Source organism: Gymnoscopelus braueri (genome assembly GCF_963280865.1).
Source record: "Gymnoscopelus braueri genome assembly, chromosome: 19".
Classification (NCBI taxonomy): Eukaryota; Metazoa; Chordata; class Actinopteri; order Myctophiformes; family Myctophidae; genus Gymnoscopelus; species Gymnoscopelus braueri.
In genome coordinates this window covers 26,899,309-26,970,404 of record NC_137621.1, presented here as the reverse complement: position 1 = coordinate 26,970,404, position 71,096 = coordinate 26,899,309, and the positions used below count along the sequence as shown (strand labels likewise).

The 71,096-nt window shown below is 42.7% G+C and overlaps 5 protein-coding genes across 7 annotated transcripts; 4 read left to right on the top strand and 1 right to left on the bottom strand.

The window, feature by feature from the left end:
- Positions 1-1,118: 1,118 nt before the first annotated feature.
- Positions 1,119-5,189, top strand: sumo3a (small ubiquitin like modifier 3a). The gene is made up of 4 exons (XM_080414947.1): positions 1,119-1,255; positions 2,965-3,093; positions 3,255-3,326; positions 3,730-5,189. The coding sequence occupies exons 1-4, from the start codon at positions 1,235-1,237 to the stop codon at positions 3,790-3,792; spliced, it is 285 nt and encodes a 94-aa protein (XP_080271073.1). The 5' UTR covers positions 1,119-1,234; the 3' UTR covers positions 3,793-5,189.
- A 17,585-nt stretch (positions 5,190-22,774) lies between these two features.
- On the bottom strand, positions 22,775-29,787 carry LOC308075368 (uncharacterized protein). Of its 2 annotated transcripts, XM_080415222.1 has the most exons (11): positions 29,128-29,787; positions 28,877-28,957; positions 28,702-28,755; positions 28,442-28,489; positions 28,014-28,082; positions 27,821-27,919; positions 27,666-27,722; positions 26,659-27,524; positions 26,117-26,334; positions 24,539-25,869; positions 22,775-24,407 (listed from the first exon to the last, which is right to left on the bottom strand). In XM_080415222.1, the coding sequence occupies exons 5-11, from the start codon at positions 28,066-28,068 to the stop codon at positions 23,365-23,367; spliced, it is 3,669 nt and encodes a 1,222-aa protein (XP_080271348.1). In that variant the 5' UTR covers positions 28,069-28,082; positions 28,442-28,489; positions 28,702-28,755; positions 28,877-28,957; positions 29,128-29,787; the 3' UTR covers positions 22,775-23,364. The 2 variants fall into 2 exon arrangements, with proteins under 2 accessions (XP_080271348.1, XP_080271347.1); XM_080415221.1 differs by having other exon boundaries at positions 28,442-28,755.
- An 8,211-nt stretch (positions 29,788-37,998) lies between these two features.
- LOC308074203 (thrombospondin-type laminin G domain and EAR repeat-containing protein-like) lies at positions 37,999-47,855 on the top strand (the record flags this gene model as incomplete). Its single annotated transcript, XM_080413546.1, has 13 exons — positions 37,999-38,412; positions 39,804-40,027; positions 40,116-40,480; positions 41,010-41,100; positions 41,413-41,569; positions 42,073-42,204; positions 42,488-42,558; positions 43,621-43,782; positions 44,873-45,068; positions 45,225-45,457; positions 46,692-46,870; positions 47,283-47,384; positions 47,702-47,855. Exons 1-13 carry the CDS (start codon positions 38,328-38,330, stop codon positions 47,853-47,855), a joined length of 2,151 nt encoding a protein of 716 aa, XP_080269672.1. The 5' UTR covers positions 37,999-38,327.
- Positions 47,856-48,839: 984 nt separating this feature from the next.
- Positions 48,840-68,738, top strand: usp40 (ubiquitin specific peptidase 40). Of its 2 annotated transcripts, none has more exons than XM_080414647.1 (32): positions 48,840-49,569; positions 50,077-50,144; positions 50,230-50,343; positions 50,667-50,831; positions 51,226-51,372; positions 51,494-51,637; positions 52,114-52,242; positions 52,391-52,501; positions 52,657-52,764; positions 52,903-53,103; positions 53,391-53,526; positions 54,239-54,320; positions 54,476-54,647; positions 54,812-54,896; positions 55,381-55,451; positions 55,815-56,215; positions 58,076-58,220; positions 58,814-58,874; positions 60,778-60,831; positions 61,116-61,204; positions 61,466-61,552; positions 61,664-61,700; positions 61,957-62,021; positions 62,127-62,201; positions 63,084-63,210; positions 63,326-63,405; positions 63,607-63,725; positions 64,574-64,639; positions 64,767-64,977; positions 66,228-66,323; positions 66,440-66,534; positions 66,857-68,738. In XM_080414647.1, the coding sequence occupies exons 1-32, from the start codon at positions 49,371-49,373 to the stop codon at positions 66,972-66,974; spliced, it is 3,858 nt and encodes a 1,285-aa protein (XP_080270773.1). In that variant the 5' UTR covers positions 48,840-49,370; the 3' UTR covers positions 66,975-68,738. The 2 variants fall into 2 exon arrangements, with proteins under 2 accessions (XP_080270773.1, XP_080270772.1); XM_080414646.1 differs by having other exon boundaries at positions 52,903-53,121.
- A 471-nt stretch (positions 68,739-69,209) lies between these two features.
- On the top strand, positions 69,210-70,879 carry fabp7a (fatty acid binding protein 7, brain, a). Its single transcript, XM_080414063.1, has 4 exons — positions 69,210-69,353; positions 69,605-69,777; positions 70,317-70,418; positions 70,606-70,879. Exons 1-4 carry the CDS (start codon positions 69,281-69,283, stop codon positions 70,654-70,656), a joined length of 399 nt encoding a protein of 132 aa, XP_080270189.1. The 5' UTR covers positions 69,210-69,280; the 3' UTR covers positions 70,657-70,879.
- The last annotated feature ends 217 nt before the right edge of the window (positions 70,880-71,096 follow it).

The following is a 71,096-nucleotide window of genomic DNA, read 5'->3' as shown; positions in this document are numbered from 1 at the left end:
ATCCAACAGTTTTGGAGCGCCCCCACCTGGACAACAGATGCCATGCCAAAAATAGCTGGGCATTGAATGAACACACTTGGCAAATTATAAAGTGCATCATAATAATGCATTTGATGCATGCGTTACCTTTGCATATTGTAAGTGCTCTGGATAAAGAGCGTCTGCTGCCTAAATGCCACAATTGTATTATCACAGTCTCGGATACAAATGTATTATCCCTTTTCCTCTGGTTCATAACAGACTATGGGTAGTTTACAAAATAGGTCCCTATGCATTGATTCTTAAAGTGGGTTCCGGGGACCCCCAGGGTCCTTGAGGGGGTTCCAGGGGGTCCCCAGTAAAATTTCTTAATAAAGCATCACAATAATGTTTAACCCCTTCATCCATATTTTATGCTTTGGCTATTCAAAAATAGCAGATACAAGCTCACAGCGCGTCACTTCATGCCACGCTGCGAGCTTATACATCTGCTATTTTTGAACATTTAAAAAACATTAAAAAAAACAAAACATTTTTAAAATATTTTTTAATTTCTTAAAGGGGTAGTTCACCCCCCAAATAACTTTTTTTCTATTGATTACTCACCCCATGGAGCCTTGAATTCATGGATATTTTTTAGTTTTTGTCGCATTCCTTCCTTTATTATTTGATTATAATAAATTTAGACCCATTGATTCCGGTAGGAGACACAAATGCATTTGTGTCTCCTACCGGAATCAATGGGGACACATTTATTATAATCAAATTATTGGCTTAGGAATGTGACAAAAACAAAAAAATATCTATGAATTCAAGGCTCCAGATGGTGGAGTGGAATATTTTGGGGGTGAACTACCCCTTTAACACAAATCTTCTCTTGTGGGTCCCTGGCACAGAACATTTTCAGATGGGAGTCCGCGGCCAAATAAACATCAATTTGGTGGTCCATGGCACCAAAAGGTTTGAGAACTACTGCCGTATGAGGGTCGAGGGGAAGAGGAAGCTCCCCCGACCCCCTTGGCGGGTTCTCCAATCGGCGTGATCGAATGTTTTGCATTTGTGCGCGCTCCCGTTTCCGCGCTCCCGCGAATACTTGCTCACGTGGTCTCACCCGATCCAATCAGCCAAGTGCAATAGGAGTTGAACGCGCGTTCCCGACACTGGAGGAGAAGAGAGGGCAGAAGGCGGCAGAAAATAAATATTTTTGGCGAATAACATCGCATCCCGTTAAACCACACAGAGAAATTCAGCCAAAATGTCAGAGGAAAAGCCAAAGGTAAGACATCTTGATTGAAGGACGGCAGCATTTAATGTGATGATTAAAAACAAAGCTTCATGCCAACCTTTCTTCAGATACTGTGCAATCTAAAATGGCCTGGTTTGCACGTTTCTCAGAATCGGCGCAGTGTTTGTTTCGCAAATGAATGACTGCCTGTATTGTGCATCATTTCCACTTATACGGACGTGTGCGTAAAAGCATGCAGAAGAGATTCGGTCAACAATATAGACCCGACTCAAAAACCGTATAAGCTGGAATCTTAGTTATTATGCAATGATTGTCATTTGCGGATTTTCTCTTTGTGGAAAGGGGACCACGCAGTGTTGCCATGTCGGCTTATTATAAGCGACTTTGGGCTTCTTTTTATGTGAAGTTGCTTATAAATATTGGTGGTTGTGGTTTTTTGGACTTGGTTCTTCTAAAGTGTATTTGCTTATTCAGGCTTGCTTCCAAAGGTTTTAATTATTATTTAAACCAGTAGTTCTTAAATATTTCACGATGTTTTGTGCCCAGGGGAGCATTTGTGTTGTTAGAATGTTTAAAAAAAATATTGCACATTTTATTGCAATAGCTTTTGAAAATGGCAGTTCTGCAAGCTCACAACGCATCGCGATGCGTTGTGAGCTTGTATATTGGCTATTTGCAAATAGCCGATGCATTATAGGTATAAACTGCTCATGTGGCCTGTAGTTGCTTCTTTGGGGCTTGTTTTCCTAGACCTGGTTGCTTATTTCACTCACAAATTATGGCAACATTGGGACCACGCTATGTCCGCAACGCAGTAAATGCCGCAACGACACCGGGACGCCGACATGAATGATGACGAATTAAACGCAGAAAGAGAGTCGTGCTGACGGTGGTGTTTTATTAAGTGCAACAACAGTGGCAAAAATGCTCACTGTAAAACGTTAACCAACAGCCGGCAGCCATGGAACGATCAGCATAGCTCCTGAAGGCTGGTGTGTGTGTGCAGCTAACCGGTTAGCCGGATGCTAATCATCAGTGTTGCCATATTTTGTGAGAAATAAGCAACCATGTCTAGGAAAACAAATTGAAAAGAAGAAACTACATGAGCACGTTAAACTTATATGCATCGGCTGTGTGATAATAGCTTGCAGATCTGCTGTTTTCAAAAACTCTTGCAATAAAATGTGGATTTTTTAAAAAACATTCTAACACAAAATGCTCTCCTGGGAACAAAACATTTTCATGAAAATATTTGAGAACCACTGGTTTAAACAAAACAAATATAGACGCAATCCTAAATAAGCACTTTAGAAACAAGCCCAAAAAACCGCAACCACCAATTTCTACAAGCAACTTTACAGAAAAATAAGCCCAAAGTCGCTTATAATAAGCCGCCATGGCAACACTGCTAATCATGCCAGCTACCAGGTTAGCAAATGTGAGCGAATTTGTTGCATTGATCATGTTCAGTCATGCCTGGCTAATGATCACATTGTATTTTATATAAACTGAGATAATAATGCCTGTTCATACACCATACAAGAAGGCATACACAGATATTACGGTTACACTAACAAATATACCAATCATCAAGTGCAGTTACTTTTCTACCAGAAGGTGCAGTGTTTTCATATCTCATTGTAATTTACTTTTGTGTTAATTTTGTGCATTGTGGAATATCTCAAACGTGCAATCAGTGCAACCTAAGACCAGTTGTGGATGTGTTTTGATTTCCTTAGGAGGGAGTGAAAACCGAGAACGACCACATCAACCTGAAGGTTGCAGGTCAGGATGGGTCGGTGGTTCAGTTTAAAATCAAAAGGCACACACCTCTCAGCAAACTAATGAAGGCATACTGCGAACGACAGGTGAGTTGTCACTCGGCATCAGCAGTGAACGCTGAAGAACTTAATCCCAGCTCTTATATCCCAGCTCTTTTAGTGCACAGTTTAGCTCTTTACTTGGCACTTTATGTACTAAGTAGGAGATCATCACCTGCAGTGTTTTATGTTTATTCGGTTTCCTTTAGGGTCTTTCAATAAGGCAGATCAGGTTCCGGTTCGATGGTCAGCCTATTAATGAGACGGATACACCTGCACAGGTAAGAGATGATGTGCTTTACACAGTCAGGTTCACTTGGAAGGTAAAGAATCAAGGCTAATCGTTGCTAGAGCCACCTTCAATTTCAGTGTTCTCAGTTTGAATCTGTCACATAGAAATGTAATGAGTCATGTACCAAACAATTGTGCAGTGGTTAAGATACCCATGGCACTTATGTTGACCCAGGACTGAATCCCATCACTACACCTTCCTCTCCTATACCTCCCTTGTACTGTCCCCTTCTGTGGGGTTGTTGATGTCTGCATGTTTGAAATATTTATCATTTAAACACCACTATGGAATACTGATGAATCCCTGCAAGTGTATGGGGAAGTCACGTATGTGACAAGAAGGAATGATGGATTGTATTTAATTTTGTTATGAATTTTCCCCTGTCCCAACAGCTGGAGATGGAGGACGAAGACACCATAGATGTTTTCCAGCAGCAGACAGGCGGGCACTGCTAAGCCCCTCCCACCTCAGTGATGGCCACCTTCAGACCATGCCCCCAGCCACCTCAACTATCCCTCAGTCTCCTCCCATTTCTCTTCTGAGCTTCTTTATCGTTATTGTTATTATTATTTTTCTGTTTAATGATGTCTCATGTTTTTTTTCCTCAGTGTGTCAGGTGGGTGGGGGGTGGGGGGTGGGGGCTCCTCAGTTGTTTATGTACTGTCTCAGCCAGGACTGAACTTTCGGACGTGTCAAAGGTCTTTCCGCTGGCCAATCGGGACACTACTTCCTGTCAGCATCTTGGGTTGCAATTGGATGACAGCATCACAGCTGTTCGGGTTTGTCAGTGGGTCCTCTGCTTCTCTTGATAGTGAAAGCATAGTATCCTGTAGGTTATCACAGTTTTCATCCATTGCGGGTCAAGTGCAGGCCTTTGCGTGGTCCACGGTCACCGTCAGTTTTGACATGGAAATATTTTGAAACGGAAGCACTTCCCAAACTATATCTTAATAGAAATCCTTCCGTTTCAATGTGATTTCATGTGCAGTTTGTTCACTTCTGAACGGTGACCATGGCGCTTTTGTCTTGTATTTTAATTCTCTTTGCATTTTTAGGTGCTTTTGCTGAACAGGTCTGCAAATTTTATATTTTTTTCCTTTTTCCTTTTATTAAATGTAATATTACCCAGGGGACTTATTGCTTTGTGTACAGAACTTTCAGAATGGACACTAGATGTAACTGTCGTTGGGCCTGGACCAATACTCCAAAGACAAGCTCTCAACTTCATGTATTTTGATCAGTGTGAAAGCAAAGCAAGGTCACGCCATTGTAACACTGAGGCAGTGTCTTTCTCTGTATAGTAGTAATTTGCTTCCTCTTCTCCCTGACTCATTTATTAAGTGAAATCTAGTTTGTTTCACTTAAGTGGGAATGGCATAAGTGGAACAAATTAAGATTTCAGGTGTTAGTGGGTACCTACCAGGCTGATCAAGCGTTTGTCTGAGTAGAAAAGGGGTGGGTGGGATACGATAAGGGAAAGATTTTTTGACATGCTATATGGGTATAGTATGTCAATGTCAATATACTTGTTGGTGAAAGAAGTAAAAAAAACAACAACATTGTGGGCTGTTTTAAGAATAAACTTGTTTTTCAACAACGGATCTGGTTTGTAATATTAATTTGTCTGTTAGACTGTCTCTCTGGCAGTGATGAGGTTGTCCAGTTTGTGTTGACATTTTGGAAGTGATGTATGCATTCTTGTTGCATTGTGGGAGGGAGGGAGGTGTACCCACTGAGCTGGGGAGATATTTGTTCTGTACCCACAGTTCTTATGTTATGTTTCTCTACTGATTTGTACATTATTTGTTGTCTTTTACTACTGTATACAATAAATATAGTTTGCTACACAGGTCCCCTGTCACAAGCTTCTTCAGTGTGCATTTCTACAAATATTGCAAATTGTCAAACGTCCATGGGATTCCATATGGATAACTTTATCCCCTTGCCCCCTCTGACATTCTTGGGTTAAAAAGGTTTATTTCCCTTTAACCTGAAACTGTTTAAAATAAATGCGCAAATTAAGGGTTAATTTATTTATAACTTTATTAAGTAACTCTTAATCCTTGACTCGGGTTGAGTGACTTGACATGTTTTGAAATTAAGATGTTTGGCACTATGGGTTAATTTATATTGGCACTATGGGTTAATTTATATGGCACTATGGGTTAATTTATATCAACTTTTGCTCATGGACCCCGGTCGAGTGGCTTTTGATTTGTTTTGAAACTAATTGCTGCTTGGTTTGAAGTTACCTGTATAATTGCATTGTGAAACCAATACGCTCATCTTGGTATTTTATCATTTCTCAGAAGATGATAATGTGTAGCAGACTTATGGCAGGCAGGTGGTGCTGCTGAGCCATGGTCACCTGAGACCTTGAAAATGCAGATACCAGAAAAGTTGTTTCAATTAAGCTTCAGCGATGAGTCAATAGCACCAATATGTTATTTCTGAACTATTTTAGTTGGAGATGATAGTCTGAGGTCCTGGGGGAGCACTTGACCTCCGTACATATCAAGGTTGTTATTTTAAGATTTGTGAAAAGGAGGTGTCTAACTTTTTGCAATAGAAAGGGATGGCTTTAAGATTGTTCTGTAAGAAAGTTGAGGCGTTCAACATAACATTTTGTAATAGGAACAGATGGCACAGTCTCTTAACATTTAGACTCAGAATCTGATTGTAACTATTATTGTTTTTTTGTCATCAGAATAGTGGGGTAGGTTATCTACGTAGACTTTTTGAATGTTACTTAACAACGTGGTCCATCTGAAACTACCAAGTGAAACACCTGCTCTGATGTACCTAGAAGGAAGCATGATGGTGAATAGAGATAGACTGAAGAGGAAGAGCAAAGGGAAAAGGATTGGCATATGTGGCCAAGAAGAAAAGAGTCGGAGCATTTGCCTTGTAAATTTAGGCTACTATATTCTGTGAGATCCTCCACAAGCTCAGATTGCATCAATGCCTCTAGACAGAAATAATCACAAGCAACCACCCGATTTTGATCCATTTGCAAATATCAGCATGTATTACATGTTTGAGACATACTGTACATAGGTGCAACGTTTAAAAAGGTTCGCACTGACAACTTTGGGTTAGAGCATGGGCTCACCATGGACTCGTCTCAGGGGTCAGGGTTGGGGTGTACTCATTCTCAATATAGTTGCTTGCCAGGACTTTATTTATTTATATTCTTGAATAGGGGGTCTTTAAAAAATATGTTTTGATTAAAAGGGGATCTTTAACTATATTTTCTTGGGAAGGCTATTGTTATGTAAGAAATGGCATTAAATATGAATTTGAATGAATACAAATATTTATTTATGTGACTGTAATCCCTCTCCCTCTCACTGCTGTCCCCTCACTCAGAGTTGACATTTCCGATGGAAAGATTGTGAAAACGGGTGAATGCCCCCCGACCACCACCCCAGACCTTCATTCCTGGTGGCTGTGTCAAGTGCAGTGTGTCACACCACCAGTACTGCTAAACAATGCCAGCACACATGATATACAATGGCTTGGGATATCAATGATGATTACTATATCTTGTGCATAGGACCTAGATGCAAACTTATCAAATTTGATCCATTCCCCGTTAGCAACCATTTGGCTTTTATTTTGTCAGATCTTTAGCAAACACATTTTTAATTTTTAATTAATGATCACATTACTAATTGTACATTTGATTTAACTTTGTTTTGCAGTGCAGCAGCTCTTTTTGAGTTGAAACCCCATAATTGCAATTTTATGGACGTTGTCATAGTTGATAAGAAAGTAGCTTTCATATTTAATGACATATTCCAGTGCAAGCGGGTATTATTTCACATCTTTTGAATACCTTTCTTGTCACTGTCACCAAATCTTACATGTTGTTATCTTACATGGTGGGTGTGTGTGTGTGTGTGTGTGTGTGTGTGTGTGTGTGTGTGTGTGTGTGTGTGTGTGTGTGTATGCGTGTGCGTGTGCGTGTGGGTGTGTGTGTGTGTGTGTGTGTGTGTGTGTGTTCCTGTCCTGCCTACTCACCTGGATTCTGCACACCGGCCTCCAATAAGCTCCTCACCTCAGTCAGAGCTACAACAAACCTGCTGCCATCCATCAGCTGATTACCATTCCTGCATAAAAACCTTTCTTTGGGGTATCCATTCAAGAGGAAATTGTTAAATTGATTGGAATAAAAAATACCCTAGATTCACTTCACTTCAAGTAGTGTACCAAACAAAGAGAAATTAACATCTGTTAAGCGCTTTGCTTTATGCTGCTCATGCATGGATGTACTCCAAGTATCACCTTATGGTTTGAAAAAGTTGGAGTTGTCCTGGGAGAGACATTGACAGTTTGCTTTATTTGTAGACACATACTTTGCCCGTGGCTCCATAGAGAATGAGTGGCAGTGTTGGGCAAGTTACTTTATTTTAGTAATATATTACTATTACTTATTACCTTCATTTTAAAGTAATACATTTCGTTACATGTTACTGTCTGAGCAACAGTAATATATTAATATTACATATTACTTTTTAGTTACTTAAAAAAAAAGCTAAAATTGAACAATTAAATCATCTAGATTTTGTATTATTATTATTAGGCCACAAATTATTTTTGGGACACAGAGATGGCAGATGGGCAGTTATTTAAATTATAAGATAGGATTATAAATTACATTAATTAATAAATTTTACTTAAATTAATCAATTCATAAATAGACATATACCTTCTATAATGCCTATAATGACATGACAAGACACAAGCCTCTTTCTATACCTTTTTTTTTACTTAAAGTCCACAGAACAAGGACTGCATGAGCAGCATAGAATGTTGAGCATATGAAATTAAGATAAGGACGTAGAAATATGGTTAAGGTCATTTAATTGTTCAAAATTTGACCTCTCTGAACAGTGGACAGTTATATTACTGTAGTGTCATTGTGTCAACCAATAACACATCATAACAAAATGCATCTTGACCTACAGTACCACTTTGATTGTTTGACAACCAACAACTAGCCAATTTGAAGTAACACAACCGTCCCTATGGGATTTAAACTCCATCCATGTGTGGTCAAAGGGGCAAATAAAATCTCTTAACACAACATTTTGACATTCCCTGCCGACACTCATTTAGATAGACATGGCATGAGTTTAAAACATTGACAAGACAGTTAGAGTTAAGACTCATTTATATGGTCTACAAAGAACTCAGCTCTATACAATTATATTTATACCGTAGGCTATTCTTTAAATAAAAATCCTCATTTTATTTGACCTTTAAGAGAAGACTGCGCTAGCCATTTATCCCCAATCCAATGCTCTCCTATCTCCCTGTCTGCAGTGTTGCCTGGTCTGATTATTATAAGCCACATTGGGCTTGTTTTTCTGAAGTTGCTTGTAAATAATGGTAGTGTTACAGGTCCCAGATTTGAGACCCATATGCAGATAAGGTTTTTGCTGTTGGAAAGCCGTGGTAGGCCTGTTGAAAACAGTAATAGAAGAATGAAGACACAATGAGACGATCTTTCTCCATTTAGCCTTCCTCAGCAGAATCCCCAGGCATATTTATTGATTCACAGCCTGTATTAACTTCTCTTTATATTGTTCTTTCCCTTTTCTCATCAATATACTTTTACAGTCACAATATTCTTTTCATTACCTCACATTTCAATGGATTTCACTGTCTCATTTAGTTATAATAACCACATTTTTACCTAACATTTTAGTTACCTTTATATTCATCAGTTGCATTTGTTTGAACCAAAACCCCAAATTGCAAGGAATGCTCCTTTAAATGTCTGTCATAGACAGTAGTGCACACATTATGTAAATAACAACTAGCATCTTGCTACAAATATCTAAGCACCAGGTGAATATTAGTAGTGACTGAGTTTTTAAATAATTTGGCTTTGGAAAACGTTTTTTAGCTTCACTGGTTAAAGTGCATTAAAATATACAAAAACGTTTTAATTCAATAATACTGTTACCCAAAAATCGTTCTTAACACTACAGACAAAAATAGAATGATCTGGAGCCCAAAAACGAAGTCTGCCTTGATTACAAACAAAACAAAGCAGATCCACCATTTTAGGAACACATGAAAACAACATTCTGGACTAGGTCTCAAAACCACTCAAATTGACACTTAACTTCATAAAAAACGATCTCAAATGAAAATAATAACTTCACCAACAACTGTATGCAGTTTATGACACTTTAGTGTTGTACAAACCTGTTGAAAACAGTAATAGAAGAATGAAGACACAATGAGACGATCTTTCTCCATTTAGCCTTCCTCAGCAGAATGAGGAAGCAACGTCAGTCCATTCAACATGTGTCTCTGAGAAATAATCGTCACACTGCCCCCTAGTGGTGGCAACACTAGGAGAGTCCCACTGTGTGTAGTGTTACTTTGAACACTTGGATTCAACCAAGAAATAATTGTCCATTCTTGTCCATGCAGGTGCATATGAGAAACATTCTTTTCACAAAAATATAATCTTCAAAATAAAACAACATAAATGTGACCATACATTTTGTGTGCGTCACACGCTCCCCAACAAAAGAAAAATGGCTCCAGACATTCAACTCTTAAATTCAAAATATCAAAAATATAATAATATCAACTTCTCAATACCCAAAGGTAAGTGCAAGGTAAGTTGCTGTGTGTGTGCGTGTTTCCCCATAGGTTCAAGGTAAGTAGTGTATCCAGGTAGGTATGTTTGTGTAAGTTTGGGTGTTTGTGGCTGTGTCAATCAGTACACAAAGTGTGGTACACCGTATGGCATGGTTGAGGGGTAAGGTAGCATTGGGTATGGTATGGGATATGGTAGTCTGTTGAAAAGGGTGTGGTATGTCATGGGATGTGGACCCATCTCCCAGATTGGCAGGGATGGCGTTTCATAGGCTCCCACTGCGTTGGCCATGGTTTGGGGTTGGTAAGAGGGTTGGCCCAATGAGCCATAGGTGAACATCTGGGGAGGCCTTCTGTCACGAGTGGACCTCCGTGGTTGTGGGCTGCTGGTTTGATCACAGGTGGGTTGTTCACTGATTGACTGAGGGTCTACTGGTCCTTCCCTTTGCTGGTTCACATTCTCCTGCTCATCATCTGAAGGTATTGTATCGGCAGGTAACTGCTCCTGTAACTGCTCCTCTTCTCTGTTCTCTTCCACAGGCATTTCCACTCTCCCTCCCTGGATAGGATATCCTCTGGTTTCTCTTTCAGGTATGAGCAGTCTGGTTTGTTCAGATCTCTGAGTGTATGTTCCATGATTAGTGTTTCTCTGAGGCTCACAGCGGGGCTGTACTTGTGAACTGTCACGGTCTCTCATTACTGGCGCTCTCAGCCAGTATCGTGGTGCATCATCATCTGAATCTGAGGACTCACTGCTGGGCCCTTCATTCTGTCTCCTTGAATTTGACTGTCTGTTCCTTGTTCTCTGCTGGTGTTGGGGTTCAGGTAGGTCTCTAGGGGGGTCTCTCTTCCTTCCAGGTTGTGGTTGCGGGGGTAAGTCTAGAGGTAAGTCATTGACCACGTGGAGCAGGTTGCGGTGTAGTGTTCGGACCCTGTTTCCACAGGTTTCCGGCGTAACCCTGTAAACAGGTCCATCAGCAATTCTCTCCTTCACAACATGGACTGTGTTTTCCCAGTATGATCTCAATTTACCGGGGCCCCCTCTCTCACTCAGATTACGTACCAGGACACGGTCACCTGGTTCAAGGACAACACCCTTCATGTGGCGGTCATAGTATCTCTTTCCTCGAGAACTTGACTGTTGACTATTCTCAGAGGCGAGTCGGTAAGCTTCCTTCATCCTTTGAGCCCACTTCTCGGCATAGCCTCTTGGAGAAGTGGCTTCCTCTTCATTTTCCAGGCCAAATATCATGTCCACGGGCAGGCGTGGGTGACGTCCATACATTAGATAGAAAGGCGAAAACCCTGTTGCCTCATGCCTGGTACAATTATAGGCGTGGACGACCTGCGGCAAGTGGTTTCTCCATCTTTCCTTCTCCTTTTCTCCCAGGGTTCTGAGCATTTGGAGCAATGTTCGGTTGAACCTTTCCGCAGGATTACCCTGAGGATGGTAGGGTGTGGTCCTGGAATGACCAACTCCACTGAGTTGTTGCAGGGTCTTGAAGAGTTTGTTTTCAAATTCTCTTCCTTGGTCGTGGTGTAATTTACTTGCGTACCCAAAGCGTGGAATAAAATCCTCAAAGAGTTTCTCTGCCGCTGTCTCCCCGGACTTATTTCTGGTGGCGTAGGCTTGGGCGTACCTTGTAAAATGGTCAATGACAACCAGAATGTATTCAAAGCCTCCCTTGCTTGGCTCCAAGTGGAGGTAGTCAATGGACACTAACTCTAGGGGTGAGGTAGAGGTAATGCTTCCCATCGGTGCTCTGATGTGTGAGACAGGCTTCTTCTGCTTTATGCAGGGACATTTCCTTGTTACATAAGCTTCAACATCTTGCTTCATGTATGGCCAGTAGAACCGGTCCCTGGCTAGGCACAAGACCCTTTCTGTCCCCATATGGCCCATATCATCATGGAGGTGTCTCAACACCAGAGTTCGGTACTGGTCAGGCAAGACCAGCTGACTCCTCTGGCTTGTTCTCCTGTACAGCAGACCATCTTCCAGATGGAGTTTCTCCCATTGGTGTAGAAGCTTTCTTGCAAGACCACTAACTCCCTTCTTCATGTCATTGGTCAGTGTGTTGGCGGTCTCTTTCAGCCTGATGACTTGACTGATGGCCGGGTCATCTCGTTGAGATTTAATGAGCTCATCATGGGGGATGGTTGGGAGAAGCTCTGGTGACGGGGAGGTTGAGCTATCTTGTGACAGGTTCAGGACAGCGACATAAGCCACATCGTTCTGCTTGGCAGCATGACTGCCTTCCCACGTTGCCAGTATGATGTCTCTGGACAGCTCCTGTGTGCATGAGTCAACATAGTTGTTGATGTCTAATGGCATCCTAGACAAGGTGTCAGCATCCACATTAACCTTCCCCGGTCGATACTTGACTTCAAACCGGAAGTCCGCTAGCTCACCAACCCATCGGTGGCCGACAGCATTGAGCTTAGCGGTGCTCAGCACGTAGGTTAATGGGTTGTTGTCTGTATACACAACAAAGTGGGGCGCATAGAAGAGGTAGTCTCTGAACTTTTCGCATATGGCCCACTTTAAAGCCAGGAATTCAAGTTTGCCTGAATGAAGGTTGTAATTCCGCTCTGCAGGCGTCAGCGTCCTGGACCCGTATGCAATGATTCTGAGCTTCCCTCCCTGGCGCTGGTACAGCACCGCACCAAGACCTTGTTGTGACGCGTCCGTGTGCAGCACATAAGGGAGCTCGAAATCAGGGTACGCTAGTACTGGTGGGTTGGACAGAGTGTGGATGAGCTGGTCGAGGATTCTTTGGTGCTCTTCAGTCCACTGTATTGGGGTTCTGGATGACAGCTGGGCTCCTTTTCCCTTTTTCTGTCTGGGTTGAGGCACGGTGGTGACAGGGTTTTTGGATTGCAAGAGCTCATACATCGGCTTGGCAATTCTAGAGAAATCTTGAATGTACGTTCTGTAGTAGCTTAAAAATCCTAGCAGCTTCCGGACCCCTCCAACGGTGTTGGGGGTTTTACTCCTCAAGGCCTGGATGGCTTCCAGGTCTTTGGGGTCTAGCCGCACTCCATCAGCAGAGACCAGCTTCCCCACATAACGGACCTCTTTTCTGAAGAGCTCACACTTGGTTGGCCTGAGCTTTACACCGTGGCGTTGGAGAGCCTTCAGCACCTGTCTCAGTGACTCAACGTGATCTTCAAATGTCTTACTGTAGCAGAGGACGTCATCCAAGTATGGGATGCAACATTCGTCTCTCAAGGAGTCAAGCATTTCCTCCATGCTTCTCTGAAAAGCAGCTGGGGCGTTCGAAAGCCCAAAGGGGATGCGCACCCACTCGTACAAACCCCATGGAGTGATGAATGCTGTCATATGTCGCGACCCCTCTGCGATGAAGCCTTGATGATAGGCTTTTCCCTGATCCAAAATCGAGAACAAGTTGTACCCACCCAACGTGTCAATGAGGTCTTGAATACGGGGAAGTGGGTGTCTATCTGGGACTGTCTTTTGGTTCAGGAGCCTGTAATCAATGCATAGCCGCAGGCTTCCATCCTTCTTGCGGACACAGACCACTGGAGCGGAGTATGGAGATTTGGACTTTACAATCCACTTCTTTGCCAGTAAGTCTTGGATGTACTCCTTAACTTCCTTGTACAGTGGTTTGGGAATTGCAGCATAGGTTCTCTGTACTGGGATGTCATCCTTCAGGGTTATTCCCATTTGGAGGCTTGGAATGCACCCCATGTCATTTTCATCCTGAGCAAACGCACTTGACTCCTCATAGAGCATTTGTTTCGCTACTGCTTGATGTTCATTGCTTAGGTGGCTTAAATCAACAGGGGGAGACCACCGCTTGTATGGTTGTTCTTTTTGGTCACTGTTATCTTCATTGACAGGAACAGGTAAGTCAACATTGTTGATCTCGACACTATCCATCTGATCCGTCTTCACGATCTTGTCGATCGACTGGATACTACCCAACATTGTGAAGTTGTTCAATGTCACGTTGTGTTGGGTGTGGTTACCCACGGGAATCTCCACATAGGGCTGTCTGACATGGTGGACCTCGACCAAGCCATCACCAATATCTAGCTCCTCCAGTCTCAGGTCTGGATGGTTGACCTCGAACAGTGCCACAGAGGAGGTGAAATCAGCCGGCACCTTGCACTTGATGCGTGCAACATGGCCTGGGCGGACGACTATGTCTTGACGACCAACTCTCACCACTGCATGGTGCTGGTTGGATTCCTGGGTCTGTATCAAGTTCACAATTGTCTCTGCTTGGTCATTTTCAATCTGCATGGCCTCTCTCAGCAACTTGCCAATAACAGCAACAACTTCAATTTCGCCCTCCTGCCCTAGGATGAGCTCTTGAATGACGTTGAAGCCCAATATCGGCCTCCCGAGGCTCACACGGCTGACCAGGAAGGGTACTCTGATGGCGAGATTTGGATCATCGTTGCCAGGTAGATTAAAGGTGAGTTCCACCCAGCCATCGTATGGGATCTGTCCTCCATTGGCTGCTGTGACATCCAATCCTCTGCTTCCTATGAGTTCACTGAGAGGGCGCACTTGCTGTTGGGGTAGGTATTTGTGTTTCCATGGCTTGTCAATCATACTAACTTGGGCCCCAGAGTCTAGAAGGACAGTCACAGCATGTCCACTTAGATTGCATTTCAATAAGCATTTCTTTCCAATTAGCTTAGCTACTCGCTGTGATGGTGACTTGTCATCAGCCGATGAGTGGGAAGGGGCGGCGAGATTGTGATTGAACTGTGCTGGTACTGGTTTTCTTCTGTCTGGATGAGACTGAAGGCTGGTGCCGGTCACAGGTTGTCTCTCTGCTGCGACCGGGGGGAGTTTCCCGATGGCTTGGGTCTCTTCAGACAACCGACAGCACGGTGTCCGTCTTCTCCACAGGCGAAACAGTGGTTGCAGTTGGGACGGCCATTTGTAACACAGTTAAGGCAGCCATATGGTCTCTCTTTCCTTACTTGTTGACTTTGGCTCGGTTTATTGGAACACTGGCAGGTGGACTGGGGCTGAGGCTCAGGTGTTGATGGCTTTACTGCAGCTTTTGACTGTAGGGAGGTTACTACTTCCGTCAGGGCCTGTACTTGAGCGCTTAGCTGCTGGATGAGCTCATCTTTAACTTTTGTGTCAGGGTCAGGCTTTTCTTTGTTCACTTCACTGGTGGTGACTTCACCACTGTGGGCTTGAGCTGTCTTGGGGCGAGTGCTGCGTCCCAAGCGTCGTTTCCTCTCACTCTCTTCGCTTGTTGTTTTGTTAACTTGTCTGAGCAGTGCATCATCGGTGACTGTAGGGTCTGAGAGGAGGGACTTTAACTCCCACCTGATGTCATCATGCTTCTCATTCAGGCCCTGACATACTGTGCGAAGGAAGACATTCTGTGCTGTTTGTGCTTCGTACTTGATATCAGAGTCTGTCTGTTTTGACATGAAGATCACTTTTTGTTTGAGCCCCATCATTCTGTAGAGAAACTGCTGCGGTGATTCATGATCATGCTGTTTGGCACTTATCAGTTCCTGGAACAGTTCAGTACTGCTTTTCTCTCCTAGGTGGGATTGTAGGAAACTCTTCAGCTCGCTTATGGTCATGTCATCCTTGCTGGAGAGCATATCCTTGAAGTTTCCAGGCTTTATAATGCGAAACACTGCTCGTATGATTTCACCCTCAGTGTGCATTTCTCTCAGTCCTTGATCAATCTGCTTGCTGATATTGCTGTAGGTTATATCGGATGCATTATCGCCAATCTGTCCTCCATGTACCTTGAATTCCTTCTTCTGGAGGAAAGAGAGGTCTTTGAGGGAAATCATGCTTTCAGCATGGTGAGTGGGATGTTGGTTATGGTTGGGATGGGGGGATGTTATGACATGTGGACTGCGGGACTGGTGAGTGTATTGTGTGCCCGTTATGGTTTGTAGACTGTGGGACTGGTGAGAATCAGTGGGTTGTGTGTCAGTTATGGTGTGTAGAGTATGTGAAGCCCCACCCTGTTTAACTTTTTGGCGCAAATCATCATAGGTAGACATCAGCTTACTTATTTGCAATTCAAGGGCATCAGTTTGAGCGGCCAAATCAAATGGTGCAGTGTCAGAGTGTGTATCTGCAACATGTGTGTCAGTGTGGACACCTTCAGATAAGTGTGATGAAACACTAGCATCAGAAACAGCATGTGGGTTAGTGTGAACACTCTCAAAAACATTAGTATCAGATACAACATGTACATCAACATCTGCTCCAACCCCTGTTGTAACATCACTCTTAGTACGCATAGCGATAATTTCGTCAATAATCTTTCGTATATCTAATAACTGTGATATGCCCTGATCATCTAACTCTAGCAGAGTGGCGCTCTCCATGTAAGCACACACATAATCAATACAGCTCTCTTCATCCTGGTTGACCAACTTAGCTTGAGTAGGCTCTTGTGAGATGCACTTGGCAAGCTGTAGCAGTTCATCTGAAGAAAGGTTGAAAAGCTTCTTCTTTATGGTCCAGGTCAGCTTCTTCCTCTCGTCTGCCATCGTGAACATCAATCAGACACCCTCAGCTCGTGAAGTCCTTGCTCTGGCAACAGTCAGACGCTCTTGACTCTCACAGCTGCTGACTCTGATGATGAAGCACCCTGGCCCACAGGTTCAGAAATCACTAGATCGACGTCCAACTCCGACCAACAGGTGGCGCCGATCCCGGACGAGCCCCCACAAATCTGTTACAGGTCCCAGATTTGAGACCCATATGCAGATAAGGTTTTTGCTGTTGGAAAGCCGTGGTAGGCCTGTTGAAAACAGTAATAGAAGAATGAAGACACAATGAGACGATCTTTCTCCATTTAGCCTTCCTCAGCAGAATCCCCAGGCATATTTATTGATTCACAGCCTGTATTAACTTCTCTTTATATTGTTCTTTCCCTTTTCTCATCAATATACTTTTACAGTCACAATATTCTTTTCATTACCTCACATTTCAATGGATTTCACTGTCTCATTTAGTTATAATAACCACATTTTTACCTAACATTTTAGTTACCTTTATATTCATCAGTTGCATTTGTTTGAACCAAAACCCCAAATTGCAAGGAATGCTCCTTTAAATGTCTGTCATAGACAGTAGTGCACACATTATGTAAATAACAACTAGCATCTTGCTACAAATATCTAAGCACCAGGTGAATATTAGTAGTGACTGAGTTTTTAAATAATTTGGCTTTGGAAAACGTTTTTTAGCTTCACTGGTTAAAGTGCATTAAAATATACAAAAACGTTTTAATTCAATAATACTGTTACCCAAAAATCGTTCTTAACACTACAGACAAAAATAGAATGATCTGGAGCCCAAAAACGAAGTCTGCCTTGATTACAAACAAAACAAAGCAGATCCACCATTTTAGGAACACATGAAAACAACATTCTGGACTAGGTCTCAAAACCACTCAAATTGACACTTAACTTCATAAAAAACGATCTCAAATGAAAATAATAACTTCACCAACAACTGTATGCAGTTTATGACACTTTAGTGTTGTACAAACCTGTTGAAAACAGTAATAGAAGAATGAAGACACAATGAGACGATCTTTCTCCATTTAGCCTTCCTCAGCAGAATGAGGAAGCAACGTCAGTCCATTCAACATGTGTCTCTGAGAAATAATCGTCACACTGCCCCCTAGTGGTGGCAACACTAGGAGAGTCCCACTGTGTGTAGTGTTACTTTGAACACTTGGATTCAACCAAGAAATAATTGTCCATTCTTGTCCATGCAGGTGCATATGAGAAACATTCTTTTCACAAAAATATAATCTTCAAAATAAAACAACATAAATGTGACCATACATTTTGTGTGCGTCACAGTAGAACGGTTGTGAGCTTGTAGATTGTCTATTTTCAAATAGCCAACATATATAAATATGCATATTGTTTAATGGACGACATATATATAGGTTTGAAGTGCTCATGTGGCCTATTATAGTCGCTTCTTTTGGCCTTGTTTTCATAGACCTAGTTGCTTATTCCTCTCGCACAATCTGGCAACACTGCTCACGTTCCGACCAGAGTCTGACCCCGACATGAACTCTGCAGCGGCACCGTGGGGATTTTACATTGAGCACACACACCCGATGTTTGGCTTCTAACTTAGCTCTGGACTTTAATTGCCTTTCAATAAAACCACATTTGATAGACATAAGTTTCACCTACATGTTACTGATTAGAGATTATTTTATATTTTTGTAATCAGTTCATTATTTCCTGCGTAATCGATGAATAAAACTGAGTGTGTAAATTGGAACATTGCATTGCGCGATGCTTAACTTGCCTTCTTTAAATACATTAAATAGACTACCATCTTATATAAACACAATTGGCACAAGGAATTGACACTCTCCCTTCAGCTGATTATAGTAAAATTAGAATCACAGAGATTTGTTGACAATGATAGCCTGTAGAGAGAGGTGCGTGCTTAGTTTTAACAGGGATTTTGCTGTAGGCTGCGACTTTGTGGGTGGATAAAAAAACACCTTCACTTTGGTGGGTAATGCACAAAGTAACGTAATAACGTAGTGTAATTTAAATAATATATTACAGCTTCTCCTTGTAGTAATGCGTTATATTACCCGTTACCGCAATTCGATAATACATAACGTTATAACGGCGTTACGTTACTAACGCACATTACCCAACACTGTTACTTATCATTGCTTCTTTCTTTTTTCTCTCTGCATTCACTGGCCCCGTATTATTGCTGCTTGCAGCTATATTCTTTGCTTTTCTTTGAACCCGAGTTGAAAATAAAAGTGTTTTCAGGAAGACAATTCTCATCTCACCCTCACCGGCGAGACGTGGATAGTCGTCACTCACTGACAGCCAATAGAATCGCATCAGGTTTTCCAAACGCAAAGGCCCTGTAGTATCAATGTCCAGTCAACAGGAGGCAGCATATCGCGGTAGGGCCACTTTGAGGCCAGCACACATCAAAACAGTATTCTTGGCCACCAGACGGTGGCAGCACTGCACTGTAATAACAGATCAATAAAGCTTTGCTAGTAAACCGTTACTATCAGCTCCTGCCCCGCGACGGCGAGACGTGGATAGTCGTCACTCACTGACAGCCAATAGAATCGCATCAGGTTTTCCAAACGCAAAGGCCCTGTAGTATCAATGTCCAGTCAACAGGAGGCAGCATATCGCGGTAGGGCCACTTTGAGGCCAGCACACATCAAAACAGTATTCTTGGCCACCAGACGGTGGCAGCACTGCACTGTAATAACAGATCAATAAAGCTTTGCTAGTAAACCGTTACTATCAGCTCCTGCCCCTCGCAGGCGAGACGTGGATAGTCGTCACTCACTGACAGCCAATAGAATCGCATCAGGTTTTCCAAACGCAAAGGCCCTGTAGTATCAATGTCCAGTCAACAGGAGGCAGCATATCGCGGTAGGGCCACTTTGAGGCCAGCACACATCAAAACAGTATTCTTGGCCACCAGACGGTGGCAGCACTGCACTGTAATAACAGATCAATAAAGCTTTGCTAGTAAACCGTTACTATCAGCTCCTGCCCCGCGACGGCGAGACGTGGATAGTCGTCACTCACTGACAGCCAATAGAATCGCATCAGGTTTTCCAAACGCAAAGGCCCTGTAGTATCAATGTCCAGTCAACAGGAGGCAGCATATCGCGGTAGGGCCACTTTGAGGCCAGCACACATCAAAACAGTATTCTTGGCCACCAGACGGTGGCAGCACTGCACTGTAATAACAGATCAATAAAGCTTTGCTAGTAAACCGTTACTATCAGCTCCTGCCCCTCGCAGGCGAGACGTGGATAGTCGTCACTCACTGACAGCCAATAGAATCGCATCAGGTTTTCCAAACGCAAAGGCCCTGTAGTATCAATGTCCAGTCAACAGGAGGCAGCATATCGCGGTAGGGCCACTTTGAGGCCAGCACACATCAAAACAGTATTCTTGGCCACCAGACGGTGGCAGCACTGCACTGTAATAACAGATCAATAAAGCTTTGCTAGTAAACCGTTACTATCAGCTCCTGCCCCGCGACGGCGAGACGTGGATAGTCGTCACTCACTGACAGCCAATAGAATCGCATCAGGTTTTCCAAACGCAAAGGCCCTGTAGTATCAATGTCCAGTCAACAGGAGGCAGCATATCGCGGTAGGGCCACTTTGAGGCCAGCACACATCAAAACAGTATTCTTGGCCACCAGACGGTGGCAGCACTGCACTGTAATAACAGATCAATAAAGCTTTGCTAGTAAACCGTTACTATCAGCTCCTGCCCCGCGACGGCGAGACGTGGATAGTCGTCACTCACTGACAGCCAATAGAATCGCATCAGGTTTTCCAAACGCAAAGGCCCTGTAGTATCAATGTCCAGTCAACAGGAGGCAGCATATCGCGGTAGGGCCACTTTGAGGCCAGCACACATCAAAACAGTATTCTTGGCCACCAGACGGTGGCAGCACTGCACTGTAATAACAGATCAATAAAGCTTTGCTAGTAAACCGTTACTATCAGCTCCTGCCCCGCGACGGCGAGACGTGGATAGTCGTCACTCACTGACAGCCAATAGAATCGCATCAGGTTTTCCAAACGCAAAGGCCCTGTAGTATCAATGTCCAGTCAACAGGAGGCAGCATATCGCGGTAGGGCCACTTTGAGGCCAGCACACATCAAAACAGTATTCTTGGCCACCAGACGGTGGCAGCACTGCACTGTAATAACAGATCAATAAAGCTTTGCTAGTAAACCGTTACTATCAGCTCCTGCCCCGCGACGGCGAGACGTGGATAGTCGTCACTCACTGACAGCCAATAGAATCGCATCAGGTTTTCCAAACGCAAAGGCCCTGTAGTATCAATGTCCAGTCAACAGGAGGCAGCATATCGCGGTAGGGCCACTTTGAGGCCAGCACACATCAAAACAGTATTCTTGGCCACCAGACGGTGGCAGCACTGCACTGTAATAACAGATCAATAAAGCTTTGCTAGTAAACCGTTACTATCAGCTCCTGCCCCGCGACGGCGAGACGTGGATAGTCGTCACTCACTGACAGCCAATAGAATCGCATCAGGTTTTCCAAACGCAAAGGCCCTGTAGTATCAATGTCCAGTCAACAGGAGGCAGCATATCGCGGTAGGGCCACTTTGAGGCCAGCACACATCAAAACAGTATTCTTGGCCACCAGACGGTGGCAGCACTGCACTGTAATAACAGATCAATAAAGCTTTGCTAGTAAACCGTTACTATCAGCTCCTGCCCCGCGACGGCGAGACGTGGATAGTCGTCACTCACTGACAGCCAATAGAATCGCATCAGGTTTTCCAAACGCAAAGGCCCTGTAGTATCAATGTCCAGTCAACAGGAGGCAGCATATCGCGGTAGGGCCACTTTGAGGCCAGCACACATCAAAACAGTATTCTTGGCCACCAGACGGTGGCAGCACTGCACTGTAATAACAGATCAATAAAGCTTTGCTAGTAAACCGTTACTATCAGCTCCTGCCCCGCGACGGCGAGACGTGGATAGTCGTCACTCACTGACAGCCAATAGAATCGCATCAGGTTTTCCAAACGCAAAGGCCCTGTAGTATCAATGTCCAGTCAACAGGAGGCAGCATATCGCGGTAGGGCCACTTTGAGGCCAGCACACATCAAAACAGTATTCTTGGCCACCAGACGGTGGCAGCACTGCACTGTAATAACAGATCAATAAAGCTTTGCTAGTAAACCGTTACTATCAGCTCCTGCCCCTCGCAGGCGAGACGTGGATAGTCGTCACTCACTGACAGCCAATAGAATCGCATCAGGTTTTCCAAACGCAAAGGCCCTGTAGTATCAATGTCCAGTCAACAGGAGGCAGCATATCGCGGTAGGGCCACTTTGAGGCCAGCACACATCAAAACAGTATTCTTGGCCACCAGACGGTGGCAGCACTGCACTGTAATAACAGATCAATAAAGCTTTGCTAGTAAACCGTTACTATCAGCTCCTGCCCCGCGACGGCGAGACGTGGATAGTCGTCACTCACTGACAGCCAATAGAATCGCATCAGGTTTTCCAAACGCAAAGGCCCTGTAGTATCAATGTCCAGTCAACAGGAGGCAGCATATCGCGGTAGGGCCACTTTGAGGCCAGCACACATCAAAACAGTATTCTTGGCCACCAGACGGTGGCAGCACTGCACTGTAATAACAGATCAATAAAGCTTTGCTAGTAAACCGTTACTATCAGCTCCTGCCCCTCGCAGGCGAGACGTGGATAGTCGTCACTCACTGACAGCCAATAGAATCGCATCAGGTTTTCCAAACGCAAAGGCCCTGTAGTATCAATGTCCAGTCAACAGGAGGCAGCATATCGCGGTAGGGCCACTTTGAGGCCAGCACACATCAAAACAGTATTCTTGGCCACCAGACGGTGGCAGCACTGCACTGTAATAACAGATCAATAAAGCTTTGCTAGTAAACCGTTACTATCAGCTCCTGCCCCGCGACGAGACAGCCGCGCCTGGGCGTGGCGGCGGCGGCAGGGGCATCCCTGTTGATCATGGGAGTAAATGCCAGCCAATGTGATTTCAGTATGCTTTAGCATGTCCATGGTATTGCAATATATGTAAGTGATTCCAGAGATTTAAAATGTACTGTATGGGGGTTGTGGTCTAATAAAAAAGGAATAGAGTGTGCCCATTGGTAATGCTGAAAAAACTCTGCTTTGTATTTATTGTGTTTGTCAACGTTTCGGCCTGTTCAGTCCTTCATCAGGACATAAACGGTATATGTCCTGATGAAGGTCTGAACAGGCCGAAACGCTGACAAACGCTTTTTTCAGCATTACCAGTGTGCAGACTTTATTCCTTTTTTATAATACTTTGGTTTGTCTTGCACCTGGGCCACGGATGTGTGTGCGCTACCTTTTTAACCCGTGGTCTAATGCCTATCAAAGTAAGGGTCCTTGAAAGTAAAAAGGTTGAGAATCACTGAAACTATTTATTTTCCAAAAAACATGAACCAGATATTTACTCAAAGCTTTACAATTTTCTTTTCATGCTAAATGTCATTTATCAGCTTTCAATTGTGAGAAAATATGATCATAGTTTCAGAGAATCAAGAGGAATTTATTTTGTCACTTATACTGACATTATACAAATGTTTATGCCATATGTTTTGCAAAGACTGCTAATACAACACAATACAAAAGATAATACAAACTGATTCTAACTAATTCTGGATATAATTAAATACCAAAATATATATATATATATACATTATAGGTAAGACAGAGGTAAATGTTGTACAGGTAGAACGGCAGGTATGACAGAACTCTTAAGGCATGTATGATATTGTTTGCAGCCGTGGGTTATGTGCAAGTAGCAGAAGTCATACATGTATATAAGGCATATCTCTCATTTCTTCCTCTCTGCTGTCCACCTATCCTTCTCCATGGCATAGAAGGAGGATTGTTGGAATTCCTTCCATGACATCTCCTTTGCCATGCCTTTGTCTTTGTACAATGAAAGTACTTTTGACGGACAGTAAATGTACTTCCCAGTCACTCCTGGAAACCCAGTATGAATATGCGGACTGTTTGGGCCCTGCTTGAGCCCCTGGCGGCAGAAACGGCAAAGTCGTCCGCTAGGTTGAGTGTCTGGGAGTTTCCTCTTTCTCTGGGCTTTGGCCTCCACTCTCTGTTTTGTTGAGTCCAGTTCACGTTGAAAGAACTCAGTCTGTGCAAACTCCTCAAATGTCATTTTGGGATTTGTCAAACCCTCTGCAGAGTAAGCTTTGAACACCTTAGTGGAGCAGTAAAAATATCGCACTGGCAATTTTTGATAGAAGAAATGAATTGAGGATCCATCTCCTGCTGAGTACCTGGATTTAGGCTGCCCACAGGAGAGACATTTCCTAGTTTGTGTCTCTGGTTGCTGCTGCAGCTGCTGTTGCTGCTGCACTATGTCCAGCACCATTTTCTGGATCTCTTCCTTTGTCACTGGCATTTGAGGTGCTCGTTGTGACACAGGTTCTGCTGGATTCACGATGGCTGGTGGAATTGCAACAACTGGGACATGGACAGTCTCACTCCCCTCAGTTAGACTGTACCAAAGGTTTTGTGTCTCCACAAGTTTTTCAGTACTGGTGTTCAGTGATGAGGAGGTGTTCATCAGTTTGGCCAGATGTTTTGAGTACTGTGTTATGTGATATTTGGTTGTGCTGTGTAGCAAGCTATTTGGATCTGTGGCAGACTGAAGGACCATGGCAGCATAATCTGTATCTACCAGTTGCATTATGTCTTTTTTCCCATGGTACTTGACTAGTAGACTGTCAATAGCTGCTTTCATTGGTTGTGGCCAACGTTTGTAGTCCAAAACAAACACTTTCCGACCTGTCTTGATGGGTCCAGTGCGGGCACTCCTTGGTGAGGACTGCACTGGCAGGGGTATGGAGCGCACTAGAACAAAGAAAACAGTTTCAATTATTTGGTACTATAGTATTGTACGAATATTTATTCATTAAATCCATTAATGTATATATTCACATATTAATATATACAATATTTGTAATATTTAAGTGTCAACTCACTCTCAGCTGTAGGCTCCAACACCTCTTGCTTGGGCACTAAAAACACCTCAGAAGATGCTGCCAGGCCAAAGGACGTTGGTGACACAGTGGATGCGGCCAGGCCAGAGGATGTTGGGGACACAGTAGATGCTGCCAGGCCAGATGATGTTGGGGACACAGTAGATGCTGCCAGGCCAGATGATGTTGGGGACACAGTGGATGCTGCCAGGCCAGATGTTGTTGGGGACACAGTAGATGCTGCCAGGCCATAGGATGTTGGGGACACAGTGGATGCTGCCAGGCCAGAGGATGGTGCTGCCAATGCCAGACCAGTTGTGGGTGGTGCTAGTTCAGGGGGCAGAGGAACAGAAGAATCACTTTCTTTTGCCTTGTGTTTGTCCCAGTCAAGTGGTACTGGGCGGCACTCTGGCTCTCTGTATTCCAGGCCAAACCTTTCACCTGTGTCCCTGTCAGAGAGGTGAATTGCAGGGTACTTATCCTGGCCAGTCACTCTCTTTGAAGCAGAGTTCAGATCTATAAACAACGATGGATCAAACACACGTGGGAGGATCACACCTGGCTGCTTAAGATCCACAAGTCTTTGGTAGTTCCAACGTGCCACCCCTGTCATGCCCTGGGCCTGGAACAATTCACAGGAGGCATGAGTTCCAGTAATCCACTGAGCCTGGTGGAAGTGGAACCCCTCTTGCTGTGATGTCCCTCTGACTGGGATCCAGATGGGGACTTTTGCTCCTTCACCACGGACATGGTTAAGCTGCAGAGTTCCCCCATAACGGTACAGGATCCCCTCTGTGAGCTCAGGGTCACTGAGGCACCCACGGAGAATGTGCACCCTCTGGATACGCCACAACTTCAGCATAGATGGTTTGAACAAGGGCACATTGTTTGGGTCGGTCATCTGGTGAAAGTTTTTTAGTACACTCTCAACTCTTTGTACCAGTAATGCCGGGCATGGAATTCTGATCCGGCAGTGCTGTCTTACGTGTTGTTTTGTTGGATTATGATGATGTATTGAACAGAATTTATAGGCATCCTTCAGCCTCTGCAGGTCTTCCTGATCCACTAAGGAAAAGGCAGCGGAGAGTAACTGACAGAAGGTGCTGAACAAAGGATGATGCTCAGATGTGCACTCCCGTGAGAAACGGCGCATGCAGTGGAACAGGTCCAACTTGACATCAATGTTGGAGTTGAAGTGTATCCGGGATGCACAGGTGTTCTCCATAGGCCCAGCGGTGGCGTTAGTGATGATGAAATCTGTTGTCTTCCAGGCATCCCAATTGAGGTGCTCATCAGGGAGAGTGTCAGGGATCTTAAATGGTGCACAGCAGTCCCTGGATGAAAAAAGGAGGCATATAAAAGGCTTTTCAAAGGTCATTTTGAGAATCACACATATTATAATTCTTTATCCCTTTGTACTTGCTCATACAAGTACATTTGACTTACTAAGGTTGGTGCGTTGTAATAAGCATAAAAACAACATGTATTATCACACAAATTAAGGTGAAACCTTGTGTGATTTGGAGGGGTGGGGGTGATAGGCAATACAACAATAAAGAAAGAAAAGATGACTATTCTCACCTGTCCACCCATTGGTAACTCGCCTTCTCCACCTCTGCATCACTGTACCTCTTAGCCAACCCGTCGTACATGGGCCGCAGCGACCTTTCTGTCTCAGCCTGCACCATCACCCAGGAGACAATCATCCAGTTCTCATTCATCACTGCATAGCTCGACATGGCACCAGATGACAGTGTAACCTTCCGTGCCACCTTCCTGGTGTGGTCAGACCGCCAGACCTAAGATAAGATAAGCCATTTGTGATTCCCAGAGGGACATTCATTGCAACAACAGCAGTAAGAAAGAACAAAATCAAGATTAAAGCAATATACTGAGCTTTTGGGCCTAAATATCTGCACTCAATCTCTGAATTAGTTAACATGTTCAGTCTGTCAATAAATATAAATGTACGTTAATAAATATACATGTATCATTATATCACCTGTGAATATACAGTATCATTATATCACCTGTGAATATACAGTATCATTATATCACCTGTGAATATACAGTATCATTATATCACCTGTGAATATACAGTATGAATAACTATATATACAGACCTGTCCGAAGGTGCCCTGAAGCATCTTGGTGATGGCCGGCTCTTGCCGTCGGTACTCGTCAATGAGGCAGTCGGTCACGTAGTGTCCAGAGACTGATGTTCCACACCAGGCCTCTTCGTCGTCATATTCTCCAAAAGGCTGGGGTGTGTCATCCTTCCTCACCATCTGTGTAATTGTCCTCTGCCCGTACACCCCAGCCTCAGCATCCCAGACATTTTGTATGCTGTGGAGATATGCCAGATGAGCTCGCTCATATTTAAGGTGCATCATTTCGTTTAACTGGTTTGCCATATCTGTGGGTGACTTGCCAGTGCGCCTCAGCTCATCAATCACAGACTTGCAGAGGGCCTTCTTGTACGTAAGGACTGATGGCAAAATGTTTGTGAACCTCTTGGGTAGTTTCTCCAGCCATTTAGGTTGGTCAGCAAACCAGTGCTTCTTGCACACCTTGCAGTGGAGGCGAGAGGAAAATATATAATACTGTCCACTGATGCCAACAACCACCCGAGGCCTACCTACACCAGACTGTGCTACATTTGGTTTTGGACAGCCATGAAGGCATGGCAGTACATAAGTGTTCCTCAGCCGGACCATTATCTCGTTCTCTGGCTTCCATATGAAGAACGGATGCATTTGGTAGAAGTTTCGGGGTGGGAGTGTCGACACTGTGTCGAGGAGCTCTGGCTGAAAAGGGTGACGCCATAACGAAATGGCATGTCCTGCTTTACGGTTATGCTCAAAGTTAGGCCACAGCCCAAGAGATTTGAGCTCTTCTTTAATGAACCATTGCTGATGATTACTGCACTTCCAAGTGCTTTCACTGGTGTCACATGTGATGTGTGGAGGAACAGGGACAGATGGGCCAACTGAGGGAACAAGGATGAAAAGGACATTATTGAAATGTAATGATAATATGATCACATTGTTTATTACAATATAATTATAATTATGGAGGAAGCATTTGCAGCACAGTAACCTTTTCAGAGAAAACAGAGAAAATATCTTACCACGTGGAGCCACTAGTGGATGTGGGACAGTGTGTGAAACAACAGGCCTTGTAGTTCCTGAAAAGAGGGATATGTTGTGTTAGTGTAGATTGAAGATAAAATGAACATGAAAATCACTTAAAATGAGCATGAAAATCACTTAAAATAATACATACCTCCAGCAGAAACTGTCCTCTCCACTTGTGGGGGACCTGCTGGCATCAGACACATCAGCTCTGGCGGAATAGGCGTCTTCAAAGCAGGCACATCTGAGTCTACAAAAGTACATATTTATGCATAACAGATACCGCCTGCATAACACTGCATAACACTTATTTGGACAGATGAATAGAATCATAGCGTATTTACCATCTCTTGGCGACTTCTGCAGTTTACTTTCAGTACCAGCAGGTGGTCTGGACATCGTAGTAGATGGTACTATACAACAGACAAAATCTTGTCACTCATTGTAGGATTGGCAATATACAAATGGTTAGCTAAAGGCACACACCATCTTATTCCCACACAAAAAAATAATGTTTGCATCTACTATATTGTTCGTGACATTACATGTATATTACATTATACTAATAACATGTTGTATATTCAATGTGTATTTAAAAATGTACTGGTGTGTATGAATGAAGTTGGTCTTTTCAGCACATTGAATATACAACGATACTCAATTGTCAAATGCATTACATAATAGTCTAAGCAGGGGAACCAAAATGGCACAAAAAATACTGTATGTTTTATACTTATAACTAGGCTAGATACAGAATAAAATGGGTACTCACCATCATCGTGGCTGGATCAATTCATGTTCCCTATCTCAGTTAGCAGAACTTTCGCATGCAAACAATGGTTAGTGGAACATGTCCAGAACGTGGACAGGACAGCACACCACACCACACAGACATGCACAGAACACAGACATGGCCAGAACATGACCAGAACACAGAAAACACAACAGGCAAAAAAAAGTTTAGGTTATGAGATAAATTCATGGTGTCTCAATAACCTGTCACACAAATTGTATATTTAATTTGAAGCTAACCCTTTTCTCTTGTAGCCTGTCCTGGTACGGAAACTGAGGAAGATGTTTCAACAGCTGGTAACACAAAAAGATTGAAATAGCAGACATACATTAATAGCAAACAGATTGAGCCATAATTGATTTTTAATGTCCAATCAGTGAAGAAAGCAACAAACACACACAAATGTGTACTTACAGCAATGCACCGCTAACTTAGAGGGGGACCCCATTATCACCATGAAGCTGTCCAAACCATCGTCTCCAAAGTCTGTGATGCCTGCAGACAGAAAATATGTAGAATGTAGTAAAAATGTAATTTCTACACAGTACATATGTTGCTTTAAAATAACAGCATCTGTTAAAATGATTGAGCTGTAATGAATATGAAATGTAATACATTTACAGACACATCTTACTAAAATTCTACGGCTGGCATTAAAAAACAACCTTCCGTAGAAGCACTTGAAGCAGGCACAGACCCAGAGGAAAGGGAGGCAGATTCCTTCTTCTCCATCAGGTATGTTTTCAGCTTGTCCGGCCATGTACCTTTGGACCACTTTTTCTGCAGTACGAAGCCTGCGTAGCCATTGGCCCTGTTGTCCCAAATCTCCCGGTAAGTTTCCTCCTTATGAACACCAAATCTAACCAGATTGTCGTCGTCTCCAGATGGCTTTTGTGACTTGTATCTGTCTCCAGATGTCTTTTGCGACTTGTATCTTATAAGAGACTGGATCTCATCAAAGCTGTGGGCATAGTTGATAAATGACTGTAAGCTGACCTTGCCGTGTCCCTCTGTCACAAGGACTCCTGCATCCTCCTCTGCTTGTAGACTATTGGTAAGGAATATTATATATCCCACGTCGTTCTCTAGAAGCCACCGAAAGGACTTCCCTTGGTACTTGCCAAACTGCAGGACATATTCCCCAAACACCTCTTGTCTGTCTGAGGCATCCCCTCCTCTCTCTCGAACAACAGTTAAGGCGTTTCGTCTAACCAGGTCTTCTGGCAATGCTTCAGGCTTGTCAGGCTTGTCTGCACCAACGTTGTCCTTAATAAGTGTTGCCTCATCTGAAGGCCCCTCAAGGAGATATCCACGTGCCCCCTTCCGGAAAGTAACATGTCCTCTTCCAGGGAAATAGGACATTCTTCTGTGCATGTTTGCTTATCACAAATGAAGAAGAGAAAGTATTAGACTTATACATTATACATTTTTTGTTTTTGAAACAAGTTGATATTTTAATTATATTATAATTATATTGTGTGTGAGTCGCATGGCTCATGATTCATAGCTCGGTAAATGCCCAGAGATATGAGAGATGGCTTGTGTCCCACAGTATAGTTTAGGCTTTATTCACAACACAGCTTATATCATGGGCCTCAACAAATGGTAAACTTCCCTGCTGCTGTATGTAGGGCTTTTTAGTTGATGATTAATTATCATATACAAATAATAAGGATTGATATGTAAAAATATTACCAGACAGGTGTGGCAAATAACGTAAATATGCAAAGCATATTACTGAAATAAACCAAGAAACCCTGATTGACAATGACAGAACCAACAATGAAAATAAACAATGTAATATCCTTAATACATTTGAACTTTAAAAATGTTCTAGGTAGCAAGAATTACCGATCCACAATATCACAATGTGCTGCATGACGATGCATTCTGAGCTTGTCTGCTATTTTCACTATCTTTTTTATGTATGAACATTTTAGAATTATTTCCCCCAAAATGCTATAGGTTGAAAGGTGTTCAAAAAAGCATTCATCCAGCTGTGAGATAGGCCGTGTAAAAAAAGGGGGGGGGGGCCATGGAAGGAGAGTGGGGCAAATCAAGTGTGATCTAAATCAAGAGTGATTTTGGCCAAACCTACAATGTTTCATTGTGTTTATTGTCACAGACACACAGGGCACTTAAAGCTTCCTCAACAGTATGGATAATAATAAGATATAGAAGATTTAAAAATGATAAAGCTAGAAGTAAAACAGTAGTAGTAGCAAAACATTATGATGATTGCTCCATCACTGGGGGGAGACCACAGCAGATGTTTATCACATGTACAAGACAATGCAAGCAGACCAGCAGCAGCAGGGAGCCTGGCTATCAGTCTCACATTCTCAACATGAACTGTACAACCAGCCAGTATGCTAGTTGAATGAGAGTGAGTGAATGGGGGAGGGGGAGAACTTAGCCTACAGAAATTCACTGGCCACAACAAGTACAGCTGTATACAGAACATAGAAGTCCAACAATACCTAAATGTACTAGTAAAAGCAATCGTATTTTCATGTAATACCTATATTTAAACTGAAGTTTATATAATGAGGGTGACGGATTAACATGCAACAACTACAATGTGCCTCAACAGCTTTGAATGTATAATGATCATCTGTGTTTACACATCAATCAAAACACCACAATGACCAACCATTGTCCATCTGTCCATCTTGTCCTCCCTGTTTTGCCTGATTTACTGCCTTTTTTTAATTATTTTAATGTTGTTTTATACTTTTGCTTATCTTTTTTGCTTTATTGTTAAATAAGTTGTACTTTTTCTGTTATTGTATTCTTGCTCTGTGAAGTACTTTAAGCTGCATTTCATGTCATGAAAGGTGCTATACAAATAAAGTGTATTATTATTATCTGTGTTCAAATACCCAACGACAATGATTAACCATCTTATTTAAATGTAATTTACATTCACCAATATGGCACAAATGACTGCAAACAATAAACAATAATCGGAGATTACATGGGTCGAGTGGGGCATTTTGCCATTTTATCCATCCCCAAATAACAAGACAACATGCACATGTATTCATCAGTCAACTTTTCATTCATCCAAAACAAGTGACTTACCTTTGTTGTGTGTAACGAACGAAATAGTAATAACAGTAACAGTAATAATCATGCATCGTCTTCTCTGTTCTTCTCTCACACTGACCGTTCAGTCCGTGAGTAAACTTTGCGCACCCACTGAGGGGGCGGGGTTGGTTGGGAGACTGCGACTCTGAACAGCTGTGTACAGATGTAAGCCATGGTTCACATGACGCTCGTCTGTCAAAAGCGTCATGGCGCTACTTGTTCCTGTTTTTTAAAATGTTTACATTTACAACCCGTACATCTACATAAAGTAGTTCAAATATAAAGTGCTGACCCCATGGCCATGGATTTAACAAGTTAAAACGCCCTGGTCTAAGTAACCATATCTTCCGTATTTTTCAATACAAAGCCTTTTAATCCAATCGGTGGCCATTTTTTCATATGCTTTCAACAACGCAACCCTATCGGTTGGGAGGTGTACTGCACTCTGATACATTATAACTCTATTAAAAAATGGCCGCCAATCGGATTAAAATACTTTTTATTGCACAATACAGAAGATGCGGGTACCTAGACCCAGACGTTTTAACTTGTTACATTTATGGCCGTGGGGCCAGCACTTTATATTTGAAATGTTAACGTTTATGTAGATGTACGGGTTGTAAATGTAAAAATCTCAAAAAACAGGAACAAGTAGCGCCATGACTGTCACGATATGACGGTCATGTTGGCTATACAGATGTATAAAATCACTACAATGAAACGGAGCTAACAGGATAACAGTAACTAATTATAAAGATGGCCCAAATAAAACGCAAAAACGGCATGCTGACTAAACAGTCTATTCACAGCCTATTTAGTAATGCCCTGATGCCCTTCTATGATAAAAAAAAAACTGTCTCGCAGTATTTTCGGGGACGCGTCCATTTAGTTCAGTCCAGTCTAGATCGCCCGCCTACTGTATCCGGTACGGCACATGCACAATACACAACGCTGTTTCCGTGTCCGCTCAAGACCGGATATGCAAACTGAAAAGCCAATTGGAACCCATTTAAAATGTACGTTCCGTGACCATTTTCTTAATCAAACATGGCCAACACAGCATTCTGACTACACGTACTATGTCATGCACGTGTTTAGTAGTGTACTTTTGCGTTCTATCGTTAAATACAAACATATTTGCCAGTCTTAACTCTATGGGTCCTGTCCGCACAAGAACTAAAAGCAAGATGGCTGCTCCTGCAAAACTGAGCTAGCCTGTGATTGGCTGGCAGAGTGAGGAACAGCGCCACTGACCTGCCATAGAGATAAAACGGTGGCCAAATACGGTATTGCATCCGTAGTGAGTTAAGACTACCATAGACTTTGCATTGAAAACGTTAAGGGCGAGTTAAGCTTAACATTTCGCAGCACTCGCTCACCCACACACACACACACACACACACACACACACACACACACACACACACACACACACACACACACACACACACACACACACACACACACAGACAGACAGACAGACAGACAGACAGACAGACAGACAGACAGACGTTTTATTACTATATTTGGAAGAATATCTATATTTTAGGATGGCAATTTTCTAAATGGCATTTTCTTTTTGGCCATTTTTAACCCAAACCTGGAAGTCTGAGTTATACTTAATGGCGCGCTGGTGTTGGTGTCACAAACCAAAAATAGCAGATCTACAAGTGATCTACACTGTGTGATGCATTGTAAGCTTGTAAATCGCCTGTTTTTGGTGCGTGACGCTGGTGTGCAATTAAATATAAATCAGGCATAAAATATTTTTTTAGTCCTTGTGAGGACCATTGTCCAAACAATGTCTACTTCTCAAATTCTACTATACTTGTGGGGACATTTCTCCCTCACTAGTAGAGTACAAGTACACACACACACACATGTTAATGTGTTTGTTTAGTTGCCTGGGTTCCCTGTCATCATTGTCCTCCGTTCTCTACACTGGCTCCCCGTAGCGGCTCGCATCCAGTTTAAGACCCCACTGATGTCAGGACAGCAGAGTCACTGCCCATCTTTCGCCGCAGGCTGAAAACACACCTCTTCAGGAAACACTACCCTGACCCCCTCCTCTTAGCCTTGCCTACTTGCTGTCAATTAGTTGTACGAGCTCTTGTTTTATTGGATCTTGTTTATTTGATACACTCATTTGTTTTGGCTCTGGCTCATTTGATTTTCCTATTTGTCTCATCTGTTTAAGAAAGTAGGTAGCTGATATATTACACTTTTAACCTTAGCGCTAGGTATACTCTTAGTCGCTTGTTTTAGAAGAGAATGCACTTGGTGATTAGTAGTTTCTTTGCCTACCTATGTTGAATGCACTTATTGTAAGTCGCTTTGGATAAAAGCGTCTGCTAAATGACTGTAATGTAATGTAATGTCCTGCCATAGAAATATATGCCAACCTTCACCTCATTAACTCTTCATGGTCCCAGTATCTATGTCACCGAGAACGTTCTCTGTGACCACCTGCTGAATTCTAAAGTGACTCTACTCTTAACCATAATTGTGTGTGTGTGTGTGTGTGTGTGTGTGTGTGTGTGTGTGTGTGTGTGTGTGTGTGTGTGTGCGTGTGCGTGTGCGTGTGCGTGTGCGTGTGTGTGTGTGTGTGCGTGTGTGTGTGTGTGCGTGTGTGTGTTTGTGATATTGGAATAAAATGTCATCAGCTGATAATTTAAAAATCACTGGTTTGTGTACTAATGCATTATTCACTTATTTTGATGACGTCATCACGCAATGACATCACAACATCATCATCACAACCATGTCCTTTAAAATGACTTGTCCAAGGTACAAACGTGATTTGATTTGAAATCAACCAGCTGTCTTACAACTTCCTCTTGTAGATTAGTACTGATTCGTGTTGGTGAGTGAAATGTTTCACTGGGTGGTACATCTGAATGGAAGAGAAAATAATTACCTCCATCATGCTGTGGTAGTTGGACACGAGGTATACTGCTTTGGACACAAGCTCTACTCACTCTACTGCTTTGAAGGACGCTTGAATAATACTGAAGTGCATGTTTTCAACACAGTGTCTCTGTGCTGGATGATGTTGCCTTTGATGTCGACACCCACAGATGGTTCAAGCCCAAGGTTTGTGGGATTGTTCCAGAGAACGACCACTACTACTCAGCCTGTGTCTTGGGGAAGGCCATATATGGAATGAGGGCTGGATACACTGTCATCTACAAGCTGGACATCAACACAATGGTCTGGTCTTTAATTAACACCAGAGGTACTCCACCAACTGCTTCCTTGGGTTACTCTGCCACCATCATCGGGACAAAGATGTTTGTATTTGGGGGCAGACAGCGATGGCTTAACAACAACATTAGTGTGTTTGATACAGAGACCAACTGCTGGCTGAGCACTCCTGCACTCTTTCAGCGTCGTCCACAAGGTTATCCAAACGGTTGTCCACAAGGACGCGAGGAACATTCAGCCTTTGCCTACAATGGAGAGCTGTACATATTTGATGGCCAAGAAGAAAACAAGCACTTGAAGGATCTGTGGAAATTCAATCCACAGACTTTCTCCTGGAAGAAGGTGGAGTCCAAAGGAAAAGTCCCTTTTTCAATGTATAGAATGTTATGTTGCATGGTGGGAGATCGTATCATCGTCTTTGAAGGACTCAAACAATGCTTCTTCAACCCATACGGAACGGCCTCACTGATAAACTGTGTTCACACTGATAAACTGTTCATTTTAGATTTGAGGCCTAGTCTGAAGACAGTGCTGGAGCAGTCAGAACTCCCACACAACATCAGGTGGGAACTGGCAAAACTGAAAAAAATGGAAATACCGAAACTGAAAGAAATGGTTCTTTGATTTGTGCGGCGAAATAGATTTCTTTATTGCGAATATTCCGGGATTAATCGCTTTATGAACAAACTCGATCTCTCCTCGATCAAAGGATGGCAGAGAGAGGAGTAGCTCGAGGAGTTAGCCCTCTAAAGTCGGTCAAAATAACTCGACAAAAACAGAACCAAAATGGAAAAATAATGAAAAGAAACAAATAGGAGACACAGATGAAGCCGTAGGAACACCCGGAGATAAACAGCAGAAGAATAAAGTAACAAAAACATCGACGACGACGGAGGGATAGTGAGGAAGACTCGGATGAGAAAATGGACGAGGGCTTAGCTGAAATACTGCGTGCTGGACTCGACAATATAACTAAAGAACTACAATCTTTCAAGCAGGAAATACGGAGCTGTTGTCGTTTAAAGAAGAAATGAAAAAAGAAATGAAGGAGGAAAGTTTTCGTTAATGAAAAAAACGATCATTTGCATTCCTAGTCAGGCTGCATTAGGAGCCTAGGTGCCCGGACTGCTAGGCCAGCCTGGGCCGGTGACAATACTCTTGACCACTGCTACACACCCTTCAAAGATGGATACAAAGCTCTCCACCGCCCACGGCTTGGAAGCTCTGACCACTGCTCCATCCAGCTGCTGCCGGCCTACAAGCAAAGGCTTAAAAGGGAGCCGGTCGTTGAGAAGGAGGTCCGAGGTCCGAGAAGGAGGTCAGAGTCGGAGGATACAGATTCTATGCTACAATCCTGTTTTCTCTCTGTAAAGATAACAGATAGGTGACGATTCACCCTCAGGCTTGTGGGAGAAGTGGGAGGACGGAGGAGAACTGCAAAGGAGGAGAGAGGGGGAGAGAGAGATCATATAAATGTGTTTGAGTCCGTTTGTGAGATGTAGATTAAAGAGTTTGTGTTGGGAATGTGGGCCCGATGCTTTGGGGCTTATATATAGGCTTACACCTTAGGCACTGCTCTCTGGATGCCCTTCTCCTATGAATGCAACACACACCTATGGCATCGCACGCACGCACGCACGCACGCACGCACGCACGCACGCACGCACTCACGCACGCACGCACGCACGCACGCACGCACGCACGCACGCACGCACGCACGCACGCACGCACGCACACACACATAGTGCCCTTTCACTCTCTGTATTGGCATGGCGTTTTCTTTCTTTCTTTTTTTAATTTGTTAATAATTTCTTAATTTCTTTCTTTTTTTCTCTCTTTTGTTCTTTTATTTCTTCATTTCTTTTCTCTATACTGCGTAGCAAAAAATCCTGAAGGGGGTGTCAACAAGTGTCACTTGGTAGCGGCGGACATCTTGGTGGGTCATAAACAGCTTGACTTAACATTGACTCTTACCCTACCTCTATGCTCCCACCCCACCAAAATGTCTGCAGCTACTATGCCACGCCCCCGCCCCCCGTGGTGACGACACGTTGCCAAGCACTATAACACAATACGACAAGGAAGACTTCAGCTCCAAACAACACATAAACCAAGTGGTCAAATGTTTTATGTGTTGGAATAACTGAACATGTCAGATAGCTAGGCATTGTATGAAAGTGGAGGTAGGTAATGAATTGACTTTATGTGACTTTATATGATGGTAATGTAATTGGCAACTATATTAGTGTGATGGTTACTAGATCTTGAGTGATTAATTGATTACATGGTGCATCTATATGTCTTTGTTTTTATTTTTATTGTTTTGTATTGTCATAATATGTGACGTCATGTGCTGTCATGCTAGCGTTTTATGTTCTTTCTCATTGGATAAACATATTGAAACAGAAGGCTAAAAGCCAAAGTAGAAGTAGTAGTAGTAGTATAGAAATAATTAGATGATTAATTTCCAAATACGTCAGGGAAAACAGAACAAAAAAAACAAACAAAAAACAATGACCTGTATCTCCAGTAGGTTACAGTCTAACGGTAACCTATTGGAATATAACCGTTAGTTATAGACTCCTGTAATGATAATTTTTCAGGTCTGCCTGAAAAAGCTATCAGACAGCTTATTCAGAATGCAGCTGCTAGACTAGAACCAAGAAAGCTTCTCACACACAGTCCTCAGATCTCACTGGCTTCCAGTGACTGTGAGTCATAGAATTGACCATTTGTTGTCTACACCCTCCCCAGGCCAACAGTGTTGTCTACACCCTCCCCATGCCAACAGTGTTGTCTACACCCTCCCCAAGCCAACAGTGGGGTGTAGCAGCGACAGGGACTATGTAGTGCATTGCTCATGTAAAATTGGCAGAATTACTCAATTGGGAAAAGACAATCCAGTTTGATATTGTATGGGTTCAAGTCCCATAATTCTTTGGGTAAGAAGTGACATACCTAAATGTGTGTCAGTGTTGGATCTGTGTATTTCTTTGTCTATAATGCTATAAAACATCCACAAAACAGAAATACACACACACACACACGCACGCACGCACGCACGCACACACACACACACACACGCACACACACACACACACCGTAGAGCTGCTCTACATCCCCTCTGGCAGGACTGGTGTGGGAGGGATGATTGACAGGCCACTTCAGTGATTTGCATGGCTCCGGTATTTAAAAGGGGTGTGTGTGTACGGGGGATTCTTCACACAGACAAATGGATTCCTCTCTAAGCACAGTTGATCTGGGACTTTGCCTGTCTGCCTTGACCGCTATCTGAGTATCTGTCTGCAGTAGGCGAAAAATAATTCAAGTTTGAAGTTTGACACCTTGGTGAGTTACTTGTCTGGAGTTTATTTTCTGGACTTTGGCGAATCGGAGGCTACTTATGGGCATACTCCGGTTCAAGGATACCTCTACTGTGTACCTTTCCTAAAGACTCAGAGAGAGAGAGAAAGTGTGTGATTGACAGAAACAGGGAGATCACTTTGATATGGAGGCATGAGGGCTGGCTAGTTGGCATCTGCATCAAAAAGGCAGTTTGTGATTGGCTGTGATGTCATCGGTGACGTTGGTGCTGCTTCTTTTCCTGGGGTCAAGGCTCACAGACACGGCCAGAGAAACATGGAGACACTGTACAGGTATAACTCTATTATTACACTGTGAAATCCTGAGCGTTAGAGTGTACAAATGTAACCGTACCAAATGGATTTGGTTACATTTGTACACTCTCAGAGTTACAGTATACAAATGGATAAATTAAAAGAATTGCTGTGTATTCTATTCTATCCCAGTTGCTCGCTCTCTTTGTCTGTCTGTCTGTCTGTCTGTCTGTCTGTCTGTCTGTCTGTCTGTCTGTCTGTCTGTCTGTCTGTCTGTCTGTCTGTCTGTCTGTCTGTCTGTCTGTCTGTCTGTCTGTCTGTCTGTCTGTCTGTGTGTCTGTCTGTCTGTCTGTCTGTCTGTCTGTCTGTCTGTCTGTCTGTCTGTCTGTCTGTCTGTCTGTCTGTCTGTGTGTCTGTCTGTCTGTCTGTCTGTCTGTCTGTCTGTCTGTCTGTCTGTCTGTCTGTCTGTCTGTCTGTCTGTCTGTCTGTCTGTCTGTCTGTCTGTCTGTCTGTCTGTCTGTCTGTCTGTCTGTCTGTCTGTCTGTCTGTCTCTCTGTCTGTCTCTCTGTCTGTCTCTCTTATACACACGCACACACGCACAGACGCACAGACGCAAACACGCACACCACACACACACACACACACACACACACACACACACACACACACACACACACACACACACACACACACACACACACACACACACACACACACACACACACACACACACACACACACACACACACACACTTATTATTATCCACCAAACCTCATCCTGTCATTTCAGTAGTTGTGCTCATTTTAAGGTTGCTCATGTCGGGTTAATGATTGTATAATGAATGGTTTATGGTTTCATCTTAGAACCTTGGAAAGCCCTAGGGGTAACATTCCTTTGGATAACGTCAATTACACGAGTGTGTTTACATTATACTACTGTATGTGTGCCGTGGGTGTATGCAGGTGTACTATATGTGCAAGTCGTTCAAATGTACATCAGCCTACCAGACATACTGTAGAATTCAACAAAAAGCATCTATTGCAAATAACACCAACAGGATAAGAAGCGTCTGATGATCACTTTTCATCTGTCTAAGAGTTTCTGAATCTACACTATTGCTTACTTGTTACAAAAAGTGGGCCTCCTTAATAACCCCAATCAACTCCTTATTGCAGCCCCGCCACCACCCAGGGCTATTGCTCACATACCAGGACAGTCCGGCACTAAAGGATGAGACTATTCTAACTTGGTTATTTACTTGGTTATTTACTTTATTAATTGCAGTTGCAATTTCCATGTACTGTATTACTGTGTGGATGTATCTATGTACTGTGGAATGTGTGGATTGAGTTGTAAAATAAAACTTCCATCTTTCTGACCATTACTTCTCCTGTCCTGTCTTCTCTTCTCTTGATTAATGGCCTTCCAGATCTTCTCCCACTGGATCTTTTGTCCCATGTCCTCCCGAGGGACACCACCAAACCTGTGCCAGGGGTGCACGTGATGCAGGTCGGAGGGGTGAGGGGGGTACATTTCTCTCGCCCTCACACTTTCCTGAGCTTCCCCTCCTCTCAACTCCTGGTCAACTGTGATGTCTTCCCCCAAGAGTTCTCTATTGTAGTGACCCTGAAGATCACTCGCATTGCGTCCAATGTAAGGATAAATTGCATCAAACCTTTCAGTTATTCCGATGGTTTTAAGGCCTCTATTGTCCTATCGTCTAATGTCTTGTGTCTCGCAGAGAAACGAATACATCTTTTCTGTGGTGGAACAAAAAGCAGAGGAGAGCAGAACTGCGGAGCAGAAAGATCAAGGAGAGCAATGGAACAGGAACAAAGAGAAGGAGTCAAAAAATGAAGGAGACTGGAATGGAGAGAGCAAGGATGCAGGGCAGGGAGAGAAGGATAAGGATAGGGGACGGCTCATCCTGGGGCTGAGGTTCTCGAAAAACCGCTTGCACATTCTCTTTAAAGATCACACAGGGGTCATAGAGCGCTGGGTATTTCGAGGCCTGCGATTGGCCGATAACCACTGGCACACGCTGGTCCTCGCCATTGAGGACAGCCATGCCAGGCTCACAGTGGACTGCAACTCACCGCTGGAAATGTGAGTTCCTTGATATCCCTTACCACCTCTTACTGCTGTTTATCTAACCTTGTCCTGTTTTAACATACCTCCCTCCTTCCATGTTGTCTTTCGGTATTGATTTCTCCTGGCTTTTCGTGTGCCTCTGTTTCATACCTCTTTCGTTCACATACTATCTTAGTACCATCTTCAACCTGCCGTTAGGGTTAGTGGATCTTTCATCACAGGGTGGTGGCACAGATCCAAATCTGCTTATAGCCTATAGGCTCGTAATTTTGGCTTGACAGTATTTGATAGATGGTGTTGGTGGTATGGTAGAAACACCCTTTGGCTTTTGGAAGCAGGTATTGCCCTTGCACCATGTAATCAATATACTGTAATAACACTCTTCTTAGCCTCTCATATGTACAAACAGAACAGGGGTGGAACTTGGAAGCTATAGACTATAGCTTCCACCACATAGTCATTACTGAGACTATTGACTGATTTGAAAGAGCAGGCACTCACTTAAACCATTTTAAAGGAGCCTAATGATACGTTTGGTGGACAGGGCTCCTTCTAGGACTTTCCCCTCTGACCTGAGCATTCAGGGAGCAAGGTTCCACATTGGCAGCCGCGGGAGATGGAAAGGCCTTTTTTCAGTAAGAATGCACACACACACACACACACACACACACACACACACACACACACACACACACACACACACACACACACACACACACACACACACACACACACACACACACACACACACACACACACACACACACACACACACACACACACACACACACACACACACAGTTTGTAGAATCTGCAGTGTCTGTCGAATACTGTACGTCAGAAGAATACATGTTAACGTAGAACAGTTGTTAAACAGCTTGTATAACTGATGTCTTTCATTCTAAATAGATAACATGTCCATCAATATCTATTGCATCACTATACAGGGTCTAATTCGGCAGTTGGTGCTGGTGCCAGGTTGTGATGCCACCCCTCATGTCTGCCCGTCTTCCAATCCCAGGCTGGCGGAGTTGTCAGTACCACCACTTCTCTCAGACCTCCCTGTCAATGAGAAGGAAGCTGGCGTCAACCTGCCTTCATACGGTAACCTGAACTTACACTTAATTTTAAAGACGTACAATTCAATCCAAAGAAACATGAGAAATTCAGGTCATGTCTCTGCCCGTCTGTGTCCATGTATTTTTCTTTCTATCTGTCTACTTGACTTTATGCCTGCATACGTCTGTCTGTCTGTCTGTCTGTCTGTCTGTCTGTCTGTCTGTCTGTCTGTCTGTCTGTCTGTCTGTCTGTCTGTCTGTCTGTCTGTCTGTCTGTCTGTCTGTCTGTCTGTCTGTCTGTCTGTCTGTCTGTCTGTCTGTCTGTCTGTCTGTCTGTCTGTCTGTCTGTCTGTCTGTCTGTCTGTCTGTCTGTCTGTCTGTCTGTCTGTCTGTCTGTCTGTCTGTCTGTCTATCTATCTATCTATCTATCTATCTATCTATCTATCTATCTATCTATCTATCTATCTATCTATCTATCTATCTATCTATCTATCTATCTATCTATCTATCTATCTATCTAATCTATCTATCTATCAATCATGATGTCAGAGGCTGAAGTCCAAATATCAGTGGGGTTGGATCGTTCGTGCACAGAGACACTACAAGGCAAGTTGTGGTTCAACCCTGTCAGAAAAGGTCTTTACCTATGTGATGGTACATCCTGGATCCCTATGCTGGAAGGTGAGAACCAAATTGAACCAACCACCCACTCATCCACAAATATCTATTTAAAATGACAAATGTTTGCCTGCAAAGTTTATGTATGAGCAACAGGGCAATGATGCCGCTGGGCAGGAGCGCAAGGGAATGTTCTTCCTCAAATGTCACGTTTTGTTGGAGCAGTAAAGATTGATAACATAACTTCTCCATAGTTTGCTAAAAGATTTAGCAGCAAATTATCATTAAATATTATCTTGTCTAACATTACAATATTCTTACTTCCATACTCAATCTCCCCAATAAGAACATAAGCGGCTGGACTATGTCTTGGAGCATCAGGTCCTCACCACCAGTTCAGAGACGAATGATGTTGAGGTATCAAATTACAATTTTCTTTTTTGGGGCTTTTCTGCCTTTATTGATAGTATACAGTAGACTGACAGGAAATGGGGAGAGAGAAATGGGGAGTGACACGCCAGCCGTCCGGGTCTACATTTTATTTTAGGTATTTAGCAGATGTTCTTATCCAGAGCTATTATCCTCAGAAAAAAGAAAGCATCTCGAGTGCTCAGAAGCCCCCACAAATATTATGAAGGCACTCTTTGGTTGGGGACTCAAAACGTGCAACAAAGGGAAAAAAACAAGTCACTCTTCCGGTGAAAAGTTAAAAAGCATTTATTAGGATGCCTATTTCATCATTGAAAGGGAATTAAAAACTATGATGGGGATACAACCTGCCGTGGGGTGCAAATTTTCAATCCCCTTGTACTGAAAATTAGCACCTATGCTTTGTATGCAGTTGCTGTCAGGCAGAAACCTTGTACCTCCATATTTCAACTTTTTCGACATTTTCCATAAATGTGTGCCCTATCCTATACTTTGTCATATGACAGTGTTGTGCAAAGAAAATAAAAATAAATATGATCTACAAGCTCACATCAATGTGATGTATTGTGAGCTTGTAGATCCGCTTTTTTTGAAGATTTTTGAAAGATATTGAAAATATTTGCGTATCATAACAGCCCCAAAAATATGGACACCAGGTTGAAAATCTGTCTGTGGATTTTATAAATATTTAACCAATGAAATGTATAAACAGGAGCTTGTGACTAAATTATATAGGCTATTAACTACATTGAATCCATTGGAGCACAGGTTCTTCTATCCATTTCCTGAAATGTAATGGTTTTGGACATACTGCACAAGGTTTCCATCCGACAGCGACAATATGTTCTATTTTCAACAGATCCTAATTAGCCGTAGTAGACAGATTGCGTACTAAATTAGTATTATCATCCTGTTGATTATATTGTTCATATCAAAATGGGTGCCTATATTCAAGTCCCAATAGAAATGTACTTACAGGTCACAATATTATGTGTCATGTACAAGCTTATGAATTATAAGAACCATCACAAGCTTGTTCCCATGTTTCAGGTGTTCCAGGTACCTGGTATGGGTCTGATGGCTGCCATGGCTCACCGTTCCCCGGACTCTGGCTCTGCCATCTATGTATGGAGCCACACAGGCTTCCAGCTGTACCAGAATATCAGCACCTATGGAGCACTGGCTTGGAGACACTTCCGCATGGGCAAGAAGGTATGAAAGAAATTGGTGGTAAGACAGAAATGGAATAGAGTGAAAGTGGCATGATGCTTTGGGTGCCTGGTGGCACAGCCAGTTAATGCACCAAGCATAATGCTCCTTGAGAGTTGAATCCCACTCCTGTCATATCTTGAATGTAACCTCTCTCTCTCTGCCCTTGGTTTCCTGTCTATCTGCACTCTCCTCCATTCATTTTTATATGAGAGTACGAAGAAAGGAAAGTTTCAACCTATATTCAGAATTCAAATTCAAGTTTACTTTATTGATATCAAAAGTGATACTTTTTTGTTTGTTTGTTGCTAAAGACGCTGTAAACATAATGCCACAATAGCTGCAAAAATACGGTTCATCAGTAATAGATACACAATACTTAGCAGCACACGACACACCTACTTTTCCATCCATCTTCATTGGCTTATCCAGAGTCAGGTCATGGAGGCAACATTTCCAGCAGAGAATCCCAGACTTCCACATTAGCTACTTCTAAATGGGGGATCCCGAGGCATTCCAAGGCTAGTGTGGAGATATAATCCCCCCCATCTGGTCCTTGGTCTGCCCCATGACTTGTGGCTATAGGGTCTCTTTTCAAGACCCAGAGTTACTTGAGCTCCTTCACTTGTGATACGGCCTCATTCCTTACCTGGAGTTGGCAATCAACCGGTTTCCTGCTGAGAACCATGGCCGCAGATTTAGAGATGCTGATCCTCATCCCAGCCTCTTCACTCTCGTATGCGAAGTGAGAGCTGGAGGTCACAGACCGATGATGCCATCAGGACCACATAATCTGCAAAAAGCAGTGATGCAATCAGCTCACCGAGCTGTAGACCCTCTCCTCCATGACTGAACCTTGAGATCCTGTCCACGAATGTCCTACTTTTTTTTCTTAAAATAGAAACTGTCCAACGTACACACTTATTTAATAATTGTCATTTTACTCATAATAAATGCAGAGCCAACAGTCATGCATGAATTAAAAATAAATCAAGGATAACACAATAACGTTTCAGAAACTTATTTCCAGTGTGGTCCTCATTTAAAAGACAAGGTATACATAATATTGTACATATTCTATATTCTATTCTAGATGTTTCTAGTGGTATCTAACTCTGGAGGAGGATCAGAGAAGGAAGGTGACACGGAGTTCTCTGTGATTTACAAGTGGAGCAAGAGGAGAAAACATTTTGTGCGATATCAAAACTTGCAGACCCACTGTGCACGGGACTGGGAAGCCTTTGACATCAACGGACATGCCTACCTCGCTGTGGCCAATCACAGACAAGGCAAAAACACAGTTATATTTCTCTATCTCTTGTGCAAATTATTCATTAATGATCAAACAACTATTGAATTCCCAAATTCCTAAATTACTTCACTGAAGTTTTTACATGTCATATCTGTCTTGTTCTTTACTCTCTATTCCATAATTGGTCCTTCAGGTGACAATAATCACACCATAGACAGCGTGGTGTATAAGTGGAACAGAGGAACAAGGTATTTCGAGGTTCATCAGATGCTGCAGACCTCAGGGGCATATGACTGGGAATTCTTCACTGTTGGACCATACCATTTCATGGTGGTTGCGAATGCCTTTGATGGAGTGACCACTCATGTAGACTCTGTCATCTATGTGTGGGTCAATGGAAGCTTCCAAGTGTTTCAGACAATTAAGGTGTGTGGTGGGCAGAAAATATAAACATAGTGATTGATTATGCTTATAGGATAGAGTACCAAATTGTAGGGGTCGATTTGGGTGAGTAAAAAGGTCAAAAGTTTCAAATGATTGTTGTGAGTCTTAATAATAGCTAGCAGTGATTCATAGACAATAATAGATGATTTAGAAGTATGTGTGGGATGTAATGTTAATCCATAATGTTGCGTTCTGCTGGATCATTTGCATTCCATTGATGTGTTCAAGAGCTTCAGTTTCCTTTGATAAGATCCTTATCTTAGAGATGAGTATGAACAACTAGCTTGTCTGTGCAAGAAGAAGGAAGGGAATAAAAGATGGGGATAGATAAAAGTGTGTGTGTGTGTGTGTGTGTGTGTGTGTGTGTGTGTGTGTGTGTGTGTGTGTGTGTGTGTGTGTGTGTGTGTGTGTGTGTGTGTGTGTGTGTGTGTGTGTGTGTGTGTGTGTGTGTGTGTGTGTGTGTGTGTGTGTGAGAGATAGAGAGAGAGAAAGCGAGAGAGGGACAGACGAAGAAAAAAGGCAGAGGAAGGGGGTGCGACAATGGATTTCAGACAGTCCAAAAATAGAGCATGTGGTTGAGCTTTTATTTGGTTGAGAGATATAGCTTTGACATGTAACTGATAGTGAATCACACATTTGACTGTAGCCACATTTGAGGTGAGTGTGCTGACACATTGATAGACACATGAAAAGCCACATTTAGGGGAACTCCATAGTTGGATATGAGACTTGCATGAACACCTTGAGGCGATAAGACTATGAATCATCTGAAATCATTAAAAAGTGAACCTTCTGAAAATGCAGAAGTCTGACAGTTTAACTCATTTTGCACTTTCTATGCCGTGAATGTCTCATGTCCCCCCTTCCAGCTGCACATTTAAGCATGTCATACACGGTTCATACTACCACACCTCTATATACAGTACAGTACATTACACACACACACACACACACACACACACACACACACACACACACACACACACACACACACACACACACACACACACACACACACACACACACACACACACACACACACACACACACACACACACACACACACACACACATTATACGGTGTGTGTGTGTGTGTGTGTGTGTGTGTGTGTGTGTGTGTGTGTGTGTGTGTGTGTGTGTGTGTGTGTGCACGGTGTGTGTGTGTACACAGTATATATATATATATTTTTAATTTTTTTTCTCTCTCTTCACGTAGACATTCTGTGCCACGGACTGGGAGATGTTCAAAATTGGCAACAGAGTCTTCTTGGTCGTCGCCAATGGAGACAGACTCCATGGTAATGGGTCGAGTCGATATGCCATCAACTCTACCATCTATGAGCTGGATATGAATGGACAGATGTTTGTCCGCTTCCAGGACATTGTCACCTACAGGTACAATTTCACCAGCCATATAATCCAGGTGTACACACACTATTCTCTCTCTCTCTCTCTCTCTCTCTCTCTCTCTCTCTCTCTCTCTCTCTCTCTCTCTCTCTCTCTCTCTCTCTCTCTCTCTCTCCCTCCCTCACACACACACACACACACACACACACACACACACACACACACACACACACACACACACACACACACACACACACACACACACACACACACACACACACACACACACACACACACACACACACACACACACACACACAATGGCAGTAACGTGTATGTTATACATCCTGGGAGAATACTTTATGTATAGTAACTATACTATATCTTCAGTATATACTGTAGTAGTTACAGCATATCATTTATATGTCTTCCTACACTCATCTCATCTCTATCGATCTAGTGCAGTGGACTGGGAATTCTTCAGCCTGGAGGAGGAGCATTTCCTGGTTGTTGCCAATTCCTTTGATGGAGAATCCTACTCTTTAAACAGCATTCTGTACAGGTACTGATCTCATACACATAACATCAAATAACTATCCCTAATATGAAACAGTAGACTGAAAGCCTTTATGGTTGTGTAAATGTACGGTACATTGGGGCAATGTTGCATAGACTTGGGATTTTTAGGCCAGGAGCTCTTATGGCTTTTTAGCCCACCACCACATTTTAGTGGATTTATTTTCATTCTGGAGACCAGACTCATGAAAACATATAAGTACTCATGTCATAAGAGAGCCCAACAGGAACAGACCAATAATCTATTTAGGGTATCAAGGTAAAAGCTTTGATTTATGGCAACCATCTCTCTTCTATTGTCAGGTGGCAGGGATACGAAGGATTTGTTCCTGTTCACTGGCTCCCAACTATTGGATGTAGCGACTGGGAGTTTTTCACCTCTGAAGGGGAATCTTACTTGATTTACTCAAGTGCCAAAGCATCTCTCTCCAAGGTGTTCAGACTAAAAACCCATTAGAAGAAATGTGCTTGTACTGTGTGTGTGTGTGTGTGTGTGTGTGTGTGTGTGTGTGTGTGTGTGTGTGTGTGTGTGTGTGTGTGTGTGTGTGTGTGTGTGTGTGTGTGTGTGTGTGTGTTCGTGTGTGTGTGTGTGTGTGTGTGTGTGTGTGTGTGTGTGTGTGTGTGTGTGTGTGTGTGTGTGTGTGTGTGTGTGTGTGTGTGTGTGTGGGGGGGGGGGGGTGTGTGTGGGGTTACATTTGTACACTCTCAGATTTAAATTTACAGTGATTTTACAGCGAGTCTTCGTTTATAGGCTATCAACTATTGTACCTCAGTTCAAAAGAGTAGGCTATGTTATATTTGATGTTGTAGGAATCTGTTAATATGTGTGTTATTAACATCTATAAGATTTTTATATTCATTCTTATCTCCATATTTGTTTCTGAATGAGAATTTTTAATTTTAACTATAAAACGTTTATCCTGCTGTGAATTGACATATATGTATTATCAATCAAAATGTGACACTAACTTATTGAAACAAAATAAACGATTTTGAAGTACAAAACCGTATTTGTCAAGTGAATGAAGCCATCCAGGCTCCTGGTGAATCATGCCCATAAAACATTTGATTCTGTGTAAAAAAAAAATGACATTATTAAATAGTATAATTAGATATTAAAATTGGTTCCAGGCTTAAAATAATTTATATCAATATTTTTCGGAAATGTGTATAGGGTAATTAATGGGGTTTCTATCTGTGGCACCACAACATGCCCGCCATTGCTATGCCCTATAAGCTTTTTTTTCATAATACTACAAGTACCATGAGCCTTGTACCTTGGGGTTTATATATGTAGTTTTATTTTTAATAAAGTGAAACGCCAAACCAACGACGGGGTAAAAACAAATTGGGAGGAGCATTAGACTACAAAAAATAGCTCTGGTCCACGCTATGGATCAGAGCTAGAGACTACAAGTACCACAATCCACCGCGCTACCGTCTGCCTGGAGACATGGCTGCTTACTGTTCACCAGTGGTATTTTTATTTACGTTTCATATGTTATCTTATTTAAGACAGAAGGAGGCAGAACAAGCTTCGGTTCGCCTCTGTCTAGTCTAAAAGCGCATGCGGTGGATTGAATATAAGGCGTGTGCAACGCTTTGGTCTTCAAGAAGACAGCAATAATCTGTCGGAAAGCATTGTCAACCCGAGGGGCTGGTTCTCGCTGAGCACACTGATTTTTGCACTGTGATTCAACCGCTGTGCTAGCGTGCTAGCTCACCATTACCAACACGATTTAAAGTCACATTCATTAATAGCTATGTTTAGCCCAGTGAAGTCCTCTTACTTCAGAGTCAGTCCAGCCACTGTCAACAGAGAACTTGGCAAGACCAAGATGAGATAGCAAGAGGGTAAAAGAGGTGATCTTAATGCGAGGTACTATATTCTACTGCTGTGTGACTTAAGGATCGGATTTTTTTGTTTGGGGGGGGGGGGGACGGTATTAATAAGACGCGCAAAACGGCAGGTATGTTTGGGAATCTTTTCGAGGAAGAGGAGGAGGAAGGGTTTTCTCCGAGTCCTTCGGCAGGTAGAGCTGCGAAGGGCGGAGAAGAGCCACCTCCTCCACCCAGGGGGGACAGTCACCTCAGTGGCATCAAGAACCAGGGAGGGACGTGCTACCTCAACTCTCTGCTCCAAACCCTGCTGTTCACCCCAGAGTTCAGAGGTGAGTCACATCACATCACATCACATGCACTGCAAAAAGTGAGTTTTGGGGGGCTGCAATCTGTTAAAACATTATTTTAATCAATCTGAATGGTAGAGTATGTATGTATGTACAGTATGTATGTATGTATGTATGTAATATGTATTATAACTAACACATCTCAGTGTTTGGAGGTGGTCTCCCTGCTCCAGTGGTTCTTTGAACGTTTAAATGTCAAGGTCTCCGCTCAACTCTGACAGTATACAAATGGAACCAAATGGACCAGATTTGTATACTGTCAGAGTTACAGACTTGTGGGGGTCAATTTAGACAGTGTACAACTGGAACCATGGTACACTCCAAAGTTGTCCAATTTGGAGCGCTCTCAGAATTACAAATGGATACATTAATACTAACGGATAGCTGTGGGAGGGACTGAGACATCAGTCCCTCCCACAGCTATCATTGTCAGTCAATATTGTGGACTGGCACATGAAACTGTGAAAATGAGATTTTGTTTCTGTTCAGAGGAGCTGTTCAAGTTGGGTCCAGAGGAACTGGGATGCTTGGAAGACAAAAACAAACCAGAGACTAACGTAAGTGTTATGGAATACAGGAAGACTGAAGTAATGTATGAGGTATTGATCGATTGTAATCGAGGCCCTCTGCTTTCGTTCTCAGGTCAGGGTGATTCCATTAGAGCTCCAGAGACTGTTTGCTCACCTGCTGCTGGTGAACCAGCAGTGTGCCTCAACCGCTGACCTCACTGATAGCTTTGGCTGGAACAACAGCGAGGTGTGTGTGTGTGTGTGTGTGTGTGTGTGTGTGTGTGTGTGTGTGTGTGTGTGTGTGTGTGTGTGTGTGTGTGTGTGTGTGTGTGTGTGTGTGTGTGTGTGTGTGTGTGTGTGTGTGTGTGTGTGTGTGTGTGTGTGTGTGTGTGTGTGTGTGTGTGTGTGTGTGTGTGTGTGTGAAGATAAAAAAATATAAAAGATATTTGGAAAGAGTAAGGAAGTGAGTGTGAGTTGACAGTAAAGCTCGCAATATAGACAGAAACAATGGAGTAAAATCCATTAATTGAACCTCGGTAATTATTGTTTTGTCTTTTCAAACTTCTGCAGGAGACAAATCAGCATGATGTACAGGAGTTGAACAGGATTCTGTTTAGTGCTCTGGAGAACTCCCTAGTGGGTACCAGTGGTAGCACATTCATCCGCAACTTGTACCACGGGACCACTGTCAACAGCATTGTCTGCAAGGAGTGTGGCAATGTCAGCCAGAGACAGGTGTGTCTGGAATATGCACGTTGTTTTAAAAAATATGTATATTTCTGTTCCTATTTCCTCTATGTCATTGAATACACTCATTCAGCCACCTGGCAGTGAGAAATTACACACAATAAAATCCAGTGCAGCGCCAAAGCAAATATTTACTGGTTACTTCAAAGAGTTTACGGTCACAGGAAAGTATTTGGAAGTACACTTTGATATGCTTTTCTAGTGTCTTCATTTTACCAGACACCAGAAGTTATTGAGACTCATGTCTGGTACTTAATAAAGATTACAATGAGTGGCTAAAATTGTCTGCAAATGCTAGATGACATACTGTACAGTATATATGGTGTGTGTGTGTGTGTGTGTGAAGGCAGTGGGTCTGTTCTACTGACTTGTCTTCTTGTAGGAGGACTTCCTGGACCTGACGGTTTGTGTCTGTGGTGTGTCCAGCATGGAGGAAGCACTTTGGAATATGTTTGTAGAGGAAGAATTGTTTGAGGGCAACAACCTGTATCGCTGTGCCCAGTGCAACAGGCTAGTCAGAGCTGCCAAGGTCAGTCAAGGTCAAAGCTACGTGACTATACACGGTAAAATCCATTCGGTTCTATTTGTACACTCTTTGGAGTTTTTACACTGAGGAGTTTAATTTGTACTTTCACTTCATTATCCTTTAGTCTGTCAAGCTGAAGAAGCTGCCTCCATTCATGACCATGTCTCTGCTGAGGTTCAGCTTTGACTTTGCCAAGTGTGAGCGCTACAAGGAGACGGGACGCTACGTGTTCCCCCTCACTATCAACCTGCGGCCATTTTGTGAACAGGTAATAGGACTGTCCTCGACTAAAGAAGAAATTCTTAGTCAAGGACTTTTAAAGTCAATTTGACACATGCACTGATGCAAAGGCATCTCTCTGTATTTGGTCAGGAAATATCTTATTCAGTATGGAAAACATTCTCGGTCAAATAAGACAAAACCAACTGGGGCAGCACTAGGTAATAGACAGATTGAAACACTGCATCTCAGCTATTTGGGCACATCATAAGGGTTTGCTTCCCACGCATCATCCACAATTGACTGCTTCAGATGTAGCTGGTGAAGGCAGTCATTATTAAACATGTCCAGTTTGGACTCCTTGGAATGTAAATTCTGATAACAATACTGTGTTCCAATAATTGAATGTCCTTCATTCTGTTCTCCACTTTCATGGTTTCCTGTCCTACCCTTTGATTCATACTGGAAGTCTTTGTGACCATAAGATGATGATATTCTTCTGTAACGTGTCACTTTCCCCCACAGACCGATGAAGAGGACTCTTATTACTCCTATGAGCTGTTCTCTGTGATAATCCACAAGGGTGGTTGTTATGGTGGCCATTACCATGTGTACATCAGGGATATTGACCAGCTCGGCCACTGGGAGCCACCGGTGAGATAAACGGGGGGGGGGGGGGGATTGGGAAAAGATGGAGATCTATATGCATGAAATGTTTAAAGGGAGAGGTAGAAAGAATTTACAAACAAAAAACTCTGCTGGCTTGTTTAAACAAAACTACATTCTTATATTTTGTGCACAGGAGGAGGAGTCAAAAACTAAAACTCAGAAGAATGTCAAGGAGGTTCCTGTATGTGAGACACGTGTAGAGAAAGATGACCCTCTGTCTGTTCTCACAGCGGTCATAGCCCAGGTATAACACCATTCAACTATAGGCTCTCACATGTAATTAGCCTGCATTCAGTTTAGCTGGTACATGCTTTTACATGTTCAGTTAGTGTCATGAATCCATCACCCATCAGCACCAAGGACTGATTGATGATCTGTTACTGATTACCCCTCAACTAGGAGCCCTCCAAGAGTGTGCTGTTAGACCAGCTGGGCCAGAAACTGATGGAGAAGACAGGCTCCTCCTGGAGCAAGAAGTTCAGAAAACACTATGGCCCCATAGGCAAGGTATGTTTAGATTTAGTCATTGTGAGGTACTATATCCAAGTTTATAGGATATCTCCTAGTTTCTCATAGCCCTAATGTCTCATGCATTTTACTAAACCCTGTTCTCTCTGCCCTTTGTCATCATCTCTCATACTGTAGTTCCTCCAGTCCCACAATGATGCGTTTATCTTGGTGTCTAATGGGACCAGAGTGGCTCTTAAGGCCAACTCACCAAGCCCCATGATGGAGCCTCCCAGCCCTGTCGAGCAGACCACTGGCCTTGATCCACCCTCAGCTCAGGAACCAGCAACTACCTGCAACCAGTCACTACCAGACCAGGAAGCAGAGCCTGAACCAGAGGTATGCTGCAGGGATGGGGTATTTATTTTCCATTCATTTATTTTATGATTTGTGAATTTCTTTGCAGGAAATGATTGCCTGAACGACAAAAAAACATGGTGTTTGTGTTTTTTGTTTGCTTCTTTGGGATGTTTTCATTTTAACATCAATCCAGAACGTTGACTGAAATAGATCCAGTACATGTTGCACATTGAAGATTTGTTTTTCTTAATGAGTGATGGGACAGTCGATTATGAATCTACATATGCCTCTTTATCTACTCCCTCCATCTGTCCCTCTCCCTGCAGGGCAGTCACTGGTTTGACCTGAATGACTCCGCAGTGACCTCCATCAGGGAGTCTGACATACAGAAGCAGTTCCAGGGCAAAGAGAGTGCCTACATGCTGTTCTATAGGAAAACAGAGCTGCACAGGCCCAGTCAAGGTAATATCGTAGATACGTTGTGTAGCATGTGTTGCATGATGTGTTGCATAGTTGTAGTATTCACTGTGTTCATACAATGGCTATTACAAGTGGTTACTTGTGTCCTCGGTGGTGGGAAACCCCACCCCCAGATTATGACGTGAGAGCAAAATGGCTGCTGTTTGTGAATATGGTCAATTGGTGCACAGACTAGAAAGAGTAAAAATGAAGACCTGATTTGAACAAAACAAGACATAATGCTATCAATATTAACTTACTTTGTGTGCACTGCAGTTTGTGAACAAAGCAGCACAAATCATAATGCGGTGTAACTGTTCAGTGGCGAAGCTGCTCTATACAGGCTCGCTGCTTGTGTGCATGTCCTAGTGTGGTGACGACGTTTTACACCTCATTTGGCCAATGGCGATCTTCATACATACTTAACCAGTAACAATAAAAGTGCTTCACAAGTCACGACAAAGTGTAACTAATTGACTCTCCAAATATTTTATTTTATTATATTCTCTCTATCTCTATCTCTATATATATATTTATTTATTTATTTATAGCTATGACCCACTTTCATTGCCAAAGATGGTTCTGTTTCATGATGGCATGCATGGCCACACTTTAAAAAGATGAAGGGAGACGGGAGGAAAAGAGAAGAAGACGTTCTGAGGGGTAGCGTGGATGAAGAAAACTAAAACATTATATTGTGCTCATCTCTTTGCAGCCTTGAAGAATCCCTTGTATAATGTTCCCCCTCACCTTGTGCAGATGGCGGAGGAGGAAAATGGCAAATTGCAGCAGAGGCGGTACAGAAGCATATCATTATATTAAATTACCTTTTAGGCATTTAGCTGATACAATATTCAGAGCATGGTCCACTGAGTGCACCAGTGGAATAAGCTTTGTCTAACTTGTCTGTGCTGTTCCTATTGTACTCATACTGTACATCCTTTTCTTTTAGTGAGGAGTTTGAGGCTACCAATAATAGCATAGAGCTGCGTTTACATCTAGCACCTTCTTATAAGCTGGAGAATGGAGCCCTTCAACCAATCAACAAAGAGCAGGGTGGGGTCACCACTCTTAGCTTTGACCGCAGAAGGACAGTGGGAGACCTGCGGTTGGCTATATATCAGGTCATTTCTTGATCATTAGCATTGAATGCCTATTGATAAGTGTCTGAAGCTCAACATGATAAACAGACGATTGTAAAATGTACACAGCGTTGACTTATTATACTTGCATTTTTGTTTTGTGTGTGTGTGTGTATATCTGCGTGTGTGCGATTATGCTTGTTCAGAATCAGGAACTCTGGGAAGGGGACATGGCTCTGACTGTGGCCAAGAGTCTTCCGGCTGGTGTACATCTCTACAATACTCTAACAGGTGATAACAACCGACACAAGACTCCCTCAGTCGTCATAAGAGTCAAATGTGTTTAAACATTTAATTAACTCATTGGCCGCCATTAACGCATTAATGCGATCTAATAAATAGTGCGCTTGGCCGCCAATAACGCATAAATGCGTTCTATTGAAAAAACATTTTTTTTTTAAATTTGACCCTAAGACCTAGGAGATATGATTGTTTGAAGATCTAGACTCCTATCCACTTCCTTGTTAACTTAAAACTTAAAAATTCTGTATCTCGGCTCCTGAGTACTTTTTGTTTTTCAATTAAAAATCTCTGGCAGCCAACAGCAAAAAATCTGAAATAACTCTGGCAGCTGGTGAGTTAAGCACTATCTTCTGCTTGTGTACATTTAATTAGAGTAAGAGTCAAATGTGTTTAAACATTTAATTAAGTACTATATTCTGCTTGTGTACATTTAATTAAGTACTATATTCTGCTTGTGTGTGTCTCCCTCCAGATGACAGGGTCTCCCTGTACAGTGCGGGTATTTTCACTAACTCTGACCTGTTTGTGTGGAATGGTAGAGAAGTGAGTAGATGCCACCCCCCCCCCCCCCTCCCAATTTTGTTTTCTGGCCTCAAAATCAACACTTTTAGCACATGCATACAAGAACACAAACAAAGCAGATTCTGCCAATATATAGATAAAGAAAAATAAATCCTGGTACTGTATGTAATTTGGGGGAAGTGAATTGGCCGTATTGATGTTATATCATCCTTGACGGACGTTCTCTAGCACAACAAAAATCAATAGGTCACCAATAACAGTGAAATGTGAGCGCTGCCACCAGTATATGGTGGCAGAATCCGACGTGTTGGCGTTCGTTTGTTTATGCGCAAGATAGATTTTGAGATATTGCTTGCCTTAACAACAAGTATGTTATTGTCACAGGTGTGTGGTGCGACTGTCCTAACTGGAGCCAATTGGGAGCCAGTGCTGCTGACCGTTGTCCGCCCCTCCCTGGGTGAAGATGGAGAGGAAGCTGCCGTAGAGAACGGGGTGGGGGCCGACGGGGAGGGACACGGAGTCGAGGACGGGGGGCCTGGGCTTAAAACGGAGGCGAGGGGATTCGCCGGGGCCGCAACACTAAGGGAGGTGCAGGAGGCCCTCGGGGAGCCGCAGGAGAGTCTGCTGTGCCAGGAGCACAGGGGAGTGAATAGAGGAGGACAGGGGGGAGGGGCGAGCGGGTGGAGGGTATTCCCTCCCGAAGACATGCAGCGCACCCTCAAGGAGCTGGCACTGAAAGACGGAGACGCCCTGCTGGTGCTGGAGCCACAGTCGTTTGATAGCAGGTGAGTGAGTGTGTGTGTACTGTATATGTGTGTGTGTGTGTATATATATATATATATATATATATATATATATATATATATATATACACATGTGTGTGTGTGTGTGTGTGCATTCATCTGAATTGTATTATTGCAATTTTATCATTATTGTTATATACACCTGTGATATTGTACCTATAGGTGACAGTGTTCTGGTACCTGACAGCTTAAAGGAGGAGTTCACCCAAAAAATGACTTATTTTCTATCAATTGCACACCCCATGAAGCCTTGAATTCATGGATTTATTTTTGTTTTTGTGGCATTCCTAAGCCAATAATTTGATGACCGGGTGTGTATCCAGTAGGAGACACAAATAATCTACTTTGTGTCTCCTACTGGATACATTAGCCGGTAGGAGACGGGAATCTAATTATTGGCTTAGGAATGAAACAAAAACAAAAATAAATCCATGGATTCAAGGCTTCATGGGGTGTGCAATTGATAGGAAATAAGTCATTTTTTGGGTGAACTACTCCTTTAACAAAACACTAGAGTCCAGGGTAAACCGTTTCGCCCTTTTTTGTCCTTTGTTCAGAGTTGACTGCAGGTGCGATGGCCTCAAAAACATAAAGGAAAACTGGCAGAAAAAGACTCGCTCTCTACCTAAACATTTATGGAACTTTATGTAAAGAGCGAGTCTTTAGCTGCCAGTTCAGCTTAACTCTTTCACAGCCAGGAATTAATTAATGAATTCTTCCATCTACCGTCCCCTTGCCAGCGAAAACAGCGATTTACTGTACCTTTGAAAAATCATGGAATATTGTCCGTGACCGCCGTCCTCACGGACAGGGGCTCGTTGCACGCACAGGGATCCGGTAGCGTTGGGGATTTAGCCGGCTGCGATCCTCCATTCCAGAGCTATGGCCGTTTGAATGTGGCTTTTAATTTTTTTTAACACTTTAAAACAACAGAAATCTGAGAAAAAAATACTTTTGTAAATCCTTTAACATGGAAGCAGGCGATCTTTTTTTTGTTGTGATCAGAAAATAATTACATTTTTTAAGTCCTTGGCAGAATTGGCATTTGGACGCAGTGAATGAGTTAACAAAACACACAGCCATCGTGTTTGTGTAAGTTGTATAGTAGTTGGCATGGTTTATTTGTATGGGATAGATACAAATGCACATTGACAACTTGGAATACACAACCATCAGATGTGTTTTATCATGGTGTTTTCTACATCCGTCCAAGTATAAAACACTAAAAACACTAGTTTAAAACATGAAATTTGGTGATGTGTTATTACGCAGTAAAAGTATAAAACATTAGATTTGTTGACATTTGTTGACATATAATCAACAAATCAACTTAAAATGGGTGTAAGTGATTTTTGTTTGTTGAAAGGCTCTATATTCCTATAGTAATTATCGCTATTGTGTGTGATCAGTAACAGGGGTCTCCCCATCTTTCCAGCTCTTTAGTGAACACAAAATTCCATTTTCTGATCGGGATACCTATTTTAACCAATCATGAGAGAGAATTCATACAGGATACGGGATGATCAAGTGAGATTGGAAATGATGAAACAAATATATTAGCAGAATTTGGAAGTGGACCAAAATGGTCTTTGTGGGGTTCTCTCTCCTGATTGGTTGAAATTAAATGTATTTTCTGTTTTACTATAGAGCTGGCGAGATGGGGAGACCCCTGTTACTGATTACTGAACAAACAGTAGCAATCATTACTATCAGTAATAAAAATAAATTCTTTTATAAAAAACTAAAATTATTTTCAACAATAAACGGTTTTTTTTAACCTAAAGATGTCACTTACAGCAACTTTAATGCTGTTTGTGTTGGTGTTTTGCACTCTGTCCTCAGCTTCTTCAGTCTGAGTGGAGATGTGGTTACCGTGACGACGCCATCGGACTGCCGTTGGCTGCTGGTGGAGTTCCGACCACACGGAGGAGGAGGAGAGGAGGAGGATGGCAGGAGGACAGCCAAGGTTCCAGCCTCAGGAAACATGGTGAGTTCTCAAACACTTTAATTTCAGGAACCCCCCCCCCCCAGTTTGATATGTTGTGTTACACCAGCTCAGTGGCTTTGTGGTTAAAGCGTCCGCCCTGAGACTGCGAGGTCGGGGGTTCGATTCTCCGGCTGGGGCATACCGAATATTATAAAAATGGCACCCAATGCCTCCGTGCTTGGCACTCGTCATCAAGGGTTGGATTGGGCGTAAGTCCCTGCAACATACTAGCACCATGTCCAGGGGGTGTACTTGTACATCATGGCTGGGGGGGGTGTACTTGTACATAAACTTTAAAGCCACTTCATGCTACAGGAACAGGAGTTACGCTCCTGCCCTATTTTCTATCTCTGGGACCCCAATCTACACTATAAAATCCTAACTCAAGAGAGTACACAAATGGAACCAAATGGACCTTTTACGGGTCCCCGGACCCCACTTTGAAAACCACTTTTCTAATCTTGACGTTTTTTCCCCTCCCTCTCCTTCCTGGCTGCGTTTCTGCATTAGTTAGTTCCCTCTGAGACATGTACAGTATTTTGTGTGTGCGTGTGTGCACGTTCATGCATGTGTGTCTGTGTTTTACTGTCCAGCTGCTGCGTGAAGTGAAGCAGAGAGCCATGGAGGAGCTCCAGCTTCAGGAACACCTCACAGGTAAGATAATGACTAATGACTCCATCAAAGATCATGCATTCTGATCTCTCAGAATGTTGAAGCTGCAATTTGAAAGTTATTTTAACCCATTAAGACCAGAGGCCGATTCTACAAAATGTCTTCTAAATCCTACTTGCTGCATCAGTGGTTCTCAAACTTCTTCATGTCAAGGACCCCCAAAATTATACGTATTTGGCGGCGGACCCCCATCTCAAAATATTTTGTTTCCAGGGACCCCCAGAAGCAAAGATTTGAGTTACAAATTTGAGTTACAAACGCAGATCTACAAGCTCATAGCGCGGCACTCTGTGCCGCACTATGAGCTTGTATATCTGCTATTTTTGAATAGCCAAAGAAATCTAAAATGACACAGATGTGTTCCCGGTCTTAACACCTTTACCGCCGGGCCCGTAGTTCTACGGGCCGTTAAATCCAACGGTTAAGCGCCGAGCCCGTAGTCCTACGGGCTGCGGTCTTTTCGCGCATGCGCGGTCCGGGTGCACTTTCGGATTTTTTTTGATCCACTTCCGTTTCCGGTTTGATGACAGGAAATAGAATTATTTGGGATCCGGTTTCGACGATCACGCCCGCTCCCATTCTACAGACGAAACTGAAACTCAATTCTCTTCCTGTAGTTTTTTCTCCTCGCATTTCACTGTTTAACGTAATCCGCTCTAACTCAAACATGGATGCCCCGTTTGACACGTGGTTTTCACTGGGAGATACAGGGAGATCTCGCGGATGTAAACAGACCGTTCACGGCTCAATCTTAAGGATTTTAACAAGATCTATGGCGACATGAAAAAAACAAAAAAACAACAAAAACACCTTGGCACTGGTGAGTACATTATGAGATTAACCTCTGGCGGTGGATGTGTTAATGGCTTAATGAATAAATAAAATGTAATTTTAACCAATCTGTATGGTAGAGTATGTTAATGCAATATACTGTAACTAGTACATCTGCAATTGTTGGAGGTGGTCTCCCTACTCTTCCTTGGAGAAATTTAGACCCTGCTGTCATGTAGGACACCTACTGGTGTAGTACTGCCTGATATCTCCCCTGACCAAGTGGGGATTGCCTCTTGCTTGAGCGGTAGATTTTGTTCTTCAGTGCGGGAGACCTGAGTTCCAATCCAGGGTAGGACATAAAACTATAGATTGCAGCTTCAACTATACTGTTATAGCCAACACAACCAAGAATTCTTACTTAAGTTGCAGCGTTTTTTTGAGATTCCCGTAACATATTATAAATTAGTCTTCAGTGTATATGTTACAGGACGATTGAATAACCAGGACGATTGAAGAAGGAGCGCTTGTTTTCAGGCAATTCTGTAAAACCAACGCTAGAGGGCAATGCAAGCCAGACTTGTGTGTGTGTGTGTGTGTGTGTGTGTGTGTGCGTGCGCACACGCATGCACACACATGCGCACGCATGCACACACATGCGCACGCATGCACACATTGTTTTAGTTTCTCCCTGAGACACACACACACACAGTGATCCATGAAAAGAACTATTCTGTCCCTATCGGTTTACAACTCGGACGGCGCTGTGTCGACTATCAGAGCATCGGCCGGTCAGCGCGGGCACTCGCGCGAGGGCGCGCCTCCTCGGCCTCAAGCTCTGCTGAGTCGGCGCGTCTCCGTCATGGACAATAACTATTATCACGTGCGTGTGAACGCGTGTTCAGCGTTCCCCTAGCGTAGCTTCCTGGTTGCTACGTGGGGGGGAACAACAACAGACAGGTCCGCGTCGCATCAAAGCCCGGCCTCGCCCGAAGCCCCGTGCCTAAAAACGAGCGCTCTGTCTTCAATCGTCCTGGTTATTCAATTATCCTGTGACATATATATCTGTATGCTATATTGTCCTCTCTCTCTCTCTCTCTCTCTGGTGGAGTAGGTGTGCAATGCTGTCTAAGACAAGTGGATCGCACTGGGAAACTACTTCCTCCAGGTAGGAGGAAATTAAGTGAATTTTTGCTTGCATTTTTTATTTCAATATTAAAACATTCATATACACAGGGCAATAAAAATAAAACATCAAAAAGACTAGGCCATTTAAACCAAAAAACATGAATCGCCATTTTTAGGGAAATGTAGAGCTGGCAAAAAAAAAACTCCTCTAACTATCGTGTGGTTAAATACTTGTTTTACTTTGTTCAGCCTGTGAACCCGTGAAGTTTGCAAATAATCATATCAGAAAATGTGCTTTTATTTTTGTATCTGTGTTAATGACAGTATGTGAGGAGTTGAGTGTTCGGGAGGCAGGGATCCGACTCATGACTACTCTAGCTCTTTGTCTTGGAACTGCACCCAAGCCATCGCAGGTTTGTCAACCTCTCCTAATTGCTTAAATAATCTCGCATAGACCCTCTTTGTGTGCCTGTCCAGATGTGAGTGCATACTGTAGCTTCAAACAGTAATAAGTAAACCCAGTACTGACTTTGGTATCACATTTGTTTATGAGATTCATAAACTTTTAGTAGTAGAGCAGTCAAGGAAGACTTCTAAGTGAAAGAAGGTTTATAGGAAAACTGCTGCCCATGTGTTTTTTTTAAATGGCTGGAGGGCTTCTGCTTGTGTTGCAGCTTTTCTTGCACTTCTCTGTGGGCACAGCCCCCTCTGCTGGCATGGAGATGAACATTATTGTTGAACAGACTTGCACCATCAAAGAGGTGAAAACAATGTTCATATGTATCTTTTGTGAGCAGCTGTTACAATCATTGTCACTGTCAGTTTATCATCACTTCCCCCTCCTGATTTGTACTTATGTCATTATATTGCAGTGTCTCAAGGCAATGCTGGATACTGTAGGACTTGAAGGTAAAACAAAACCCTGTCTGCAGTGTGTCGAATAGGTTTTGTATATTGCAAATAGATCTACAAGCTCGCAATGCGGTACAACGCGATGCAACCTTGTAGATTGGCGATTGAGTGTTGAGGGGGAAAAAGGAGCAGACCTAGTATAGAGCCCCGGGGGACCCCGGTCAGCTTATTATATAGGGTTTAAATAGTTACATATACAATAGTGTACAATAAACCTATTGACAATGCACATGTTTGTAATGTCTATTGTTAGGCAACGGTTGGCACTTGAGGAGACTGGATTGGTGCGAGGAGGTTGGAGAGCCATTGATGGATGAGGTAAGTAGCCGGTGTTGTCTAACTCCCATTCTACCTTAGGATTCTCCCTCCACCTTGGATCAATAACTATTTATTTAAGACCTAACAATATCATTTTACCCTCAGGATGCTTCTTTATCAGAGTTGAAGATTATCACCGGGGAGACTCTGATAGTCACAGAGGGGAAATTGCCTCCAAAGGTGCTTTATTTGTTTTTTCTCTTGTAACTGTTAGTTTAGCTGCAAAGCGATTGTGAAATTATTATAATTATGCACTGCATTATCATTACAGAATTGTCCTTTTGATACCTTTTTATTTGAGTTAACAGTTAACACAGGCTGCATATCTCTGCTGTCGGGCAGAAACCAACTATGTCAAAAATATGTTTTTTTTCCATTTCCTGAAAAGTGAATGATTTTAAAACAACGCAATACTGCCTCATCAAAGTTGTTATGGTGACTTTATACATTGTCATTATATTATCATCACTTAACCCAAATCTAGCTCAAGTGGAGTTAGGAGTTTTTTGACCAGTGAATGCGGAGATGGTTATGTCCATCATTGAATAGAATGAAGAAGTCAGATGTTGGAGTTGGAGTTAGGTGACAGTTTGAGGAGCCAATGGAGTTGGGAGGTTTAGTCACAAGCGCTTTTTAATACTTTTCATTGGTTCAATATTTGTAATATAAATACGACGTAAAGGGTGTTCAATAGCACTGATTTAATAGAGAAAATAAAAAAGTTGAAAAACGGAGATGGGACGTTTGCGCCTGACAGCGACGATATGCTGGTTTTAATTATAGATCAAACACATTGTTGTACATACCTTCTGAACAACACATACTTTCTGAACTATTCATCATCGAAGGATGAGACTGATTGCATTTTAAAGCTTGTCTCAAATCATTTCACTTACATGCATCATGTTTCCTACACAAGATAAATAATGTAAATTCACGGCTCAACTACTGTATGCACACCTATTACTGCTCTTGTTGCACATGGTTTTGTGAAACAGTTTAATGTTTTTCCCCATGGCTTGTCTGTGTGACTGATCAGGCTCTCTTATCTACTCTTGCTAGGGCTTTCTTAAGCTCTCAGTCTGGCTGTATCCGGAGCATAGCAACAACTCTACAGTTACCATGGAAACTGAGTTAAACCACTCTTATAATGGCTGTTCTGAGGGCCAGAGGCTGGCGGTCACCTCAGGTGAAACACACTCTCCTTTTCTTGTATTTCTTTACCTTTACAGGAAAGTGTTTGGGGTATTTGCGTTAAATTTAAAATCGATAAACATTTCCTGTGTTCATCTTTGCGCGTATAGGTGGTGCCATCTCAGAGCTGAGAAGTGTGGGACATGTGGAGATCACATATGAGGACACACTAGAGGATCTGAAGACTCAGGTATGTGTGTGTGTATGTGTGGTATAAAGCACAAAGATATTTCATAATCTTTTAGAAACATTGTCATGTTCTGTCTACAGTATTCCTCGAATACCTTAAATCAGGGCTACATTAAGTTAGCAAGCATGTCTTTTTGGTGTTTTCCTTCAAATTATGCCTCTTACTTGATAAATGCACTGTATGTCTGTATATGTACATCAGGTGTTGACCCTGCCAGCCCTACAGTGTGTGTGTGTACCCACCCCCGCATTCCTGCGTGTGTGGCAGTTGGAGGGGCAGAAGTTGGCACGTATCCTCAGGGGACAACAACTCACACTCAGGTACACACTCTCCTCCACCACTGACCAGCTGTGTGTGTGTGTGTGTGTGTGTGTGTGTATGTGTGTGTGTATATACAGTATATGTTTGTGTATGTATGTGTTGTGTATATATATGTTACAGTATGATTGGAAAACCAGTCTGATTGAAAAAGGAGTGCTCGTTTCTCCGAGCTCACCTCCCACCGCTCGGCACGGCGACTCGCTCGCCTTAGCTCGCTCGGCGGTGCCTCTCGTGGCTCAAGTCCCCTTGTTGGTGTCCAAAGACGAGCGCTCCTGCACCCCGCTCATCCCAGGGAAACACCGTGGCTCCTGGTAGGCCCCGGCCCTGGGAGCCGAGACAGGACGGGGGGTGGGGTGGGGGGGGGAGAGTCTTGTCAGAAGTCCCGTCAGCTTTAAAAAGTACCGCAGGGACATCAAAGCCTCCCACTTGCTTCGCCTTGCGACAAAAAACAAGTGCACCTTTTTCAATCTGTGTGTGTGTGTGTGTGTGCGTGTGTGTGTATAAAAACACACACAATTTGCTTAATTGTTAGTGATCATAGAACGAGCTTCTCTGAGAGAAATCTAGCACCATGCATGTTGTTTATGCATGTTTTATACCCTCTGTATTTTAAAATCACAGATTGTTTCAAAAAGTCATTCATACTGGAACTGATTAGAATGATTGGCATTCACATAGTGACAGGTTCCTCTGTCGCCGGAAGTATCTAATGACAAAAAGATGATTTTTTTTTTGGATATACTCCTCTGAAATGTTCAATGTTTGAAAGGTTTTCAAAACATTGCGGCCATTAAACAAAATTGTGAACTGGCACCTCAGACTCACCGCTTGGTTTCCTCTCTTTTAGGAAGTTAAAGCTTACCAGCGGTACAGACATCTGTGTGCAGCAGCTACTGAAAGAAGAGAATCTTGGGTAATGTACTGGATAGGAGGGCTCTCAGCAATGTTTCCTGGTCAGAAAATACATGGGAATCATGGCCAAACAGTAACTTATAGCTCACTTTACCATCTTGACCTTTCTTTCTTGGCCGTTCTCCCAGCCCTAAGGAGGTGTTACTGCGTGTCCAGATGGCTATACCGAGGGAGAGGTGTTACTGTCCTCCAGAGGAGCTGGTCTGGGATGCGTCCCGTGACTCCTCCCCTCGCTCCTTGCGCACCGCCCTGGCTGCATACTACGGCCTCAGCCCTGACTCTCTGCTGTTGGCCAAACACCAGCCAGACAAACACACCTGGGAACCTGTCTCCAGCTGGGTGAGGAAAGACTTAATGAGGAGGAGCCTGTGTAAAGAAAAAGTTGGAGGTGGCTATAGAAGAGCAGGGTTTCCAGGGGTTATTATCACTTTTGCCAATATTAAGGCCTTAAAAAGTAAGTCTGGAATATGAGTTTCACTGGTCTTAAATTGTTTGCTTTTTAGAAAATTCTGATTTGTCACCACCATCACCTTTTGTTGTGATTTAGTTTGTGCATTTTTCAAGAAGCAAATGAATTTAACTAATTTCTTATTGGATCATTAGTATATCCGCTGATATTATAGTTATAGACAGCGCTGGGGAGAAATGAGGAAAGAGAAGCAAGGACGGAGACTTTAGAGGACAGATCAGAGACCGTGCATGAAGGGCAGCTGATTAAAGAGCTACGGAAATAAGTGGGTAATTAATTTATTCACAAGCAGAACAATACCATCCCTCGATTTTGATAGCACCATATATCTATGGATATAGATAATTATGTAATATTTTCAGTAAAACCTTAAATGATGATAAACAGCTTGGGCTTGCTAAGTATTTGGTTTTTTTTATAGAATCAAAACAGCATTCATCTTTCATCTTTAATCTGTGCAGACATATCAACCAACCAATCCCTGAAATTTGGTAGTTAACAATGAATCATTTTGATATAAAACTGCTCTTAAATTTCCACACACTGTGGTATTGCAAAGCAGGGGTGTCATTTGGGGTCCCAATGGATGGCAATTACCACCCCCTAGTGTTCACATTTAGCCTCAAATTAAGTTTTTTTTTTTTGGCATGTTGTCTCCATATATATTTTTTGCAGATTCATCTGATTTTTAGATTGGTGATGAGTGAGTGAATCTCAATCCACGTCCGTTTTTTCTAGTCTGTAACCATACATTCATTAGCCACGTTCATCCTGGTGTCCCTAGTTTGGGCATTTATAGGCAAACATTTTCAAAAACTCAAAAGGTGTGTGTTGTAAGCTTGTAGTTTCGGCATTTTTTGCTAATGCCTCTGTTGCAAAGGTCTTTAAAAAGTGTTGCATTTAAAATACCATGTAGAGGAGAAGGTTGATAATCAGGTGTTTGCAGTCAGTTCTGTTCAGGAAAAAAAGAATGAGGATGATAATGAGACCTTTGGAAGAACATTCCAATTTGGATAGTAGATCAACTCCACATCCCCTGATAGATGCCTTCCTTAAACATGGTTCACTTTGAGTCAATATTTGTTATGTGATACATGCTCGCTTTCTTTCTTTTTTACAGAGTCAGCAAGTATCCAAACGGAAAAAGAAGAAAAAGACAGATTCCCTTCTGGGAGCGCCATTCCATCTAAAAGATGGTGACACGATTGGTGTAAAGGTGATCAAAAATACTTGCCAACGTGTCAAATGGCAATATTGAAAAAGGCTGAGAATGACAGTTTACTTTTCAGATTGAGCCTCTATTATAATTGACTTTGTTCTTTGATTGGACAGAATCTTTTGATTGACAACAACCAGGACTTCTGCACCTCGGAAGATGAACAGGGTCAGCAGAGGCTGAGAGAGCAGGCAGAGCAACGCAGGAAAGGGTGAGGCCTTCGATTGATAGATATAAGGCTACATTATACAACTTTAAACAATTACACGACTGCACCACTTGACAAAAAAAAAAAGTCCAGGCAGAATACTGAGTGGACGGGGTCTGGCATTCAGAACACAGAGCCGAGTTCTAAGGCAGTATAACACTTTCGCCCTTCGCTGATCTATCTTCGGTTCAGCAAGTCCCTCCGAAAGCCTTTCTGAAGGAAAAAAGGCCTACTGTCGTTTGGAGTGTGCTGCGGCTTTTAGTGTTATGTGAATTGTTGTGTAAGATCCCCTAAAATACTGATTTGATGTCAATTGTTTTTCCAGAGGGCAGGGTGCAGGCTCTGATGATGTTCAAGCGGTGGGATCAGAGAAGAAGGCTGGTCCAACTAAGCCCAGGAAGCCTGAGGTGGCCCTGTCAATCAATGTTGGAGTGTTCAGATAGCCCTGCCTCTACGGCTGGATGGATAATCACTGCTACCTACAACTAAATGCACACCGTAACAGAGGCATCAGCTTGGCATCTAGGACAATCCACAAGGCTTCAGTCTTGTGCCAAAGAGACTGGACTCATTTGCATATTGTATTCCTGTCCAAAGGTTATGAACTCAAATACCCTGTACCCCTAATCACTTCCTATAATCCTTAGTCTGAGCAGGACAGGGGAATACATCTCTGGCTCTGTGTTTGCTACTGTATATGGTACCTGATGACTCATTATGGCTATGCAATATTATTGGGACTGAATCCCTTGTTTCTGTTTTCCTTCCGTTAAATGTGCTCACAAAAATCTCAATCTGGATTATTAGTTTGTTTTCCATATTCTCTGAGGTTCAGGTTATTTTGATTTGTCAGTAAGAGAAAGGCCTTTATAAGTTGTAGCTCTTCACAACCAGAAATGGTGACTACTCACTTTACTCTGCTTATCTGGGGGGGAATATACAATGTCAACCAGAAGCCTGGGGGGGAATATATGTCAACCAGAAACCAAGTATTTGTCAAACTTGAGCAGCTGGGACTGATGAGTTTGTCTTGCCTATTTGCCGCTGTGGCAGGTGTCAAGGATCATATGGTTTCCATGTATTCTAAAATCAATGTTGCTCATGGGATACAAAGTGGTTGACACCTGACATTGTGCTCAATGAACAATAACTAGTAGTTTCCTAGTTTTGTAGATGAGGCTGTATGGTGTATTGACATGATGGCAGAGGGGAGAACCAAGCCTTAACATGGAGACACTGTGGTTGCTCTATCCTCCCAACTCTCACTGAACCTCTGCATGAGCTGCTCCTTTTTCACTCTTGCTCATACAGAGTTTCTCAATCTTTTATCCTTCCTTATACCGCAGACGGTCCCCCACCCACCTACTTCCTATTATAGTAAGTTCCATAATTATTTGGACAGGTACGCAAGGGAAATAATTTCAAATAACGCAAAATGATCAAATAAAAACAAAATAAAATATTTTTTACATATTGTACAAGTCCTCACCCAATTTGAGGCGTATTAGAGTATTACAATTTGGTTACTGGAGGTTCAAACATAAAATGAAAGCACCAATAGTCACTGTATTGTTTAATCTCCAAAGAAGGATTTGAAGCTATAAACATCAATATTTTCTTATTTATTTGTCCTGATATGTCACTAGATTAATTCCCTGTACCAGTCCTGTCTCAGAACAATACTGTATTCGAGCAGAACTCAAATTTCTCTCTTGCCACTATATGTTCACTGAATAAAAAGGGGATTTTTGCTGACATTCTACAATATTCTATTGAGTGTGAAAACAGCCATGTTTCATTTGCATGCACTACATTGTGTGGATTTCAGGGAATTAAAAATCACTAGATAATTAGATCATGTTGCTACTGCTGCTGGAAATGTCCCAGCGCTAAATTACCATGTTTAGAATAGGCTTTGTTTTGGAATTATGATTTTGTTCATAAGAGATTTTCAATGCTGCTTGCAGAAATAATGGTTTTCCTTTTAATCTGTCAAGGACCAGTGCCAAGAATTTGCAGCTATTTCCTCAGAATCTTTCTTTTTTTTAAGTAAGTTATGGAAATTATTAGCAATTATTTGCCTTTTGTACAACTGCATTATTGCTTGGTCCCACATATGTTTACAGACATCTGACATCTGTAATTTTGTGTTAAATTGTGTTTGCATAAAGTATTTTATCAAGAATAAATAAATGCAGTAATATCTGCTTGCCTGTTCATTGTAAAGTTTTTTTTTTAAGTAAAGTGAATGGGGTTATTATATAGGCTATTCTCCATATATTGTATTCTCATCTTTAATATACAGGCCAAGTTTCCTGTGATTCTTCAATCTTTACCCAAGGGAATGTTTTGCTGGGCACTATAGTTTCATTCATAAATGAAAAGGACAAATTGCTGTCATTGTTGCAAATATACAATAGGCCTACTATTACGTGTTACATTTAAATAGGACACATACCCCAAAGTGTAACAGTTTGATTGACAGCTTGGTCCACATGATTCATACAAAGGCATAAATTATAGCGGCCCATTTAGAAATTTCTCACCACCTCCAGGGACCAATCAGAGTTCAGAGTGTGTTTTAATCACCCAACCAGGGCTTTGGGTTGAGTTGAACTCCGCCCCCTGTTACAGTATTAATTTGGGAGACGGACATGTGCCAAGTTTACTGTACGGAGACCACAGTAGTCTATCAACATTATCATAACTTCTTATCGCTCTTGGGTTGGAAAAACTAACTATTGTCAAAATGGTTGATGCATTCTGCGCCACATGGAAACTGATCGACAGCCAGAACTTTGATGAATATATGAAGTCACTTGGTAAGTCAGCTATGAGCGATTTATTGGAGTTAATGTTAACAAAAATAATATAAAACGATCTGATGTTGATAATGATATGATACATGTATATAAGAATAATCTGCGATCGACCATTATTCTCACAGAAACGGCACAAGCGTGTTCAGATTTCAGTGGCTACTTAAAGAGAAAAGTAATCATCATTAACGTCATGATATGAATCTCCAACAAGACAACAGCATCACCGTCGGTTTTACTCGATCTCTTCACAGGTGTTAGCTTTGCAACCAGGCAAGTGGGCAATGTCACCAAACCGACCATTGTGATCAGCCAGGACGGGGACAAACTGGTGGTGAAAACCCAGAGCACCTTCAAGAACACCGAGATCTCTGCCAAATTGGGAGAGGAATTTGATGAGACCACTGCTGATGAGCGAAGTGTCAAGGTAAGTTCAGTAATGCAGTGCTTCTTAATCTTTTTCATGTCAAGGACCCCCAAATGATATGTATTTGGCTGCGGACCCCCATCCCAACAATATTTGGTGCCAGGGAGGCACCCCCAGAAGCAAAGATTTGAGTTGAAAATGTTTGCCTTAAAAAAAAATATATATATATTCAAAGATTTGCTAAAATAGCAGATCTACAAGCTCATAGCACAGCATGAAGTATATATGCTATTTTTGAATTGCCAAAGTATAAAACATGGTTAAAGTGGTTTAAATGATTGTGACGGTATATTAACTAATTTTGGACCTCCTGGTACCCCCTCAAGAACCCCTGGGGGTCCTCAGACCCCACTTTGAGAACCAATGCAGTAATGGACATAATAACATACATAGCCTACACCACTCCCTTGCACTGTTATTGAATATTTTGCAGTCTTTTGTGCGCGGGATAAGTTATATGCTACCACTCTAATGTGGCATTTATATGTGCACAAATTAAATAAACAAGTTATTTAAAAAAAAAAATCTGTGTTTTTCAGTCCCTTCTGACCATGGAGGGTGATATCCTTGTGCATGTGCAGAAGTGGGATGGCAAAGAGACCAAATTCGTCAGAGAAATCAAGGATGGGAAGCTGATCATGGTGAGTAATCAATCACAGACATGCTGTATATGTTGAGATCATTCATAATACAAAAAAATATGTGTTTTACACCAATGCCTGTCATTACAATGCTCTTTGCAAACCGTGATATAAATGTTTATGCTATTGTTATTGTGTGATCTAGCAAAAAGACAACAACTTGATTTCTGTTCTTTTTCCATCTTAGACCCTGACCTTTGAGGGAGTCCAGGCTGTCCGCACATACGAGAAGGCTTAACTCTTTCCCAGCATCTGTGACAAAGCAAATCATCCCAGCACTGTGAATGACCAGCAAGGCATTCTATTTCCAAGTTGTCGTTTTTACTTGATTCATTGTTTTAAACTTGAGATAAATGTTTTGGGATAATCTTTTGTAAGACATTCAGAAACTGTGTCAAAGACTTATTTTTTTGAAAGGCCTATAATGTGTTTTCATTGTGATGCCTGTGTATCAACTTGAGAAAAAGGGAGAAATAAATTACTTGACTAAACTTTGTTGTCACGTCTACATGTAAATTGTATTTTTCCCCACCCCTTTTTTTCATAAAGAACCCCCTGTTTCACTGAGGGTTTTTATTCGTTTTTGTTCTTCCAAATTTGTATGCAGTCCTGCACTTATCAAAATGTGTCAACCTATGTAGGCAGAACAATGTTGCTTTTGTGACGGGTCAGCTCCAG

Bases quoted from the DNA above. Each gene is read 5' to 3' on its own strand.
- LOC308075368 (XM_080415221.1), bottom strand. From the start codon at position 28,068: ATGTCCAGACCACCTGCTGGTACTGAAAGTAAACTGCAGAAGTCGCCA. The intron at 27,920-28,013 runs GTAAATACGCTA...GTACTTTTGTAG, and splicing joins GCAGAAGTCGCCAAGAGATG to ACTCAGATGTGCCTGCTTTG. The intron at 26,335-26,658 runs GTCTGTATATAT...ATCTTATCTTAG, and splicing joins TTCAGGGCACCTTCGGACAG to GTCTGGCGGTCTGACCACAC.
- sumo3a (XM_080414947.1), top strand. From the start codon at position 1,235: ATGTCAGAGGAAAAGCCAAAG. The intron at 3,094-3,254 runs GTGAGTTGTCAC...GGTTTCCTTTAG, and splicing joins AGGCATACTGCGAACGACAG to GGTCTTTCAATAAGGCAGAT. The intron at 3,327-3,729 runs GTAAGAGATGAT...CTGTCCCAACAG, and splicing joins AGACGGATACACCTGCACAG to CTGGAGATGGAGGACGAAGA.
- fabp7a (XM_080414063.1), top strand. From the start codon at position 69,281: ATGGTTGATGCATTCTGCGCCACATGGAAACTGATCGACAGCCAGAAC. The intron at 69,354-69,604 runs GTAAGTCAGCTA...ATCTCTTCACAG, and splicing joins TGAATATATGAAGTCACTTG to GTGTTAGCTTTGCAACCAGG. The intron at 70,419-70,605 runs GTGAGTAATCAA...TTTCCATCTTAG, and splicing joins AGGATGGGAAGCTGATCATG to ACCCTGACCTTTGAGGGAGT.
- usp40 (XM_080414646.1), top strand. From the start codon at position 49,371: ATGTTTGGGAATCTTTTCGAGGAAGAGGAGGAGGAAGGGTTTTCTCCG. The intron at 54,321-54,475 runs GTACAGAAGCAT...CTTTTCTTTTAG, and splicing joins GGCAAATTGCAGCAGAGGCG to TGAGGAGTTTGAGGCTACCA. The intron at 60,832-61,115 runs GTAGGAGGAAAT...TGTTAATGACAG, and splicing joins TGGGAAACTACTTCCTCCAG to TATGTGAGGAGTTGAGTGTT.